Genomic DNA, 72,089 nt, shown 5'->3' on the forward strand with positions numbered 1-72,089 from the left:
TCCACTTTCTACAAATGCTCCTTTGTCAGGTGACTCTACAGAAGAATATGGGAGCTGAAGCCCTTTGCAGTCCAACCATGGGCAGCTACCTGCAAGATTTTCTAACTATGTTGTTTGACTTTGCAGTTCTGCCCTAACCTTCATTTGCACTTATCACTGTTATGGTTGTTTCCATGTTGCGATGCTGAGGACAGCATCTGTTAAAGAGGGGGTGTGTAGATAAGTGCGGTCTACTTTCTCCTCTGCAGGTGGAACTCATCTGCAGCAGCATTGCAGCTGAAAGAAAGTCAAGAAGAACATGGTTCCTCAACTTTTTTTCTAAGGGTCACTGGGAAAGCTATCTGATTGGATGCTGCTGCCCCATGTGACTCTAGCAGCAATCTTGGGTCAGGCAGAGCATATTTAAGGCCCTGGCTCCCAAGTTTAGTGCACATTTACGAGTAGGTAGAGTAGAGACAATTATCCTGTCTGTTAGGGACAGAACTAGCGGCAGGGAAAGGTTTCCGAGGAGGGAAAGCATAATGCCGTGTACACATGATCGGATTTTCCGACAACAAATGTTGGATGTGAGCTTGTTGGACTGGACTGTATGTGTTATTGTCACCGCAACATGCTGCAACATGCTGCACCACACCTACAAGCTGCTTGAAATTTGATCACAGAATTTACTTTTTTGCACCGTGGATCATTTAATTGTTGTTTTTTTCTATGTATGTATATATTATTAAAATCACTGTGACAGACCTAGCCAGGAGAGAGACTTTTGGAGGGGACTGTATGCTAGCCTCTTGCCGATCGATCAGGGGCCCTTGCATTTGGGGGAATGGTGCTGTTTGTGAGCTGTATGCCTGGGGACCCTTGAGGTGGTATTACTGTGGATTCGGGTCCTGGTCCCACAGGACACACAGACTCTGGGGACCCTGGATTTGCCATATTGGAATAGTGGCTGATTCATAATGCTGGGACAGATACTGTTAGGAGATGCTGATGTAAATTCCAGCACCTGTCTGTTGTCTGCTAAAATGTGTATTGTAAATAAGTCTCTAGTATGGGATCTAAGAGTCATTAGATCCCCATTGTTTGTGTTAATTAACTCTGCTATTGTGTGAAGAAGAGTCTATGTTGATTGTGATAATGTTGATTGGATTTTCTGAACTACAAGACGGCCAGTCTGGCCTAACGGTCATGTCTGAGTCATCTAGGCTGTCTAAAGGGATTAGTTAATTAGCTCATGTTAATTAGGTTAATTAGGTTAATTAGGTTACAGCTGTATTGTTAGAGTAAAATGAGCAGGAGGTCTGCACCTCCACTTTTAGTGTATAAAAGCCTGTATTTTGCAATAAAAGAGATTCCTGTTTGAACTTACATACAGCCTGCCTGGTGTTTGTTCTGAGCTATCACAACTGGGTTAGAATGGCACATAGCTGTAGTTCTAATCCCGGAACATTGGATGACTGAACAATAAGATGTTGCGATCTGCAATCTGATTCTATAACAGCAGAGGAGTGTCGGGAGAATGGAACTGAGCGAGCAAGGGGCTCGTTACAATCACCTATTTGGTCATTTGTTTGGAAACTTTAGTTTTTTATTATGATCATATTTATTATGATTGCAATAGTTTAAGTCATGTGATTTAAAGGGCAGCACAACCCTTTCTTTGCATGTTTCAATATCTGTGTTCCAATATCTGGTGAATGCTGCTGCTCAATTTAATGTAATTGGTTTCACTGCACTAGATGCTGTTTTCACATTTAAATTTTCTTCTATAGCTCTGGCCAGCCAAGCACGCTCACAGGTGGCACACTCATTCTCAAGCTTCCACCACTTCTCACATAAGAGGACTCTGTCTAGACCTACAAGGCCCGAGCCACCTCAAGTGCAATGTGGGGAGGCTGTTTTATGCCCCTGTTGATGACTGTGTGGTCAAAACGCGTAGGGACAGCTACCTCAGCTTCCCACATTGCTATTTTTATGCTTTTTATCTGTTCATGATCACCTACATTTTGTACCATTTTTTTTGGACTATTAAACCTCATTTTGATCTACACTATGTGGAGTCCCTTTTTCTTTTCCTCCATGGGCCCACCAAGAACCATCTGCTTCTGATCGATCTATTCCGGTACCGGAGATCGGGTGTATTGGAGATCCACCGCTTGTCCAGGACAACCACCCCTCCATTGGTGGTCGCGACCCGGAAGACACCATCTGGTTGGATATCCTGGATGACCACCCCTTTTGCCTTACTGACGCACTGCTATATGGCAGATGCGTCCCACTGATCCGGTAAGAGTACCCACCTTTTTTCTTGAAGATTGGAGTGTTATTGCAACTTGTGGTCGCCTCCTACACGAGTTTCCATAGCCCCTCCAAGACACTGATACTCCCCTGCTTGGGAGAACACCTCCTGTTTTCACTGTTTATTGACTTTTGAGTGCGTCACATTGTCTAGAGACATTAATTTGTACATTCTTAATATGCTATTGTATTTTTGCCTTTTGTCACTTGATTCCTGATATATAGAGTTACACAGTAGTTTAATTTTCCACATATAGGTTAGCGCTGCACTTTTTATTTTCACATAATTTGGGACTTGGTTTGTTGTGTGCTAGCAGCTGTAGTTGTTTTCAGTCTTAGTTTGTTTCACTTGATAGCGCAGCTTTTTCTTTTTATTGCGTTCTAAGGGGAGATAGGCCGACTACAACTATTCTTCCCATATTCTATTCCACCTTACCTGGGATTTCAGCCCTGAAAAGGGCCCTTTAGCTCAGTTCTGCAGGGACTACATCTTCAGCAGTACCGGAGTATCTCATGCTTTTTCCCCATTCACCTTAAGCCCCTTCAACACTGAAATTATATGGGCATTCACGACAACCATGGCCTCACTAGAGGAGGGACTTTCCTAAATGGGAGCCAACACCCAATTACAACTTTCCCTTACCATACTATAATGGGAACAGAGCCATCTAGTGGGGGGCAGGCTAACTGCATCTTCCAACATGTTGGTGACTCTGCATGCAGATAAGTAAGAATTATAACATTTTGTCACATTCATTCAGTGAAATCTTTTACACAGTGTGCTTTTATGTTTAATGGACAGCAGATGATAGCACTCTAAAAATAGAGACACTGTTTTCTCCTATACAGCTAATCTTATACAGGAATAGCAATATCGGTATTGCTGCAATGAATTCCATTGAGCATTACTGATTGTGGTTTGCTGGATGGAAAATAATTTAGTATTATATTAATATTAGTAGAAAGGAATTAAACATATAAATCTATTCTGTATGTTTTTATCTTGATTGGATAAAGTGGAGGATCTATCCAGATCAGTGGGGCTGCTGTATCCAACTGAAAGTCGATAAATGATTACGTTCCCTGAAAAGTGCGCCTAGGACAATATTTTCCCCAACTAAGGTAGGTTCATCATATAAAATAATGAAAAAGAAAACTTGGTGTATGTGATCTCTTTATTTTTAATGAGACATCTGATGTGCATTAAGCTCAATGATATTCCACATCAGATGATTTCCAATTCCATTTCCAAAGTTTCAACATTTTTTGGTTATTTTCCCAACAAGCTAGCGATCGCATCTTCCGACAATTCTGGAAATCGTTTTTCCACTTCGACATCCCTTTCATCTGGATCATCTCTTCTTTCTTCTTCAGCATTTCTCCTGGGAGAAGACATAGTTATCGGTAAATAAAACAACATTGATTTTTACACAAAAACTGTATTTCACTGGGACCACAAATGTGTAATTTTAGGCCACGTTGACTACTATTCTATGACCACAGTAACATGGTAAAGGAATACGGCACAGCGGGATGCCACAAACTTGAATCTCTTATTGAATAGCCAGCTGGAACATTCTGATGTGTTTCATACTACAGCACAGAGCTTTGCCATCAGTAAGTGGACACAGCTAAAGCTGCCAAAACACCAGGAGGACTTAATTTATATGGAAATTATGAAAAATCATTCACCAGAGCATTAGATCTTGCCATCGCTGAGCCAACTAATATTGTTCTAAGGCCCTTAAAAAATAATCCAGACCCGCTACTTGGATGGAATCCCAGATGTATTAAAAAGTTCCTTTTGTGCCTTAGAACATGAGCATTACAATATTTTCCCCAAACGGAAGTCACATTCACTGTTAGAATTTTGCTCAATCAAACTAAATTTTCCATTCTGTTCCTTCATTGTTTCTCATTGTTACAGTTGTTACGTGGCTAGCTGGCGCTGAAAATGGCTGCTTGAGAACACCGGAACGTATAAGACCCGACAGAACGGGGGGATTCACCCCAAAATCGCCTCATACCTGCCCGGAGTACCGACCGACAATGTCCCGCAAACGGATGGGAGAATGCGGCCTCAGAAAACTCACCACGTTCATGTTTACACAGGACAGGGTCAGTGATTTCCAAGATGGTGCCGGCGGCCTGACAGAGCCAAGAGAGGCCTACACAGACCTCCCTGATTACATTCACAGCGAAATGGGCACAGCTCCACTGCCTCTATCCCCTACCCATGACCCTGGATCTGATTCCCTCACTTCCAGCCCAGCTAAGGCTCGGATGCGGATGGATACACCGCAGCCGCACTCTCCTCATGACAGGACTGCAGCCCAGGCCCAGGCCTTCAACCCCTTCCAATCTAACAAGGCCCTGCACAACTCTATGGCATCCTTTCCCACCTCTGGCCAGCCAGTAATAGACACTACCCTAAAAGAGATGCTCATGTCCATGCTTTGCCACATCAGTGAGGAGGTTTACCATGGGAATCAGGAACTAAAAACTTACTCCCTTTAGAGAAAATCTGTATGGAAACAGATAAAAATGGTGGTTTTTCCCGTATATACAAAATACTGGTAGAGTTGAGGAGGACAGACACCTTGACTTTTATAGACAGATGGGAGAAGGAGTTAGGACTAAAGCTGACAGAGTCAGAGACAGATAAGATACTGAAACGACTTCTGATCACTTCAGTTAATTATAAACTATTAGAATTAAACTATAAATGCTTGATGAGAATGTACATGACCCCGGATAGGATGCATAGAATTGATAGGGAGAAATCCCAGCTTTGTTGGAGGGGATGCAACGAAATAGGGTCGATGGCCCATATGTGGTGGTCGTGCCCCGAGATAGGAGTTTTCTGGGAGGAGATTAAAAAATACACTAAAGAGATTACAAAACTCGATCTCCCAAAGGATCCCAGGGTCCTTCTATTTCATCTGAGTGAGATGCCCACCAAGGCCTATCTCGGAACACTCCTACCCCATTTTATAGATGCAGCTAAAAGCCTAATTTCTAAAAATTGGAAAAGAAAAGAAAGACCAAACATGAGGGAATGGATGAATAAAATAAATGAGATACAGGATTTGGAGTATTTGAGGTTTAGTGAAGGGACAAAAATGGAGACCTATAGGACAAAATGGGGAGTATGGGAAAAATTTAAAAAATCTATAAGAGCAGCTGAGATGTGGACAACCTAAGCAACAGAGAGAGCAGCAGATCCCGACCTAGGGGAGAAAACGGGAAAATTAAACGGGAAACTAGAAGGAAATCATGGAGAGGGAGGAGGTACGGTCTCGGGGGGATGGGAAGGGGAGGGGGGAGGAGGTATAGGGAGCAAGAAAAATAACAATAAAGAGTAGAAACAGAGGGGGGGCTTACTATTCTCTTATCTTCTGTGATATGAAGCATCCTAATTAAGGAAACAGATCAAAAGCCATAATGATGTGATGATTAAGGGGAAGTGTTTTTTGAATATTTATTTGAAAAGATTATACACACTATCCTACCTGACGCGGCCCCCAGAGATATCTTCATCGATAGAATTCATAGGATTCCCAAAACATCTCACCTAGCTGCATCAGTACCAAGAGACATCCTCATAAGAATCCATTTTTTCCACATTAAAGAAAAAATGATGACAGAAGCCAGATCCAAAGCTCCCCTGCCCAGACCATACGAGGCAATACAGATCTTTCCAGATCTTTCTAAGTTTACTCTACAAATGAGGAGGAAGCTGAATCCCATTACCAAAGGCCTCTTCAACCATAAAATCTTATATAAATGGAGGTACCCTGCGACCATCCTTATCACGAAAAATGGCACCACCCACGCTATCAACAACCTAATGAAAGGCTTGCGCCTACTACACGAATGGGGCATCATTCTAGAACCCCCAACTGAAGGAGCTCCCCCTCTGCCACAACGGAACTCTCACCACAGGCGCACCAACCAGAGCTCCAAAATCCACCATCCCCAAATGGGTACCTAAATAAGATGGGTCACAACCACTATAGCTTATTTCTCCCTTGCTGCTATGAGTTTTTCTCCAAGTTCTTTGAATACTAACTGTTTTCCCCCACCTGCGGCATAGCTTCATATAAGCTCTCTGATATTCACGCCGCCACGTTCCTTATACAGCGAGTTTGCAGTAGAAGGATAAACCTACTATAAGTTCTTGTTCTCATTGTTGGTTTTTCCAGCCTTTTAACTTGTTGCTTCCCCCCAGCTCCCTCCTGCGGCTCCTGATCTGGATCTCCCACAACATATAGTTGAACGACCGTCCAGCAACTTCATCAGTGACAGAATCACCAGCTCTCCACACGCTACAAGCAACGAACTGTGAGTGATACTTCCACACTCAAGGCACCTCACCCACTAACCTCAGAACATGCCCTGTAACATTGTGTCCCTCAATGCCAAGGGCCTTAACCACCCGGCAAAACGCCACTCCCTTTGGCACACTGCAGCTAAAATGGACTGTGACATCTTCTGTGTACAGGAGACTCACCTACTCCCCGCAGCAACAGCCCTATGCCACAACCACAAATACCCCCAAATATACCATGCCACCTACAGCTCCAAGAAAAGAGGAGTTCTCATAGCTATCAAACAAGGTCTGGACTTCCAACTACTACAACAAATCTCCGACCCCAATGGTAGATATCTCATTCTATCATTCACCCGCAACAAAGTTACTTATACCTTAATTAATATTTACGCCCCCAACACTCGTCAGATAAGTTTTCTGAGGAAAGCCTTAACCAAGGCACGAGCAGTCTGCAAGGGTCGCTTGATAATCTGCGGAGACTTCAACGCGGTTCCTGATATCCACATGGACTCTACTTCTCCAGCGAAAAGAAGAGAATCCCCCCTGAGGCAGCTCCTCACGTCACATGATGTCTTTGACGTGTGGAGATGCCATCACGGGTCCGAAAAGGACTTTCCTTATTTCTCACCCCGCCACAATTCTTATTCCAGAATTGATTTGTTCCTTACAGACAAATGGTTACTACAAAACATCAGCGCATCTGTAATCCACACCGTGACGTGGTCGGACCACGCCCCAATCTCTATCTCTATTAATGACACTACACCCCAGCGGAATACGTTCCTCTGGCAAACGAATAATTATATTTTGCAACATCCCAGCTACTCCCTAGATATAGAAAAACACATACACGAATATTTCGATTTAAATAAAGGGTCAGAGGGGGACCCCGTGACGGTGTGGAACGCGCACAAAGCTGTTATCAGAGATAATATAATGCAATTGAGTTCCATGTGTAAAATGAAGAGTACGCAGCAAATAGACACCCTTACTTCCCAAATCGTGACTCTTGAATCCCAGCATAAGACCAATCAAGAACCGAACGTCCAGGCCCAATTACTGACCTTACGACGAGACCTGCGATCGCTTCTTCTCCATTCCTACGAACTAATCCAGCGCAGGCTCAAAGCTAGTTCATACTCCACATCCAACAAAGCGGGTAAGAGACTAGCGCAACGCCTTAAGGGACAAAGGATCAAATCCAAAATCCCAACTCTATTCTACTCCCAATCTACTGACACACTGACTAACCCCCAGGACATCACGAACGCCTTTAGCGACTACTATAACAAACTATATAACATAAAAAATGACCACACTACTTACCAACCATCCCCTGAGGATATCAATAATTTTCTTCAACAAATTAAATTACCAACGCTGACCGACTCTCAACTGTCCTCCCTTAACGAACCATTTTCGGAACGGGAAATTCTGCACACGATATCATCCTTGCCCTCGGGCAAAGCCCCAGGACCAGATGGTCTAACGGGAGAATATTATAAAAAATTTTTCAGACACTTACTCCCCCATTTGACAGAATTTTTCAACATTGCTGCCTCCTCTTCAAAGTTCACTGACGAATCACTAAATGCTCTTATAATTACCATCCCGAAACCAGGTAAAGCTCCTACCTCCCTCCAAAACTTCCGCCCTATCTCCTTACTAAATCTCGACGTGAAAATATATGCCAAAACGATTGCCAGGCGCCTGATGGCTGTTATGCCTGATCTCATACACACTGACCAATCAGGGTTCATTGGGGCAGACAAGCCCCTGATGCCACAAGGCGGATGGTAAACCTAATACACCATATTGAATCTAGCGGAACGCCTTCTCTGCTCCTCTCTTTGGATGCAGTGAAGGCTGGTCCTACCTAAGAGCAGTACTAACTAAACTTGGATTCAAGGATCTCATATACAACACTATATTGGCTTTGTATACTGTCCCATCTGCGAAGGTATACTCGGCAGACATGCTTTCACATCCATTTCACATAACGAATGGCACTCACCAGGGGTGTCCATTGTCCCCGCTGATCTTCAACATGTTAATGGAACCGCTTGCGGAACACATACGCTCAAACCCCCTAATCACAGGCCTGATAGGCAAAATTTCACATAAAATCAGTCTCTTTGCTGATGATGTCATACTAGTACTCACCAGCCTGAATTCCTCCCTTCCTGAAGCCCAAAAATTACTAGACTGGTTCGGACGCATATCATACTACAAACTTAACGTAACTAAGTCTCATGTTTTAGACCTTAAACTAGACGCTACCTCTAGAAACCTGTTACAAGCACAATTCCCCTTTGCTTGGGCTGACCATTGCATTTCATACCTGGGAGTCCACCTCACAAAATCAGTCAAACACCTATTTGCAGCCAACTTCAAGCCTCTCCTTGCCAACTTAAAGGTAGAAACACAAGCCATAACCAAACACAACCTTTCCTGGTCAGGTAGACTCGCAACATTCAAAATGCTCCACCTACCCCAAATTCTATACTTGTTCAGAACCCTCCCCATACCTTTGCCTAAATACTACTTCAAATCACTACAATCCATGCTTAACAAAACCATATGGCATGGTGTTGTAATATGTTCACCGATTTATGTGGGACATTGTTGTGTGTATGTACACATGCAGTCAATGTTGACCGAATGGTTGATTTGTCCAACTGAATTTTAACAGCTGAAGACTCTTTGATGTGTTAATCTTATGCAAGTCTATTTGAACATTTCAAAGGGTATTCAGGTGGTATGTTAATCTAATCTAATTACATATATCTAAAGGGGACTTGTTGATGTTGATATGCGGGAGTGCAAATTGGGGTGGTTTATGACTACAGCTGTTCACGGCTGGGGGTTGTTGTCTGTTTGAAAGACTAAAGCAAATCAAAGTCCTAAATTGGAACGGCCAATCAAATTGCTCAGCCATTCAATATTTAGTGAATATAACACGGCATTCAGTCTATAGGTTTGGGGGGAGTGAGGCTCATCTGTGTATGAGTGAGGCTTGTCTGTGTATGCACACTCGGACCTAAGACATGGGGTTCTGAATTATATCTACTCTGTCGGATTTTTCTGTCATCTGTGGACTTTGGACTTTGTTCTGTGTTGGAAGTCAATAAAGTGCATCTCTCTGGAAGAATTGGGTTGCTGCGGAAGAGTACTTACTAATTCATCATCATAACCACGATACCACTATACTACCACCCAATATACATATATTCGATCACTACACATGGGACCAAACCTAGATGTGCACACTCGACACTCAGACACCATAGATCGGCGGGTGGCTCAGGGACAATAGACTTCGAGGACTATCATACAGCAGCATTACTGGACCAGCTCACTGAGTGGTTCTGAACAAATCCTAGCAAGCTTTGGAGCTCAATAGAACATTCAAATCTACTTCATCCAAACCTGAAATCTTGGGTAATGAGCTTACCCTGGGGTCCAAAACTGACGGCGGCAACACCTCTCACCATGGTGGCGTCGATCTCAGCATGGAAAAAACGAATACAAAATACAAAATACAAAACAGCAACAGCATACCTAATACCCCTCCCATTCCTATCCCTATCGAATCTCTTCACCACCTCTCACCAGACTTAAATTTAAACCAATGGTCCAAGAAAGGCATCCGAACCATCCAAAATATCCTACTAAATGACAAACCCAAACCCTTCACCCTCCTGCAACAAGAGTTCAGCTTACCTCAAACAGACCTCTTTACTTACATGCGGGTCGCGCACTGCCTTAGAGACTCCCACCTTCGGGTATACACAGTGCATCCTAAAGCATTTGAACATCTAACGTCCTCCAACCCCAAACACAAAGGAATATCCCTATTCTATAACATCATGCACCACAAGCTGCAGTTTACCAAGAAACCCCCCCATATACACTGGGAACACGACTTAAGTCAGACCTACACGGAACACCAATGGCAGAAGGCGCTCCAGCCAATTTACAAATCCACAAAATGCGCCACGCTTTGGGAAACCACCCAAAAACTGCACCTTAGATGGTACCTAACCCCCTCCAGACTTACTAAATTTAATCCCTCTACATGTGATCAATGCTGGCGCTGCTGCTCAGCCAAGGGTGACTTACTCCACATCTTTTGGACTTGCCCGCGCTTACGAAAGTATTGGAACACGATTTTCCAAATACTCTCAGATGTCCTACACCAAGATTTGCACCCAACACCTGATCTATCTGTCCTGAACCTCACTATTGAATCAGTGCCACCACCATACAGACATATAGGGACTCATATCTTATTGGCTGCAAGATTATGTATTGCGAGGTTATAGAAAACAGATACACCCCCTTCCGTTGAACATACTCTAGATACGGTGAATCTCCACTATAGTTTTGAACTGATGATGGCCTCTAGTACAGGCCTCTTACACAATGAAAGAAAAAAATGGGAGCCGTGGGAGCTGTGGTCTGGGGTTGCATCATTCCTTTATTAGCTGATAACCTGATGCTCTCTTATTTTTTTTTCTTTTCTCTTGATAAGCAACATATTGTTAGAATACTTACTTGATAATATTCCTTAATATTGATACTGCTTCCAGCTCTGAATTTTTTTCACTTTGTTCTTTTTTTTAGAGACTGTCAATACGGAGTGCCACTCCCCCAGGTAAAAAAGAGTTCCCAATGGGGTTCCTGGGTGAAAGCCAATCATGCAACAATTAATTTCAGTTTACACGGTTGAGACTAAGACAGTTCCTTGATCTATGTTATAACGATAACCAGATAATCTGTTTATATGTTTACATCTATGTGACTTACTGTTTAGCCCTGTCAGTGGTAAATGGTTTGTCTCAGCCCTCTAACTGATTCATCTGACTGCTTGTTCTGTTGAAAAACAACAGACTTACTGATCAGATCACCAGTTGAATTAAAATAAAGAAAGCCTAAAAAAGAAAATGAATGCAGCCAAAACATCCAAGAATTGGTAAGCTGATGAAGGGGGAGTGGTGTTTTCCTCTAAACATGTTGGCTGTTTTCTTTATGTGACCTACTGACCAACAATAAAATTGTCTTGAGCTTTTTTTATCTGGTGTACAGTGGATATCCCCTTTAAAAACTTTATTCTACCCTAACAAAGACTGTTTCACCAGCTGCTAGAAAAACACTGGGAAGCATTAGACGCCATGGATATTTCCATCAATGACATCCTGTAAATATTCTGTAACTGTCATGCACCTGTAATGCAGATAGAGGGATCGTCTGTCTGCACCCTGGCTGTGGCTTGTCATTACCATAATAAGACCATCTCCTGTATCGTGTCTGCAGTTTCTGACCGTCTCCTGTATCATGTCTGCAGTCTCTGACCATCTCCTATATTATGTCTGCAGTCTCTGATCATCTTCTGTATCATGTCTGCAGTCTGACCATCTCCTGTATCATGTCTACACAGTCTCTGACCATCTCTTGTATTTTCGCCAATCAGTTTCTGACCATCTCCTGTATCATGTCTGCAGTCTCTGGGGAGAAGCCTACAGAGGAGTCAAGATCGGGAGCGCTGCTAGGGCGGGCGTCATGGGAGTAGTCAGACGTGTGTGGACTGTGGAGAGGGTAATATAGGATGAAACCAGAGCCACTAAGCTGGAGCCCAGAGAGGACCATCTGACTGAGCTCTGATCATCAGAGCCCTCCTTACATCAGAGTTGCCCTTTACACCAAAATCTGCAGCATTGCCTCTTCAATGATGATCTGCAGCATTCCCCTTTACATCAAAGTTCCCCTTGCACTGTAAGGAGGAATCCTGCAGACTCTGATGTAAGGGGGAACTCTGTGCTGGGTTATATTAACCTGACCTTCAGAAATATGGTTTTTGACTTTTGTTATACCCTAAACACATTGCTAGTAGCAGCTGCACAAATTTTATATATATTTGTGTACATACAGTCAGGTCCATAAATATTGGGACATCTACACAATTCTAATCTTTTTGGCTCTATACACCACCACAATGGATTTGAAATGAAACAAATAAGATGTGCTTTAACTGCAGACTTTCAGCTTTAATTTGATTGTATTTACATCCAAATTAGGTGAACGGTGTAGGAATTACAACAGTTTGTATATGTGCCTCCCACTTTTTAAGGGACCAAAAGTAATGGGACAATTGGCTGCTCAGCTGTTCCATGACCAGGTGTGTGCTATTCCCTCATTATCCCATTTACAAGGAGCAGATAAAAGGTCCAGAGTCCATTTCAAGTGTGCTATTTGCATTTGGAATCTGTTGCTCTCAACTCTCAATATGAGATCCAAAGAGCTGTAACTATCAGTGAAGCAAGCAATCATTAGGCTGAAAAAACAAAACAAACCCATCAGAGAGATAGCAAAAACATTAGGTGTGGCCAAATCAACTGTTTGTAACATCCTTAAAAAGAAAGAACACACCGGTGAGCTCAGCAACACCAAAAGACCTGGAAGACCACGGAAAACAACTGTGGTGGATGACCAAAGAATTCTTTCCCTGGTGAAGAAAACACCCTTCACAACAGTTGGCCAGATCAAGAACACTCTCCAGGAGGTAGGTGTATGTGTGTCAAAGTCAACAATCAAGAGAAGACTTCACCAGAGTGAATACAGAGGGTTCACCACAAGATGTAAACCATTGGTGAGCCTCAAAAACAGGAAGGCCAGATTAGAGTTTGCCAAACAACATCTAAGCCTTCACAGTTCTGGAACAACATCCTATGGACAGATGAGACCAAGATCAACTTGTATCAGAGTGATGGGAAGAGAAGAGTATGGAGAAGGAAAGGAACTGCTCATGATCCAAAGCATACCACCTCATCAGTGAAGCATGGTGGTGGTAGTGTCATGGCGTGGGCATGTATGGCTGCCAATGGAACTGGTTTTCTTGTATTTATTGATGATGTGACTGCTGACAAAAGCAGCAGGATGAATTCTGAAGTGTTTCGGGCAATATTGTCTGCTCATATTCAGCAAAATGCTTCAGAACTCATTGGACGGTGCTTCACAGTGCAGATGGACAATGACCCGAAGCATACTGCGAAAGCAACCAAAGAGTTTTTTAAGGGAAAGAAGTGGAATGTTATGCAATGGCCAAGTCAATCACCTGACCTGAATCCAATTGAGCATGCATTTCACTTGCTGAAGACAAAACTGAAGGGAAAATGCCCAAAGAACAAGCAGGAACTGAAGTCAGTTGCATAAGAGGCCTGGCAGAGCATCACCAGGGATAAAACCCAACGTCTGGTGATGTCTATGCGCTCCAGACTTCAGACTGTAATTGACTGCAAAGGATTTGCAACCATGTGTTAAAAAGTGAAAGTTTGATGGATGATTGTTAATTTGTCCCATTACTTTTGGTCCCTTAAAAAGTATGAGGTGTATATATATATATCTATATATATAGATATATATATATATATATATATCTATATATATAGATATATATATATATATATCTATATATAATAGATATATATATATATATAAAATCTTTAATTATATTTGATTGAAGAGTAATTGGTTAGAGAAAATTCTACAAACTGTGAATTCATAGTTGATAGGATTTAAGGCTCTTAATATATACAATTCATACAGTTAATTTCTATCACTTTAACAATTTTTCCCATTTTGGGCGTGAGTGGGGCCTCATGTCAAAGATTTGCCTAAGGGCTCACAAAGCCTAGAGCTGCCTCTGGCCAGTAGGACACAGTGCAGCACAGTGCCTGCAAACTAAGTCCACTCCGACCCCGCACACTCAGCCTTCTTCTGACCCTCCTTATCTTCTTACCACATCTCCACACACAAATCCTTCCCAACATCTGCCCAAACCCACCAGTTCACCTCCCCACATACCCCTTCCTCCTAATTAGTCTCATCACTGAAATCTCCCTCTTGACCAGAGGTTTGTCAATATGTTTCTATCCCATCTGTACACCGTAAAGCAACGCCCTCTGCCCCTGGATTTGTGGGTTTGACCTTGGACTCTCCACCTTTAGGGATGAGCCGAACACCCCCCTGTTCGGTTCGCACCAGAACTTGCGAACAGGAAAAAAATTTGTTCGAACACGAGAATTAAAGTCTATGGGACATGAACATGAATAATCAAAAGTGCTAATTTTAAAGGCTTATATGCAAGTTATTGTCATAAAAAGTGTTTGGGGACCTGGGTCCTGCCCCAGGGGACATCTATCAATGCAAAAAAAAGTTTTAAAAACGGCCGTTTTTTCGGGAGCAGTGATTTTAATAATGCTTAAAGTGAAACAATAAAAGTGTAATATCCCTTTAAATTCCGTACCTGGGGGGTGTCTATAGTATGCCTGTAAAGGGGCGCATGTTTCCTGTGTTTAGAACAGTCTGACAGCAAAATGAGATTTCAAAGGAAAAAAAGTCATTTAAAAGTATTCGCGGCTAGTAATGAATTGCCGGTCCGACAATACACATAAAAGTTCATTGATAAAAACGGCATGGGAATTCCCCACAGGGGAACCCCGAACCAAAATTAAAAAAAAAAATGACTTTGGGGGTTCCCCTAAATTCCATACCAGGCCCTTCAGGTCTGGTATGGATTTTAAGGGGAACCCTGCGCCAAAATAAAAAAAAAAATGGCGTGGGGTCCCCCTAAAAATCCATACCAGACCCTTATCCGAGCACGCAACCTGGCAGGCCGCAGGAAAAGAGGGGGGAAGAGAGAGCGCCCCCCCCTGAACCATACCAGGCCACATGCCCTCAACATTGGGAGGGTGCTTTGGGGTAGCCCCCCAAAACACTTTGTCCCCATGTTGATGAGGACAAGGGCCTCATCCCCACCACCCTTGCCCGGTGGTTGTGGGGGTCTGCGGGCGGGGGGCTTATCGGAATCTGGAAGCCCCCTTTAACAAGGGGACCCCCAGATCCCGGCCCTCCCCCCCTGTGTGAAATGGTAAGGGGGTACAAAAGTACCCCTACCATTTCACTAAAAAAGTGTCAAAAATGTTAAAAATGACAAGAGACAGTTTTTGACAATTCCTTTATTTAAATGCTTCTTCTTTCTTCTATCTTCTTTCTTCTATCTTCCTTCGGTTTCTTCCTCCATCTTCTTCTTCTTCTGGTTCTTCTGGTTCTTCCTCCGGTGATCTCATCTGGCATCTTCCTCCGCGGTGTCGGCGTCTTCTTCCCTTCTTCTCCTCGGGCCGCTCCGCATCCATGATGGTATGGAGGGAGGCTCCCGCTGTGTGACGCTTCTCTCTTCATCTTCTTCTCTTCATCTTCTTCTCTACATCTTCTTGTCTTCATCTTCTTTTCGGGCCACTCCGCATCCATGATGGCATGGAGGGAGGCTCCCGCTGTGTGACGCTTCTCCTCTTCTGACTGTTCTTAAATAATGGGGAGCGGGGCCACCCGGTGACCCCGCCCCCCTCTGACGCACGGGGACTTGACGGGACTTCCCTGTGGCATTTTGCTGTCAGACTGTTCTAAACATGGGAAACATGAGCCCCTTTACAGGCATACTATAGACACCCCCCAGGTACGAAATTTGAAGGGATATTACACTTTTATTTTTCCACTTTAAGCATTATTAAAATCACTGCTCCCGAAAAAACGGCCGTTTTTAAAACTTTTTTTGCATTGATCCATGTCCCCTGGGGCAGGACCCGGGTCCCCAAACACTTTTTATGACAATACCATGCATATAAGCCTTTAAAATTAGCACTTTTGATTTCTCCCATAGACTTTTAAAGGGTGTTCCGCGGCATTCAAATTTGCCGTGAACACCCCAAATTGTTCGCTGTTTGGCGAACTGGTGAACAGCCGATGTTCGAGTCGAACATGAGTTTGACTCGAACTTGAAGCTCATCCCTATCCACCTTCAACCTTTATACTCCAAAACAACATATTTAAACAGGCACTGAATAAACAGACTTAAAAAAATTTTACTAGGTAAAACTATGTTATATATGTATGTTATATAATGTGTTGTATATGTACCTGTACGTTGTTTCCTCTTCCTGGATCTGGGCCGCTATGGCCGCCGGCCACCCGTGGACGTTCGTAGGAGAGGCAGAACAGCGGTCTGCCTATGTAAACAAGGCATACAGCTGTTCTGTCACAGGGGGAGAAAAAGATCTTGTGTTCCTGCTAATCAGAAACACAGATGTCTCTCTTCCTCCATTCAGTCTATCCCCAACATAGTTAGGAAGCACTCCCTAATGACACACTTAACCCTTTGATCACCCCTTCCCTGCCAGTGTCATTTATACAGTGACAGTGCATTTTCCTAGCACTGATCACTGTATTGGCGTCACTGATCTCGAAAAAGTGTCACTTAGTGTCCGATTTGTCCACCACAATGTTGCAGTTCTGCTAAAAATCGCTAACCGCCACCATTACTAGTAAAAATAAAAATTAAGATGCAATAAAAATATTAAATAGTTTGTAGACGCAATAACTTTTGGGCATACCAATCAATTTACGCTAATTGCGATTTTTTTTTTTCTTTTACCAAAAATATTTAGCAGAATACATATTGGCCTAAATTGATGAAGAAAATGATTTTTTAGATATTTTTATTGGATGTGTTTTATACCAGAAAGTAAAAAAAATATATATTTTTTTCAAACTTGCCAGTCTTTTTTGGTTTATAGCACAAAAATAAAAACTGCAGAGGTGATCGAATACAACCACCAAAAGAAAGCTTTATTTGTGTGAAAAAAGGACATTGATTTTGTTTGGGTACAGCGTTGCACGACTGCGCAATTGTCGTATCGCAAAAAATGGCCTAGTCATTAAGGGGGTAAAACCTTTCGGGGCTGAAGTGGTTAAACAGTTTTATTCTAGGTAGAATAAAAACAGATGTAAAATAGAGGTGTACTTACCTGCTCTGTGCAACAACAGTGCACAGAGCTGTCCCTTATTTCCTCTATGGTGATCCCCTGCTGACACTCTCCACTCTTTCTTCCTCCAGGTGCCCCCTCAGCAAACACAATGCTATGGCATCGCATGTGTGGGTGCATTCCTGATAGGGCTGTGTGCATCTATAGACACACACAGGCAATCCATGCCCCACTCTCTCATCACAGGATCTTGACTAACAAAACATAGGCTCCTGCTGCTCCTAGCGTCTTTTGTGAGACCAGAAATAGAACAGTGGAGCTGTAGCTGATCAGTGAGAGGAGCCAGGTAAGTGCTCAGGAATGGGAGAGAACAAGTAGTGGGTAGGTTTTAGTCCAACTGCAACATAATTTCATAAACAAATACATCACATGCTCGCTATGTCCCAGGCTATAAGAGAGGTCCCCTAGAAAACGTGCAGAGGATGGTAGGTGAAATGGACATCCCTAACAAAATTTGATACAGTATTTATCACAGGTTTCAGTATGCAATACAGGGATATTAAAAAAATGATTAAAGAGGAAGTAAACCCTGATGGGTTTTACTTCCTCTTTATTCCCCTGCAAAGTAAAAGCATAATGGGCTAGTATGCATCGCATACTAGCCCATTTCATGGCACTTACCTGCAAACAAAGCCTGCATTGTCCCTGCTGGTGGAAGCATCCATCTTCACCCCTCCTCCTTCCGGGAGCCGCCAGTCACGGCATACACTGGGGAAGCAATGGCACGGAGGGCCGTTTCTTCACTGCGCATGCGCCAATGACATCATCGGTGCACTACAAGGTAATTATCTCCTAAACAGCGCAGTACATATAGGTAAGCCTTATTATAGACTTACCTATATGTAAAAATGTCTCAGGGGGGTTTACAACCACTTTAACCACCTCAATACAGGGCACTTACACCCCCTTCCTGCCCAAGCCATTTTTCAGTTTTCAGCGCTGGCGCATTTTGAATGACAATTGCGCGGTCATGTTACACTGCACCCTAATTACATTTTTATAATTTTTTCCCCACAAATAGAGCTTTCTTTTGGTGGTATTTGATCACCTCTGTGGTTTTTATTTATTGCGCTATAAACAAAAGAAGAGGGACAATTTTGAAAAAACACAATATTTTTTACTTTTTGCTATAATAAATATCCAATTTTTTTTTTTTTTTTAACAAATTTTTTCCTCAGTTTAGGCCGATATGTATTCTTCTACATATTTTTGGTAAAAAAAAATTGCGATAAGCGTATATTGATTGGTTTGCGCAAAAGTTATAGCGTCTACAAAATAGGGGATAGATTTATAGCATTTTTATTTTTTATTTATTTTTTACTAGTAATGGCGGCTATAAAATTGCATTGATTACTGTGTAAATGTGACTGGCAGGGAAGGGGTTAACACTAGGGGGCGCTCGAGGGGTTAATGTATGACCTAAGGAGGTGATTCTAACTGTGGGGGGAGGGGACTGACTGGGGGAGGTGACCGATCGCTGTCCCTATGTACAAGGGACACGCCATCGGTCTCCTCTCCTCTCTGACAGGACGTGGATCTGTGTTTACATGCACAGATCCACGCTCCTGCTCTGTTACCCGGCAATCGCGGGTGCCCGGCGGACATCGCGGCCGCCGGGCACGCGCACCGGGTCCCGAGCGACGCAGCGGGCACGCGCCCCCTAGTGGCTTGGGAGGGCGAGGACGTCATATGACGTCCTCCCAGAACAACAGAAGCCTCGTCCCGCCGTCATATGACGGTGGGCGGTGGCTTAGTGGTTAAAATGTAATGGCCAATGTTACTGAAAGATAATACTCTGGATAAATTGTTATCCGACAACCCCAAATTCATTTAAAGAAGAGCTTCATCTCTTTTCACCCTTACTCCAGGGGTCCTAAACCACCCCACTCCCATCCCTCCCCCCCCGACAACCTTTTAGTGCTATTCATGTGCTTTAGTCCTTGCGTCTACTATTTAGATAAATGTATCAGGCCAGCCCCCTTTTAATCTAGTTAATGTGTACTTTTCTCTCCTTTTTTCTCTTCCCCTTTTCTCTCCTTAGTGCTTCAACTAGTGTTATAATTATTATTTTCCTCTCTCCCTTCCTCTCCCTCTCTTCTAACCTAGTGCTTAAAAATTGTCTTTGTATGAAAAAACATCAAACTCTGCGGGAGGAAACAAGAAAACAAGAAAAAAAAAAAAGGGTTCTAATTAGTCTCTGGTCTCTCGTCCTGCAGTATTCCCAGTAGTGGGGTTTTCCTATTATCCTCCAGCCACCTCTCGACGCTCAATGGGGAATCAAAAAAAATGTATACCGTTCATTGTAGATACCCGCAGTCGGGCGGGATAAAGCAGTGCAAACTCCATCTTATTTTGCTGTAAAGTACGTTTAATCGGCATAAAAGCCGCTCGCCGATATTGAAGAAGATCTGGGGAGAAGTCCTGATAAAATGAAATTTTAATCCCTCTATGGAGTATTTCTCCCATTTCTCTGGCCTTCCGGAGCAGTGTCACTTTATCTCTATAGTTAAACATTTTTATGAGTATGGGTCTTGGGTACTCACTTCCCTGGCTTAAAGGGGACTGTATGGTAGAGGGGAGGCTATAGGGGAGGTGTGTAGTGTGGAGGCCATAGGTAAAGCCCCTAGGGTAGGCCCAGCTGGGCTAAGAGGGAGGGGGGTGGGTAGGGTGGGCACAGGGGACAGAGGGTAGAGGGGAAAGGGAGGGAGGGGTTCAGAGAGGAAGGATGGGGGGAGGGAGAAGGGGGAGGTAGGGTAAGGGAGGGAGAGGGAGGTACATCACAAATAAATAGTGGAAGATATCACAAACACAAGTTTTGTTATACATGGTTTTTTATGCTCCGCTGCCGATAAGCGGGTAAAAATAGGGAATCTATATGGATATACATCTTATGCTTGCATGCTCTGTCATTTCTCGGGGACAGGTGCTACTCAGAAGGGCAAATGTGCTCTGACCCATTTTTTATTTTTATTTTTTTGCACAGTTTCTGTATTGTTCCTTGCAATGGTTAATGTGAAGAGTATGGGTATAATACTAATGACATGGAACGTGAGTGGTTTGGGGGATAAGGATAAAAGAAACGCAATGTTTAAATATTTTGAGAAAATGAAACCCCAGATAATCTGTTTGCAAGAAACGCACATGTGGCCCGACTCTGTCCACCTTCTGCATTCACGGAAATACCCGATACAGTTTCATTCCATGCACACTTCACATTCAAGGTGAGTCAGTGTAATGGTTTCCACTGATGTTTCCTTTGAGCGCATTCAACAGAGGGTGGACAAGGAGGGTAAATTTATTTTTTTGCTTTATAAACTTAATGGTTTAGTGTGTATTATCGCCTCAATTTATATCCCTCCACCGTTTTCAATAACCCCTCTTAGAAGCTTAGCGCAATTTATGGCCCTATATCCAGAGGTTCCGGTATTAGCGTTGGGAGACTATAATAATACCTTGGACAATTGCCAGGATAGAATGTCCTTGACATCCAGAGTGGTGAGACAGATAACTGGCAAGACGGCTTTCGCCTCCCGAATCCTGGAACTGGGACTCCGTGATGTTTGGCGAGAGAGGCATGAAGAGGACAGATGTTATTCGTGCTACTCTGCTACACATGATGGACTCTCCTGTATCGATCTGGGTTTAGGGAATGAGCTACTTATGCAGCGGGTGGTGGACTCGGCCTATGAGCCGCGTCTACTATCCGATCACTCTCTATTCTGGGTACGGCTGGATGTCACCGTAGCATCGGGCTGCCCATTGTGGAAAGTGAACCCCTTTTGGTTAACCCTGTTCCCATCCATGGACAGAACGAGGGGGGCATTGCAGGAATTCTTGCACTTTAACAGGGGATCCGCTAGTGCAGCGGTAGTATGGGATACACTTAAGGCAGTCTTAAGGGGATGCCTTATTAGAGAGATCGCAGGAATTAAAACTCGGTCCAGGGAATGGGAGAATAGGGTACGGGACGAAATGAAAGTGAGAGAACAGGCCTTAATAGCTGATCCCTCCCAATCTAACCATGACTCTTGGACGGAGGCACAAGCAATGTACAATTGGGTTTTGCTGTCCGCAGTGGAGAAGAGGAGATATTTTCAGCAGCAGAGCTATTTTGAAGAGGGGGAAAACACTGGCCGCCTTCTTGCTCTTATAGCTAGAGAGCAGCAGGAATCTGCTAATATCTCGGCTGTAAGGGCAGAATCTGGGGAGAAGCATACCCTTAGCTCGGATATTTTAAATAACATTCAGCGGTTCTATAAGGACTTATACTCCTCCAAAACTAGCTATACTCCATCTGATATGGCTCTGCTGTTTCTACAAGCTTGCCCTTTTCCACAGTTATCCAAGGCGGACAGGAAAGTGTTGAATTCTCCAATTACATTGGTGAAACTGGCAGAGGCATTGGAGGGGGCACCACATCATAAATCCCCAGGCCCGGATGGGATACCGGTGGAGGTATGTTCCCATTATGGGGAGGACCTTTTACCACCCCTGTTGCAGGCTATAACGGAGGCAGAGGAAATAGGCAGCCTACCAGATAGCATGCAAGAGGCAATAATAACAGTACTCCCAAAGCCAGGAAAGGATAAGCTCCTATTGGACTCTTATCGCCCAAAATCTTTACTAAATGCGGATGTCAAGCTCTTTGCTAGAGTCTTGTCTAAGAGGCTATCCCAAGTAATTGGCAGGTTGGTCCATTGTGACCAGTCTGGCTTTATACCCACCCGTTCTATGGCGGATAACATTAGTATACATGAATCTACAGGTGCCGGTGGATAACCCGACGGGTAGGGCCATTCTGTCACTGGACGCTGCAAAGGCGTTTGATAGTGTGGAGTGGCCCTACCTCTTGGAAATCCTGGCAAGATTTGGAGTGGGGAATAAATTTATAGCGTGGGTAAAGGTGCTTTATTTTAAGCCTAGAGCCAGACTGCGCATTAATAATAACCTTTCCTCTCCATTTGAGCTATACAGAGGTACCCGACAGGGATGCCCACTGTCCCCATTGCTGTTCGCCCTGGCGGTAGAGCCTCTGGCCATATTGATCCGCAATGCCCTGGAAGTGGCAGGGTTCCGCAGGGGCCAGAGGGAAGAAAAGATATCTTTATATGCGGACGATGTGCTTATATATCTAGGCGACACAGCCGCCTCGCTGTGAGCAGTGATAGAGATAATAGGGAATTTCGGACGTTTTTCAGGCTTTACCATCAACTGGTCAAAATCAATCTTAATGCCCATAAATCAGTTGAAGGAAAAGTTACCAGAGGGGGCAGAACAAATAGTTATAGCCAGGGCTTTTTTTCTCAGAGAATAGGTGCAGAAACTCCTGCCTTCTGAGTCAGCCGTCGTTTCTGCCCCGGACCCACTTCTGAGCATTGTCCCTTGGTTCCACCTTCTACATACCTTCCAGTACCACCCCTTTTAGAGAATACAGAACCAAGTATCATTTTGTACTACTAAGTGATTTGTTAATGATAACAAGACAGTAAAATAGCTGTGAGCAACAATAGACCCCACCCCAGCAACAGTAGACCCCCCCTGAAACAACAGACATCCCTCAGCAACAATAGATCATATACACAACAATAGACTGTCTGTCTCCTCCCCAGCAACAATGCTCCCCCACACCAAAAAGACACCCCAGCAAAAATAGATCTCCCAGCAGCCAAAATCAATAGACCTCTCCCTCAACAGTAGATCCTAATTGACCCCCCACCAGCAACAATAGACCTACCCAGCAAGAATAGACCCCCATGCAAAAATAGATGCTTACTAGTGACAATAGATTCTCCAAGCAGCCAGCATCAATAGACCCTCCAGCACACCCCAGAACTCCTTTCCATTACATACATTAATTGCTGGAGGTGCCGGAACTGCGTTCCCCCACGTTCCCGCTGAAAAAAAGCCCTGGTTATAGCCAACAGCTTTAAATATCTAGGAGTGGTGGTATCCCCGGATCTGGCTGAGTACCTCCAGCTGAATCTGGGTCCACTGTTGGCTAGACAGAAAGTGAAATGTAACAGTTGGTGTAAGCTTCCACTGTCAGTAATAGGACGGGCAAATTTAATAAAAATGGTATGGGCTCCGCAACAATTATGTTTTCCACAATTCCCCAATGTGGATTCCAAACAAATGGTTTAAACAGATCGATACATTGATGAGGGAATTAATATGGAAAAAAAAGGCAGTTAGGATCAGTCTAGCCACACTACAATATGGAAAGAGCAGAGGAGGACTGGCAGTACCCCATTCCAAAATGTATTTCTTGGCCTCACAGCTACAGCAGATGGCAGGGTGATGGCGGGAAGGAAATGAGGACCCTATATGTAAATTGGTGACTGCATCGGCCCCCACATTAGAGGCAGCCTCCCATATGGAGATGGACCTGCCAAGTATGACAGGTTCGGCACCTACGTGTGTCCTCCTCAAAAGGGTATGGGGGGAGGTCTGGAAAGCACTGAAAATATCGGGTTTGTTGCCCTTTACCCCGATATGGCACAAAAAAAGATACCCAGAGGTACAGGAATTGCAGTGCTTTACCCCCTGGAAAGAGAGGGGGATCTGGTTTTTTGCACAGTTATATGAGGGGGAGGTGTCGAAGACGTATGAACAGCCATGTAGGGAATTCCAGTTAAACACCAGGAGCTTCAATCAATATCTCCAACTTTGTCATGCGTTGCAGGTACAACAAATAACACACTCTTTGACAGTGTCAACATCACCTTTGTTGAGAGAAGTTCTTGGGGCGGACACTAGGAAAAGACTAATATCAAAAATCTATAGGGAATTGCTGTCTTCAGTTCAGGACCATGCCTTGCTAAAATGCCGAAGCAAATGGGTGGAAGATATAGGGGAGATAGATGGGAATCAGTGGGAAATGGCCCTTGAAGCTATTCCAGCGGTATCGGTATCCGCATCCCATAGATTGTCACAATTATTTATTTTGCATAGGGCATATAGAACAACAGTGCAGTTATATAAATGGGGAGGAAGAGACTCACCCCTGTGTCCAAAATGTAAAGTACATAAGGGGGACTTTATACACCTAATCTGGAGGTGTCCAAAACTACACAGGTACTGGGAGGAATTCTCCCAGTGTATTACTAGACTAGCACAGGTTCCTGTCCCTATAAACCCTGTAGTGTACCTGCTTGGAGCCATAGATGCAGAAATGTTCCCAGGAGGAATGTATTACATGTTAACCAGACTGATGTATCTAGCCAGAAAACTCATTGCAAAATACTGGATGGCACCAGCGGTACCCACGGGAAAGCAGTGGATTTCCTATGTAAACTCCTTGCTTCTTAGAGAGCGATTGACGTATAGCCGTAGGAGAGAAGTGGATAAATTTGATATTATATGGCAATCATGGCTGGGGGATGTGGATCTAGCACCATCTCAACTTGTAGTGGAAAGACTCCAGATGTAGAGATCTGGGGGAGGTGCAGGGGAGGGAGGGGCAGAGAGGAGAGGGAAAGAACGACCTGAAGGAGTAAAGGTTGAACATCTAGATAGGAGAGAACATCGGTGGTGGAAGAAACGATTTGTGGTGACTAGATATTAGGAGGCATAGGTGATGGATGCAGTCATGGGGTTAGGGGGAGGGGGAAATGGAGAAAAAGGGAAAAGAGGACAGAGTGATATGATACAGATGCAAAGGCACAAGATTGACACAAAATAGTATATGGATGTAAGATTAGATATGTTTATTCTATGTGTAATGTTTTACTGAACAATATGCACGAATTGTATGTTTTATGAGAATAATTTTCGCCTTGGTCACATCACAGGAAACCATTTCCTGTGTTCCTGTTTAAAGACTGGCTTTGCTGACATCCCTTATGGCTCCTTATCCGGCTTGCTGTTCCTCTACTTGGATCCCTGACTTCTGGCCTGGCTGATTACCTGATCTGATTACTGAACTCTGGCTTGGCTGATTACCCGATCTGGTTATTGAACTCTGGCTTGGCTGACTACCCGATCCAGTTACTGGACTCTGGCTTTGCTTTGACTACGCTTACTCTATTTACCTTTTTATTTTTATTAATAAACAAGTGTGATTTTACTGTACTTCTCTCTCGGTCTGGTTCATGGTAGGCGAAGGCCATGAATTCAGAAGATACAGTCAATCCACTTGTTGGTAATATTTTTTCCAGATTGGATGAGCAAGATCACCGCATGGATCAGTTTGCCATGGTGTTACAAACACTCCTGATTCGCACGGCTCACCTGGAATCCCCCACTGTGGCTGCTCTGGTACAACCTGAGTTGCAGGCCCTCCCTGCTGCTGCGCCAGTCTCTGTGCAGGCACCCGCCTTGAGTATTACCTCTATAAGAGGTATGTCTGGTTCCGCCCCGCTTCCCCAGCGATTTGGGGGTGATCCAGTTCAATGCAGAGGGTCTCATAACCAAGTTGAGATATACTTTGAGATACTGCCCCAGGCGTTTCCCACAGACAGAAGCAAAGTAGGGTTCGTGATATCTTTGCTTTCTGAGAGAGCCTTGGCCTGGGCTAACCCTCTATGGGAGACACAAAAACCTGTTGTCTTGAGTTACCCTGAGTTTGTGGCCTCCTTTAAAAGGGTATTTGACGTTCCCGCATGCTCCGCTTTTGCTGCCAAGTGCCTCATGTCCATCAAACAGAGTACGAGAACTGTTGCCGACTACGCCATTGAGTTCCATACTCTGGCAGCAGAGGTTGCTTGGAACAATGAGGCCCTCATGGCTGCTTTTTCCCATGGTCTCTCGGATTCCATCAAGGATGAGATAGCAGCCTGAGATATACCCACTGAGCTGGAGAGCTTGATCTCGTTTCTCAGAAAAAGACTTTCTTTTAAGGAGCGCTTGTGGAAGCCTCCTGTATGTTTGCCTCCGAGCTTTGCAGTCCCACTTGTGCCTCCCTCACCTCCCATGCCTTCTGGTACCGAGTCGGTCAGTGAAGATGAACCCATGCACTTGGGCTTCACGTGTCTCTCTGCAGATGAGAGAGCCTTTAGGAGGAGGGAGAGATTGTGCCTTTATTGTGGCTAGGCAGGTCACTTTTTGAAGTCTCGTCCTACCCTTCCTGGGAGCACCCGAACTTTGAAGTCCTGTCATGGACAGACCTTAGGTGGTGTTGTGTCGTCCCCAGTTATCCAGAAGGATAAGCCCCTGGTTTCGGTCACCCTTTCTTGAGCTAAGTTGTCTTTCGAGATGCAGGCTCTAATCGGCTCTAGGGCTGCAGGCCTGTTCATTGATGCTGCCTTTGTATCAAAGCACTCCATTCCACTGCAGCTGCGTGACGCTCCACTTGCCATTGAGGCTCTTGATGGGAGGCCTTTACAGCCTGCCCATGTGACTTCTGAGATGGTTCCGTTGTCCATGGCCGTAGGGGCTCTTCACCATGAGATAATCCAATTCCAAGTGATTTCCTCTCCTACGTTTTCGCTGGTTATTGGTTATCCTTGGTTACAGAGGCTCAACCCCTCTTTTGATTGGCTCTGTGCTGAGCTTCTCTCCTGGTCACCACAATGCAGTGAAACATGCTTCCGGAAGGTAGCCAAGGTCCTGTGTACCTCTTCACTCTCCTCCCTGCCAGAGGAGTCCCGTGATTTTAGCGATGTCTTTAACAAAGGTCAAGCTGGTAGTTTGCCTCCACACTGGCCGTATGATTGCGCAATTGACCTTCAACCTGGTGCCATTCCTCTCATGGCCGGGTTTACCTTTTGTCGGTCTTGGAGGATAAAGCCATGGAGGAGTATGTTGCAGACGCACTTTCTCTGGGTTTCATCCACAAATCCTCATCTCCTGCTGGTGCTGGTTTCTTCTTTGTGAAGAAGAGGAGCGGTGAACTGAGACCTTGAATTGATTATAGGGGTCTCAATCGTTTCACGATTAAGAATGCCTACCCGATCCCGTTGATTGCAGAGTTTTTTGACCGCCTCAAGGGAGCAACGGTTTTCACTAAGCTTGATCTGAGATGGGCTTACAATCTAGTAAGGATTAAGGAGGGCGACGAGTTACTGCGTTTAATACCAGAACAGGCCATTATGAGTAGCTCGTAATGCCTTTTGGACTTTGTAACGCCCCGGCAGTTTTCCAGGAATTTATTAACGATGTCCTCCGAGATTTGTTGCAGTTATGTATGGTAGTTTATCTCGATGATATCCTCATATTTTCCAAGTCTCTGGAGAGCCACCACACAGATGTCTATCGTGTGCTTCAGAAATTAAGAGAGAACAATCTCTATTGTAAACTGGAGAAGTGTGAATTCCATCGGGAACAGGTTAAATTCTTGGGCTATGTCATTTCCACTGCTGGTTTTTCGATGGACCCAGAGAAACTTTTGGCAGTCCTACAGTGGCCTCGACCCGTGGGGTTACATCCTCTGCAGCGTTTCCTGGGTTTTGCCAACTATTATCGGAAGTTTATTCATAACTTCTCGTCTCTGGTCAAGCCCCTGACCGATATGACCAGAAAGAACAGTAACCCACAGACTTGGTCTCCGGAGTCCATTAAGGCCTTTGAAAGTCTCAAGGCTGCCTTTGTTTCTGCTCCTGTGTTGGCACATCCTGATCCTACGTTACCTTTTATCCTTGAGGTCGATGCTTCTGAAACTGGTGTTGGTGCCCTTTTGTCTCAACGTCCTACCCTTGAGAGTGTTATGCATACTTGTGGCTACTTTTCCAAGAAATTGTCACCTGCCGAGTGCAATTATGAGATTGGTGACAGAGAGCTGTTGGCAATCATTTTAGCCCTGAAAGAATGGAGACATCTCCTCGAAGGTACCACTGTGCCCGTTCTCATTCTTACTGACCATAAGAATCTCACATTCTTGTCTGAGGCTAAACGCCTCTCGCCCAGAAGGGCGTGACGGACTCTTTTCTTGTCAAGTTTTAATTACATTGTCTCATTCCTATCTGGCACTAAGAATGTAAGGGCTGAGGCCTTGTCACCTCAGTTTTCCTCCACTTCCAAGTTGGAGTCGGTCCAGGTTCCTATGATTCCTCCTGATCGTATTCTGGCTACGGTTCGCACCAGTCTTACTTCTCCTTTGGGTGACAAAATTCTTGCTGCTCAGGTTGATGCTCCTCCTGAGAAACCTGGTGACCGCTGCTTTGTCCCAGAGTGTCTCCGTACTGCCATGCTCCAGACTTACCATTCTCCCAAGGCAGCTGGCCACCCTGGTAAGAATCAACTCGTTTGGGCCATTTCTCAACAATTCTTGTGGCCTAGTCTATGTGCTGATGTAACTGCCTTCGTAGCTGCCTGTTCCGTGTGTGCTCAGAGTATGACTCCACGACACCTTCCAGTGGGCCTCCTACAACCCATACCCAATGGAGAGAGGCCCTGGACCCACCTGTCTATGGATTTCATTGTGGAGTTGCCCAACTCCCAGGGCAACACAGTTATCCTTATAGTGGTTGACCGGTTCTCAAACATGTGCCATTGTATTCCACTTAAGAAGTTGCCCACTTGTAAGGAACTGGCTTCCATTTTTGCTCGGGAGATCTTTCGCTTACATGGGCTACCCAAGGTGATTGTCTCGGACAGGGGTAGTCAGTTTGTGTCCCAGTTCTGGCGAGCCTTTTGTGCACAGCTGGGAATTTAGCTTGCTTTCTCTTCTGCGTATCACCCCCAGTCTAATGGGGCCACAGAACGAGCCAATCAGTCCTTGGAGCAATTCTTACGTTGCTATATTTCTGACACAACATATGGTCAGACCAATTACCATGGGCAGAGTTTGCTCACAACAGTGCCTGGCACATTTACATTGTGGAGAATTATTTTGAGTTTACGAGCTTCAAGGAGATTAAACCATGGGACTTTGCTGTTATGTAATTTATTTGGTTTAAGAGACTATGTCACTGTTGGACTACAGTTTCCAATATATATATTGTGGGGTTATCACATTGATTTGTATTTTTACATCACAATTTGTAGTTGTTTGTAATTTATGTCACAATTTAGCACTATCACCTTCACACATAACTTCAATTCAACTGTTTTTAGACAAATTGGGTAAAAATTGCGACTTTGGATTTACTTAAGTTATATGCTAAGTGTGGCTCTTTCGCTTTTAATATTTTGTTGTATACATATACAGGGGTACATGGGGTGAGCTGCTATTGCACATTTTTGATGCTTTCACATTTGATTATTGAATATTTTAGGGGTATAGTATTGTATTGTATCAGCTACAGTCAGGTCCATAAATATTGGGACATCGACACAATTCTAATCTTTTTGGCTCTATACACCACCACAATGGATTTGAAATGAAACAAACAAGATGTGCTTTAACTGGAGACTTTTAGCTTTAATTTGAGGGTATTTACATCCAAATCAGGTGAATGATGTAGGAATTACAACAGTTTGTATATGTGCCTCACACTTTTTAAGGGACCAAAAGTAATGGGACAAATTAACAATCATCCATCAAACTTTCACTTTTTAATACTTGGTTGCAAATTCTTTGCAGTCAATTATAGCCTGAAGTCTGGAACGCATAGACATCACCAGACGCTGGGTTTCATCCCTGGTGATGCTCTGCCAGGCCTCTACTGAAACCGTCTTCAGTTCCTGCTTGTTCGTTTGGCATTTTCCCTTCAGTTTTGTCTTCAGCAAGTGAAATGCATGCTCAATCGGATTCAGGTCAGGTGAATGACTTGGCCACTGCATAACATTCCATGTCTTTCTCTTAAAAAACTCTTTGGTTGCTTTCGCAGTGTGCTTCGGGTCATTGTCCATCTGCACTGTGAAGCACCGTCCAATGAGTTCTAAAGCATTTTGCTGAATATGAGTAGACAATATTGCCCGAAACACTTCAGAATTCATCCTACTGCTTTTGTCAGCAGTCACATCATCAATAAATACAAGAAAACCAGTTCCATTGGCAGCCATACATGCCCAAGTCATGGCACTACCATCATCATGCTTCACTGATGAGGTGGTATGCTTTGGATCATGAGCAGTTCCTTTCCTTCTCCATACTCTTCTCTTCCCATCACTCTGGTACAAGTTGAGCTTGGTCTCATCTGTCCAAAGGATGTTGTTCCAGAACTGTGAAGGCTTAGATGTTGTTTGGCAAACTCTAATCTGGCCTTCCTGATTTTGATGCTCACCAATGGTTTACATCTTGTGGTGAACCCTCTGTATTCACCCTGGTGAAGTCTTCTCTTGATTGTTGACTTTGACACACATACACCTACCTCCTGGAGAGTGTTCTTGATCAGGCCAACTGTTGTGAAGAGTGTTTTCTTCACCAGGGAAAGAATTCTTTGGTCATCCACCACAGTTGTTTTCCGTGGTCTTCCGGGTCTTTTGGTGTTGCTGAGCTCACTAGTGTGTTCTTTCTTTTTAAGGATGTTCCAAACAGTTGATTTGGCCACACCTAATGTTTTTGCTATCTCTCTGATGGGTTTGTTTTGTTTTTTCAGCCTAATGATTGCTTGCTTCGCTGATAGTGACAGCTCTTTGGATCTCATATTGAGAGTTGACAGCAACAGATTCCAAATGCAAATAGCACACTTGAAATGAACTCTGGACCTTTTATCTGCTCCTTGTAAATGGGATAATGAGGGAATAACACACACCTGGCCATGGAACAGCTGAACTGCCAATTGTCCCATTACTTTTGGTCCCTTAAAAAATGGGAGGCACATATACCAACTGTTGTAATTCCTACACCGTTCACCTGATTTGTATGTAAATACCCTCAAACTAAAGCTGAAAGTCTGCAGTTAAAGCACATCTTGTTCGTTTCATTTCAAATCCATTGTGGTGGTGTATAGAGCCAAAAAGATTAGAATTGTGTAGATGTCCCAATATTTATGGACCTGACTGTATATTAATATTTAAGTTGGCTCATAAACATGGGTGCTGTGGATAAATTATATTGGGGAGCTGTGTATCCTAATGCAGAGAATACATACAGGGCCGCTGATAGGGGGGCCTGGGCACACATGGGGCCCTGGACAGCAGGTGGAATAGTTGCAGCAGGATAGAGCGGCAATTACAGAAGGATGCCCTGTGCGGCTGTCTGCAGCAGCTGAAAGCTGGTTTCCCTCTCCCGTTGGCTTTCAGCTGCTGCAAGGAGAGACACAGACACAGTGCATCCTTCTATAATCACTTCCCACTCACTGATCCCTTTCCTTGTTATGCTCACTTTACTATGCTTCAGTTTATGCTTCTGTCTCCTGTTCATTCATCTTCAGTCCAGCTGAGGCTACAAAGAAAGGAACTGAAGAATCTGTGTCCTCAATTTCTTTCTCTGTCTCAAAGGTGAGATGTCAGGGGTCTGTTAAGACCCCTGATATCTCACCAAAAGCCCCCAACAGCGTTGTAGAAAATAAATAAATAAATAAATAAAAAAATTAAAAAATGAAGGGCTCATTCACACGGGTTCTATGGCCCACGCAGTGCGAATGAGCGTTTTGTTTGTGCGGGAGCCATCTGTTACTCTATTGCAGTGGCTGTATGAACACAGCCACAGGTTCTACTTTGATAAGTGTGCAGGTGTGGGTGAGTGGCCCTGAAGGCACACTGTCAATGGTTGGGGGCCATGCACCTGCATTCACATGCCTGTCAAATGAGGACCTGAAGCTGTGTTCATACAGCTGCTGCATCCCCATAGTGTAATATAAGCTGCCTGCACACACCAATAGCCACATTAAAAAAAACAGCGATTTACACCGTACAGGCCACAGTACTTATGTGAATGTAAATATCTCATTTACACAGAACTTTTTATTAACTCAATACAGTTTTATCTTTTACATTTAGCAGGAATTATGTTATGTTTGTGTCCACTAATAATGATTTTTGTGTATTTTTAATTAAAATATCATTTTGATATGTTCGGGGAAGGGGGTGCCCTGTCAGGTAGGCTGTACGGGGCCCCGTAATTTCTAACAACAGCCCTGAATACATACTTAGACTTTAGAATCACTTTTCAACTTTTAAAGTCTATACTTTTATTTAAATAAGTCTTATGCGTACTTACTCTTCCTCACAGAGAGATAAGTTGATGGTCCCAAAGAAGAAAAGGAGTAACAGGGATTTCTTCAAGGTGAACATCTTTGGGCTCTGTGGATAATTTGGATACATGGAAAGAAAAAGAAGACAAAATTGAAAACATGTTAAAAAAAAATAACACTAATCACCCTAATGTAAGGTACAAATAAAAAAAATTGTTCCAATATTATAAAAGGTCCAATGTTCATTTCCTATAATCCATCATAATGGATCACATACACCTGAAATTAATTATTGGCTGGTTGAGTTTTATTTTTTTAAATGGATTTGCTTGATGCTTCCCAGACCTCATTTGATCTGTCTACTCATAATTAAAACAATAATTAAGGGTCTATCTTATTCCTCAATCCCACAAAAGATATATCACATCAGGTTCTTAGATGCCATTGGAGCTGGTTCACAAAAACCGGCATTCTAATCTCCATTATCTATGGTTTCCAGGGCTTTCTATCATAAACATGGATACCTTTTGCCTTGTCTACCCACTCTGGTCCTCACCCAAGCAGTGCCAAAAGATATTAGAGTGAAATTAATTTTACTTTATATGAAACTGCTTTATTAACTAGACTTAGGCTTCATATACAAACTGCCTACTTTGACTGCTGGCCACGGGAAAACGCAAAACACAGCAAAATTGCGACACAATTTTGCCGCAATTTTATTCCTGTTTTGCCACGGTTTGTGTTTTCCCGTAGCCGCTGGTCAAAACATTCCTATCCTGAAAGTGATTCTTCTGCGTTCAGGTGAGGGAGGTTGAGGGAGGTTGTAGCTCCCCTAACCGCAGCAGCTCCTAAACTCTGGTAAAAGTCTATGTGTACATTGGCACATAGGCTTCTATGGAGTTGAGTTTAGGAGCTTTGGCATAAAACGCCATAAGCTCCTAAACTCAAGTTTAGAAGCTGCTAGTGTACATGAAGCCTAATGGTTTCTTTAGGGCTTTTCTTGTAGGAATGGGAAGAGTCCCCAGATAATTGTCCCTGTGATATTAATTTATTCTAGGTTTGGAGAGAAGGAGAATGAGACTATTAAGATTATGTGAAAATAATTGTTCATTATAAGGAATATGACTTATGAATGCAATCTTTCTACTGTACTTTGTCCTAATAAGGGCACACACAATTAAATAATAATCTTTTGTGTATAACTATATTAGAATATATAAACATATTTGAATAAAATGATTGATATTGGAATTCAGTGAAAGTATATTAGGCTGGCCATAGATGGAGCAAAATTCTTTTCTGCAACCACAGATGTTGACAGAGAGAGTGTTGACAGGGGAATCCCTCCCACTGAGCCATTGTGTTCTCCCGGCGGAGAAGCGTGGGAAGTCACCCCTGAGAACACAGTTATTATTGATAGTGGCTATAACAGCTGCTAGCAATAATCACATGTAAAATCCAGCAGGCTGGTTGTACACAAGCTAATCGATTGATGATCAACTTGGGTACATCCAGCCTGTCCATACATGGTTGGAATCTCGGTTGGTCTATGGCTGGTTTTAGGTTTTGCTATGTAATGAAGAGCAATCTCCCATCCCCCTCTTCTACTGGTTGGCTGGTAAGAAAGATTTGAACTACACCATGTGCTGCATATATCTGTGTAGCAATAACTCACGGTGGAGCTGCTGGTTTAAGCGGGTCTGTTACCTTCACTCTGCTTCCCTCTGTTTCACCAGCACCGGGTCTAGGGTTCCGTTGAGTTTACTTCTGGACGACACACGCACCAACACTGGAGTACGTTTTCAATGCTTTATTAAACAAACAACTTAGGAAATAGCAGGAAAGAGGTGGAAAGGAAACTTGCAGAAGAAACTCAAATATCCTCTTGTAGGGTTCTTTTGACAAACGTCCTGGTAGAATTCAGATACTATATGGAATGCGCTCCCCTCGTGGGACACACTCCTTGCTCGTCTGGATAGGCCTCTCTCACCGGTCTAGCAGCCAGCACGCAGCACGAATCAAAGTCTCTGCCACAGACTTGTTTGGGAACAAAACCCGTACGATCCTCTGCCACAGGATGTATCAGATTTTCTGTAGTGAACGTCAGTCACAATGCTTGAACCTTGAACCCGGCAACACTATGCTGTATAGTTACTTTCGGATACGTCCTCCAACCGAGTCACCAGGCCCCTCTATAGACCAGCACACTGCGTGATCCCTCCAAGACGGGTCCTCCCCTGGGATCTCCTTGGTTGTCCAGCTTCGTCACACAGGACCGACAGCTCAGGACCATTCCTTGGCCGTGGTGGTAGGCCCCAGGCAAGCCTCTGGACCCACCCCTGCGCCGCAGTTTCATGGGCCTCCGGAACGGAGGACCACGAGGTAGCTCCTTAACGCATACCTGTCAGCCAGGAGGGCCAGCAGGTGTCTGAAAAACGAACCCCAAAATATGGCGTCTGTCCCATAAATACCCTCGCCCAGAATGCAACTCGGAGGACCACCTCCACCGAGTTGTCTCTGGGACAGAAGAGCATCCATACGCTTCAACACGTTGCCTTTCCAACACTAACCAGTGGTAACAGTGACACCCACCGGTCAGCCCGGAAACACACACAACCTCAGCCAAGCTGGAACAGAGGCAAACTTAACCTTCCTAACGCACAAATTACTAAATTTACCTAACATGCGGTAGATTGCAAATCTACCAGCGCTACATCTGCTCTATACTAAAATTGTTTTTTAACACTCGGACACACATTTCCACATATCTGCACACACAAAACTGACTTACAAATTTTTGTTTCTACTATACGTTTATGTTCCTTAGGTTTTATATTTTTTTTATTTTCTTACTCAGTAAAATTTACTGTTAAATACATTTTTGATTTTGATACAAGTAAAAAAGTACCTTTTATCTTTAAATATTTCTCGTCCTTAAAAGGTAGTTTGAGAAGTACCAAAAATAAATGTAACCAAAGAACCACTAATCAGCCTACCAACAGGTATTAATTACGGGACCCCACTACAAGCTGTGAAGGAACTTTAGAGCCCAAAACCCAAGCTAACCAGGGAAAGTAGACACATTTTGTGCTTTTTTTTTTTTTTTTAAACAGACATTCTTACTAAACTATTCACAAGGCAGAGAATATACTGAATGCACAAGAACAATAAATGGGGATTAAAGTAATATGATTTAACAAGTATATGATATGTTTCTATTAAAAATCTATTTGACTAAGAGCTGTCTGAATTTTAACAATTAAGCTTAATACAGCCCAGAGAGCCAACAAGAGTCCACATGTGTAGATCTATATCATAATAAATCACTAACAACACTGGTATAAAGAAAAGTCTAGAGGCTGGCGTAATGGGCTCTCGGGAGACCCAGACATCCTCTGCAGAGATCCCTGGTGCCTCGAGCGTTTGCACTGACCTCTCTTGCATAACGGATTTGATGACATTGGATTGAATGCTATCTACATCAGGTGGCTTTGTCTTTGTTGGTGGCTTATTCAGATTTTGGATTTTGCCCTGAGTCCCACTCCTTAAAGCGGATCTCCACCCGATTTTACAACACTAGCTGCAGAGGATTACCGCAATGTCCTAATGACAAAACGCACTTTTTTTTTATACTGTACCTTTGTTGTAGTATCTGTGTCTTCTAGGATGTACAGGCTGCGGATAGGGGCGTGTTTCCTGCGGCTAAATCGTCACTTCCTCTTAGCCGCACTGGCTCCTGGGAGCTTGTGTCATTGTTCCCAGGAGTCAGTGCGGCGGCCTGTTGCGAGAGTTCTTGAGATTTCAATCCTGGGAGTGACGTCATTGCCATCACAACGGGGCGGGACTTCCTATGACGTCGTTCGTTGTGATGACAACCGGAGCAGTTGACGGCGCTGCGATGTCAATCTACTGCGCATGTGTGAGATCGGGAACAGAACGGGCGGTGCATGCTGGTTGATCAGCAGCACCGTATCCCGGAAGAGGATGCCTGTGGGCTTCACATGCCCACAGGCAAGATGACAACCGTTTGGATCGTAATTTTTAAGTTTCTTTATTAGGAGAAAACGGACAGCACTCATCTTTAAAAACAGAACAAGTGAGTTCTATATTCATAGAGCATATTCACTGTCATTTTGCAAAAAAAAAAAAATCTTGGAGATAGTGGAACCCCGCTTTAATGTTAGAATGTGTTCTGTGCTGTCACTTTTCCACTCAGATAATATATGTGATGATAGGGTCCTGCCTATGCACTACATCAGCAAGGTAAAGTGTTTGATTATGATCTCCCTCTAGCTCGAACACATCCAATACTCTAGATGTTTTGATTCACACACGAATAATAAAGCCCTGAAGAAGCAGCGTATACCGCGAAACATGTTGGCAGAAGCCATGTAACACATGTGATACTTTGTCTGAAACGTTCTTAAAACGTAAATGTGTTTTTATATATATATGGGCCTACAGTTGCCCTGTTTTCTCTTTTTTGATATAAAATATTATATGTACTAAATAATAATCTTTTTATATCTTTATAAAAATGATTGATGCATTTATGTGACATACTTTAATATATTCGTGGGAACCACTGTTTTAAAAGACCATTTCTTTTATATATATTATTATATATATTCTCTTTTATTTCTTACTGGCTGGTGTTTCCTATGGTTTGAGACCATTCTTTCTAATGGGCCCTGATCTATGAATTAAAATTTGGCGCCAAAGGAGAAGAGGCCTCTCTTCTCCTTTGGCGCCAAACACACACATACGCGTCCCACGCGGTAACAAGTAGGTTAGGCTCCTCCCACTTGTTCTTCTGATCACGTAGCTCCCGGGCTTTTACTTCTCACCCACAGCCTACGCAGTCAGAAATAAAGTCCTGCAACTTAACCCCTTCCTCTCCTGGAAAAATGACAAAGTCCACAAACTTCTTTTAACATAAACTCCCGGTGAAATACTTCTCAGGGTTGCGGGAGGTTGACGGCTAACAATCCCGGACGACGCGCCCACATGTAGCAATAACTCACGGTGCAGCTGCTGGTTTAATGCGGGCTGTTACCGTCACCTTTGTTACCTCAATTTCACCAGAACCGGGTCTAGGGTCCCGTTGAGCTTAATACCAGACAATGTAGGCACTGGACACTTGAGTATCTTTTCCAAGGTTTTAATAAAGAGTAACTGAAGGAAGTAGCAGGAAAGAGGTAGAAGAAGAGTTGCATGGAAGTTCAAATACCTTTTCTTAGTGTAGTATTAGGAATTGGAATCTTATAGATGAATGTACTCTCCTTTTAGAGTTGAATCTTTTCCCACCCAGATAGGTTTCTCTCACTAACCTAGCAGCCGATACGCAGCACGAACAAAAGTCTCTGCCACAGACTTGGATGTAATAGAAACATGTATGATCCTCTGCCACAGGATGTAATGGTTTACGATGAATAGCAAACACAGCACTAGAATCTTTCGGGCGACCTGGCAGTACTATGCGGTAGATTAACTTTAGGATGCGTCCTCCAACTGAGTCACCAGGCCCCTCTCCAGACCAGCACTCTGCATGATCCTTCCATGACAGGTCCTCCCCTGGGATCTTCTATTTTGTCCAGCTTCTTCCCGTAAGACAGACAGCACAGGACCATTCCTTTGCCGCTGTGGTAGGCCCGAGACAGGCTTCTGGGCCCACCCACACGCTGCAGCAACGTGGTCCTCCCAGTCGGAGGACCACGAGGTAGTACTCCTAACACATACCTGTCGGCCAGGAGGGCCAGCAGGTGGAACGAAAAAGAACCCTAAAACATGGCGTCTGTCCCATAAATACCCTCTCCCAGAATGCAACTCGGAGGACCACCTCCACCGAGTTATCTCCAGGACAGAGGAGCACTTATACACTTTAACGTGTTGCCTTTCCAACACCGACCCATGGCGACAACGACACCCACAGGCACACTGTGAAACTACATGCAACACAGCCAAACTAGAACAGAGGCTAAATCTGACTATATATGAACAGGTAACCCACTAAATTTACCTATAAGCGGTAGATTGAAAAATCTACCAGCGCTACATACTCCCCCCACTACAATAGACGTTGTCCTCAACGTCTGTCAAAATAACTCCCAAGCCTGAGAGTAGGTATTTGAACTTAAAACTTGGACAAGGACAAGGAAAAAGAAAAGACAGTATAGAGATATTACAGTTTCAACATTTATACAACATGTTCACATCTGCAAACAAAATCACATTAGAACTGTTACAAACCCCACTATCTATCTAGCTGAAAAGCCTAACAGCTTGATAGGAGATCCAATTGTTCCTGAAAAAAAAACAAAGTTAAACACTCACTAAATATGTACAGTATCATCACGAAACAGTTTAGAAGCAAAGCCTCATTCCAGAAAAATAATGACACTCTCTTCCCACATATTTCCTTATAATAGAAATAAACTAAAGTAACTTGAAAAGTCCATCCCTATCTTTGAGTGAATTACATCCTATCAATCAAGAAAATCCAGCTAGCAAAGAGTCTTTGGGTTTGAGAACCCTGGGATGAATATTATCTCTTGAACACGGAGATCTGTAGACACTGACACTTTCTAACTACATCCCCCAAAGTTCTTTTTCATAATCACCAATAAAACCGAGGATCTGGCAATGGCAGTTTCTTTCCTAGTTTATCCACGGTAGTGATAAAGTACACAACATCATCTTTTCCTGGTCTGCAAATGACCACTTTGTCAGCATAGATGTGCCGACCATAGTTCCAATATAGGAAACATCCACTGAAGTGTTCATCCATGGCAACAGAATATCCAGCTCTCCGGAAAGGTTTTGGCACAGACAAATAGTCCCAAACAGCTTCACTATACCACTGTTCCCGGTTCGCCTCAATTTCCTGCATAATTTCCTGAGTAACATAGGGAAATTCCAGACCATATTCTGTGGCAACTCGTTTAATGAGCACTCTCTGTAAACAGGCAAGTTTAGGCAAAGATCTATTTTTCCCCAAACCAGGAGGCACACAAGAGTTCAGTGATTTACTCACCATAGATCCGACGGGTGTCGGAAGCAAACTAGCAACTTTAGACAATGTCTCTTTGGTAGTACTGTGCGGCTCCACACAAGGTGATGTCTTCCCAGAATCCAGGGCTGTCCACTCTGAGAAACTAAGGGCAGAAGCAACATCTTCACCCTGGGCCCACAATAGTTCCTGCGACATTGTTTCAAACAAATCATCATCACTGGAGAGATCTGACATAGAATCTATCTCCGAGTCTCAACTCTTCTGCTGGCAAATATTTACAAAGAGTCCCAGATATGTTCCCCTTTGATCTCTCACCCGTTCCTGATGTGGACTTCTCAGGATCCATATACTTCTCCGGCTCCAGTTCAGGTAGTCGCTGGGGTAAGCCTCGACCACCGCCGCGGGAAGCCTTCACATATCCCACCTTCCTCTGGACAGGTGCAACGGGGATAGGTGTAGAAGTAGAAATGAAAGTGATGTCCGCTAATGAAGCGGTGACAGCGACATCTCCCTCGAGAACACTTTCAGTAGCAGGCGAGATCACGGCCTGTTGCTCGCCAGCAGCAATGGCAGCAGTCTCCACTGTGGCAGTTCCTGTAGCCCAATCCACATAATAAGCACGGGGCGACATGGTAGGTTGTTCCACTGTGAACAAATATTCTCCGCACTGCAAACATCGGACAAATGGACGGAGATGTATGGCCAGTCCTTCACACTTGTGGCAAAGCATGCCCAGCCCTTCGATATCTCCAACTGTGTATAGCACAAACCTCCCCTGCGGCTTCAGACGAATGCCGGTATCTGTCAGCAGGGTTCCGGTCAGCATAGCACCCACAGCGGTACTTGTAGGGAACATCTTGGGTCCCATAATAGACGGTACCAATGGAAAAGAAGACATGGCCACACTCTGATCCTTTCCACACGAGGCCTCTCCTCTCCTTTGGCGCCAAACACACACATACGCGTCCCACGCGGTAACAAGTAGGTTAGGCTCCTCCCACTTGTTCTTCTGATCACGTAGCTCCCGAGCTTTTACTTCTCACCCACAGCCTACGCAGTCAGAAATAAAGTCCTGCAACTTAACCCCTTCCTCTCCTGGAAAAATGACAAAGTCCACAAACTTCTTTTAACATAAACTCCCGGTGAAATACTTCTCAGGGTTGCGGGAGGTTGACGGCTAACAATCCCGGACGACGCGCCCACATGTAGCAATAACTCACGGTGCAGCTGCTGGTTTAAAGCGGGCTGTTACCATCACCTTCGTTACCTCAATTTCACCAGAACCGGGTCTAGGGTCCCGTTGAGCTTAATACCAGACAATGTAGGCACTGGACACTTGAGTATCTTTTTCAAGGTTTTAATAAAGAGTAACTGAAGGAAGTAGCAGGAAAGAGGTAGAAGAAGAGTTGCAGGGAAGTTCAAATACCTTTTCTTAGTGTAGTATTAGGAATTGGAATCTTGTAGATGAATGTACTCTCCTTTTAGAGTTGAATTTTTGCCCACCCGGATAGGTTTCTCTCACTAACCTAGCAGCCGATACGCAGCACGAACAAAAGTCTCTGCCACAGACTTGAATGTAATAGAAATCCGTACGATCCTCTGCCACAGGATGTAATGGTTTATGATGAATAGCAAACACAGCACTAGAACCTTTAAGCCGACCCAGCAGTACTATGCGGTAGGTTAACTTTAGGATGCGTCCTCCAACTGAGTCACCAAGCCCCTCTCCAGACCAGCACTCTGCATGATCCTTTCATGACGGCTCCTCCCCTGGGATCTTCTCAGTTGTCCAGCTTCTTCCCGTAGGACAGACAGCACAGGACCATTCCTTTGCCGCTGTGGTAGGCCCGAGACAGGCTTCTGGGCCCACCCACACGCTGCAGTAACATGGTCCTCCCAGTTGGAGGACCACGAGGTAGTACTCCTAACACATACCTGGCCAGAAGGGCCAGCAGGTGGAACGAAAAAGAACCCTAAAACATGGCATCTGTCCCATAAAAACCCTCTCCCAGAAATCAACTCGGAGGACCACCTCCACCGAGTTATCTCCAGGACAGAGGAGCACTTATACACTTTAATGTGTTGCCTTTCCAACACCTACCCATGGCGACAACGACACCCACAGGCAAAGTGTGAAAACTACATACAACACAGCCAAACTGGAACAGAGGCTAAATCTGACTATGTATGAACAGGTAACCCACTAAATTTACCTATAAGTGGTAGATTATTAGTAGAATAGTAGAAAAAGTAGTAGATTATTAGTAGATTAGTAGAAAAATCTACCAGCGCTACATATATATATATAATAAAATCATACAGATATGATAGGTAATCATTCTTTCTTAAAAAAAGGTGTTTTACACTTTTGGTTGACTATACCCATTTAGCAACCATTATAGAGAAACAATGGATTCAAATGCAGTTAAAAGTTAAAGAAACTTGGGAAAAAAATGACCTAAAAATTTTAATTGTGCAAAATAAGCCATAATGAAGAAAATGATATGAGGAACCTTGCCATCATTTAAAATAAAAATAAAACAGGAGTCATTTAAGTTTTACCTGAAATTTAAAAACTAAGGTTTCTTTCCTTATCAATAATTAAGAATAAAAATAAGATAACACCATTCCAGCATATACTTACCAGGTGGTTCAGTTGGTTATGAGAATGTAGACAGCTGGAAGACTTCAGTGGAGGTCTACTCTACAAAGAACGGGGTTGGCTTATATAATAAAAGAAAAAAGTTGAGTAAAGAGAATTTTTAATTAAATTTAAATTTAGCAGTCACATCTTTCTTAGGAACACATACCTGATACCACATGTATTTATTAAAATATTTGTCTTCTAGCCTCCAGGTAGGACAAACATCAGCACCCAGTCAGCAGTTTATGTAAAAAATTATACTAATGCGCAAACAACATACAGTAAATGAAATAAATAAGAAAGAAATAGTAGCTGCCAACAAGAAAACAGTATTCTCACACTAAACAGAAATTATTTTTCAGTCAGCAGTTTAGTTACCTCCAGAGCTCATATTTAGGCAGTTTTAATCAAAAATCAATTTAAGAGGAATTCCAGCCCAAAATTCTGCTTTGCTTTATATACAGTAGCCAGGAGTCATTTTGGACAGTTATTTATTCCTGTTTAAGTGTTTAATCAGTTTTGCTTAAAAGAAAGTGACCGGCACATTAAAACCCAACTTTGTATGTGACGTGCTGTTGCAATAAAGTTTACTTGGTCCCAGAAAGTGACCAGATTCTGGGGACGGACCCCGCTTTCAGGAGACTCTCCTTGGATAAAAAGTTTCCCCATTTCTGTTCCCAGCAGTGGCAGGGCTCAGGGTAGCATTCATACTTACCAACCCTAGCCCCAGCATGAGGAGGGACACAGGAATAATGCAGTTATGCTGCCTCCATCCCTCTGCTTCAACCAATAGGGACTGGGATGACTGAACCCCCAGTACCCCATCTATTCTACTACCATTTGCCCACCACATATGAATCCACTCCAGAACCAAGCCAGGGAGTGAGAAGAGAAGAGAAAGACAAGTTGGCCCCCAGTGCTGCTTGCTGGTTAGCCGCTGCTGAGGAAGACAGAGATGAGATGGAGGAAATTGAGTAATCAGGTAAGAAGAAATAAGAGTCCAGTGATATCTGCTGCTGAATCTGTCCCACACTGTACAGTCACACTCTTATCTGTCACTTGTGAAATCTGGACAAAGTATTCATTAACATGGAAAGGCAGATACTGAAAAAACATTGTTGCACATCAGGATCCTGCATTTCTGGAATAGTTTTTTCATGCTGTCAGCTTTTAGAAACTATTTGCCTTTCCATGTTAATTTATATTTTGCCCGTTTTTCAGAAGTCGGCTGGGGAAGAAGGAGAGTATGCTGGGAGAAGTAAAAAAAAAGACTGTGTGTGGGTCGGATATCTCACTTGGGATCCTGGCCTGGAACTGCGAGCAAGTGACTCTGTATCAGTGTGTGCTGTGGCTGAGTCGCAGCCTGTACTAGAGGGCAAGAGAGAGAGAGTCATTATGTGCGGGTGCAGAAGCATCAACTGCCAGCTACTTCTTACTGTTTAGTGGCAGCCTGGAGGCTGCTTTTCACATGTGCATGCCAGATCCAGCCGAGCTGAGGCATGGTGTTATGCCGGACCGCATTAGCCCTTGAGCAGGGCTCTACCGAGGCCTATCATGGGGACTCACGGCACTTCCCTTACCAAGAGTTATTAGGACTGGTGAGCGGGCACTGGCCCATTCTATTACCACAGAGACACTGCATGCAGAAACCATTGCCTTGTTCTTTTGCCTAAGCCTGTAGGACCTGGTGCTACACTGACTCTTTGTGGAGCAGCAACAGCTTTCCTCTTTTCACAGGACACCCAGGGCCAGCACTGCCACTAGGTGAACTAGGCAGCCACCTAGGGTGCATCTACAGCCAGTGGCATAGCGTAGGGGGGGCAGCCAGACATTTAGGGGGGCGCAAAATTATTTTTGTGCTGTTCCGAGTGTGCTGTGCTGCGGCCTCCCTCTAAACCTCCGATGAGGTATATCCCTGTGTTCCTATGCAGCACCATATTCTCCCACCCCCCTGCCTGGGATTTCTATGGTCCAGCCAGCCTGCCCCCTCTGGTGTAGCCTGTTGTGTGAGAGCAGCGAAGGGGGAGGGGAGGTGCATGGTGCAGATGATCATAGAAGAGGTACGATGACCGTTGGTGGACCAGCGGGGATACCAAGTAGCTGCTGGGTAGCAGGACCACAAAGGAATACTGTCTGTCTGGTGCTGGGGAGAGCCTGATGGTGGAAGACATGGGCAGGTGAGGGAATCCACTGATGTACATTGTACTGGGGAACGGGGAGATTTGTGTGAGAAGTGCAGGGCTGTACTGAGGGCTGCAGATGTACAGGACTTTCCAGCCACCGTTAGCAGGAATCAGGTATGTCAGTGTAGGTGTCAGGTAGAGCATTGTTCATGTCAGGTAGGTCAGTGTAGTGATCAGGTAGATCATTGTAGTGGTCAGGTAAGTCAGTGTAGTCACACTGCCCCCCCACCTGTCACACTGGCCTCCTACCTGTCACACTGCCCCCCACCTGTCACACTGCCTCCCCCACCTGACACACTGCCTCCCCCACCTGACACACTGCCTCCCCCACATGACACACTGCCCCCCCACCTATCACACTGCCCCCCCACCTATCACACTGCCCCCCACCTGTCACACTGCCCCCCACCTGTCACACTCTAACCCACCTGTCAAGCTGGCCCCCACCTGTCACACCCCTCCCGTCCTATCACACTCTCCCCCCACCTGTCACACTTCCCCCACACCTATCACACTGCCCTCCCACCAGTCACACTCTCCTTGCTAACTGAGGATGTCTCTTTGCTAGATTTGACTATCCCTTTGCCAAATGGGGATGTCTCTTTGCTGGATTGGGCTGTCTCTTTGCTGGATTTGACTGTCTCTTTGCTATATGGGAATATCCCTTTGCTATGTGTGGATGTTTCTTTGCTGGATTGGGCTGTTTTTTGTTTTTGTGTTTTGTTGGATTGGGCTGTCTCTTTGGCATCTCATGGCACTTATTTTGGCCAATTTAGCAGTTTCATGTTTAGATGTTTTAATATTTTCTACTGTTTGTAAAAATGTAGAAGTTTTAATTTTTTTGTTGGGGGGGTTGCAAGTAGCTGGTCTTGCCAAGGGCTCAAAATAGTCTAGCACCGGCCCTGAGGACACCACAAGTGCATTTTGCTACACACAGCCTGTTAAGGCACCACCAGGCTACTTCACCTCCTCCTAATTACCATGATATTTCAAGTAGTTCACTAAAGAGTAGGGATGAGCCAAACACCCCCCGGTTCGGTTCCCATGCAACACCATATTCTCCCACCCCCCTGCCTGGGATTTCTCTGGTCCAGCCAGCCTGCCCCCTCTGGTGTAGCCTGTTGTGTGAGAACAGCGGAGGGGGAGGGGAGGTGCATGGTGCAGATGATCATAGAAGAGGTACGATGACAGTTGGTGGACCAGCGGGGATACCAAGGAGCTGCTGGGTAGCAAAATAGTCTAGCACCGGCCCTGAGGACACCACAAGTGCATTTTGCTATACACAGCCTGTTAAGGCACCACCAGGCTACTTCACCTCCTCCTAATTACCATGATATTTCAAGTAGTTAACTAAAGAGTAGGGATGAGCCAAACACCCCCCGGTTCGGTTCGCAGCAGAACATGCGAACAGGCAAAAAATTTGTTTGAACGCGCGAACACCGTTAAAGTCTATGGGACACAAACATGAATAATCAAAAGTGCTAATTTTAGAGGCTTATATGCAAGTTATTGTCATAAAAAGTTTGGGGACCTGGGTCCTGCCCCAGGGGACATGTATCAATGCAAAAAAAAAGTTTTAAAACGGTCGTTTTTTCAGGAGCAGTGATTTTAATAATGCTTAAAGTGAAACAATAAAAGTGAAATATTCCTTTAAATTTCGTACCTGGGGGTTGTCTATAGTATGCCTGTAAAGTGGCGCATGTTTCCCGTGTTTAGAACAATCTGAGAGCAAAATGACATTTCTAAAGGAAAAAAAGTCATTTAAAACTACTCACGGCTATAATGAATTGTCGGTCTCGGCAATACAGATAAAAGAAGTCATTGAAAAAAACGGCATGAGATCCCCCCAGTCCATTACCAGTCCCTTTGGGTCTGGTATGAATATTAAGGGGAACCCTAATTTAAAAAATAAATTGCGTGGGGGTCCCCCCAAATTCCATACCAGGCCCTTCAGGTCTGGTATGGATTTTAAGGGGAACCCCGTGCCAAAATTTTTTAAAAAATGGCATGTGGGTCCCCCCAAAAATCCTTACCAGACCCTTATCTGAGCACGCAACCTGGCAGGCCGCAGGAAAAGAGGGGGGGCGAGAGAGTGCCCCCCTCCTGAACCGTACCAGGCCACATGCCCTCAACATGGGGAGGGTGCTTTGGGGTAGCCCCCAAAGCACCTTGTCCCCATGTTGATGGGGACAAGGGCCTCATCCCCACAACCCTTGCCCGGTTGGTTGTGGGTGTCTGCGAGTGGGGGCTTATCGGTGAAGGAATATCAAGCTTTGCCTGCATCCATTTTAGGCATATATCTGTATTTCATTTCATGAATAGCTGTGCACACGTACTACTCTCTATTAGCTAGTTTCTATTTCTACGAAATCATGTGATTTATTATAAATGATGTATTACACTAGAATTGCTAAGTTTCATTTCAGTCACCTGTTATCTTTCCCTTGTATTCTGGGAAGTGCCTATATATTCTCACACAGAAAGAATACACGTTAGACCACTTTAAGAAACTGTACCTGTGTGTGCGTGTCCAAAGTTTCTTATGGGGGTCTCCAGGAATCCTGCTGGGTTTGAAAGACACTTTATGCAGCTATATCGAGGGTCTACCTATACCTAGACCACCTGAACCCTAACAGAACTTTGGGGGCTCTGTCTGGAATTGGTCATTTATGTGCGGTAATTTGATTATATATTTATTTTCTCTTGCCGTGTCCTCTATTAGAGACCGATCCCTTTAAGGGACTAGTAATTGTGTGATAATTGTATTAGACCTCGATAAAAGATTACTGTTCTGAGAAACAGTTAAAAAAAGGGAACTCTGGGGGAGTTCTGGACTCTGAGAAGTCCTTAAGATATATTTATCCCTTTCATGACTAAGCCTATTTTTGAAATTTGGTGTTTACAAGTTAAAATCCGTATTTTTTGCTAGGAAATTACTTAGAACCCCCAAACATTATATATATATTTTTTAGCAGAGAATCTAGAGAATAAAATGGAGATTGTTGCAATATTTTATATCACACGGTATTTGTGCAGCAAACGCAAATTTTTGGGAAAAGGGACACTTTCATGAATTTTAAAAAATCCAAACAGTAAAGTTACCCCAATTTTTTTGTATAATGTGAAAGATGATGTTACGCCGAGTAAATAGATACCAAACATGTCATGCTTTATAATTGCACGCACTCGTGGTATGGCAACAAACTACGGTACCTAAGAATTTCCATAGGCGACACTTAAAATTTTTTTTACGGTTACCAGGTTAGATTTACAGAGGAGGTCTAGTGCTAGAATTATTGCTATTGCAATACCTCACATGTGTGATTTGAACACCGTTTACATATGCAGGCGCGACTTCCGCATGAGTTTTCTTTGCTGCGCGAGCTCACGGGGACGGGGGCGCTTAAAACATTTTTTTTTTCTTATTTATTTTATTTATTTTTATAAATTGTGTTTAAAAAACTTTTTTTTTGATGACTTTTATTGCTGTCACAAGGAATGTAAACATCCCTTGTGACAGTAATAGATGGTGACAGGTACTCTTTATGGAGGGATCGGGGGTCTAAAAGACCCCCGATCACTCCTTTGCACTTCAAAGTATTCAGATCGCCGAAAACGGCGATTCTGAATACTGTATTGTATGTATTTTTTTAAAACCGGCGCCATTGGCAGCCGAGTAAACGGGAAATGACGTCGCTTCCGCGTTTACAATTAGAAGGCTGGAATAAAGCCGCCCACAGCTTCGTTCCAGCCCGACCCCAGCCGCCGGAGGCAGCCGATTGGTCACCGGGCCTCTCCTCCGGTATAACAGCTGAGCGGCTTTTAGCCGCATCGGTTGTTACACTCGGATAGCCGATCGCCCGCTGTAAACAATGGTACCGGGATGATGCCCGCAGCTGGAAAGCCGAGTATGCACATCTGTGTACGCTCGGCCGGAAGGGGTTAAATAGTACTGTGATCATAAGAAGTCTGATAAAGTGTGCCAGACAAACCCGATCTCTTTGTTTATCTTTCTGTCTCGTAGAAGTTATAAGACAATCTGTGTGTGTGAAACTTGTCAGGAGTTGCAAGGTAAAAAAACACTGTCCACTGTATTGCAATGGAAAAGATTAATGGAAAAACTGTGCCGCCACCAGAAGTAGGGGAGACTTGTAAATGTTATGTTGCTTGTGTATGTGGGACTGATTATGTGTATATTAACCCTTGGGTAGACAATTTAGCAGGGTGGATAGAAGCCATGGGCAGCAGTAATCCATTTCCCCGGGAGGGTGACAATGATGAATTCCACATGGATATGGTAAAGGGACTTTCTCTCAGAGACAAAGAAGCCTTTCCATATTATTCCGGAGATCCACAATGGGATATGACAAGCATGACAAAGGGAGGAGAGACCTGGTTAACTTATGCCCCCTACTGGCATGAAAGGACAGATAAAAAGCAGAAAAAAAGAGTACCTAATGTAAGTGTAGCAATAACTCACGGTGGAGCTGCTGGTTTAAGCGGGCCTGTCCTCTTTGCTCTACACTCTTCTTAAATTGTTCACTCCCCTTGACACAACTGTAATGCAGTGTTGAAACAATATGAGCATTAACTTTAACCCACAATATACACTTACAATTAGGGTTACCTCTACCTGGGTGCTGGTAGCTCCACCTGTAGGAGAAATGACAACACTGCACACAAACTTCAATAATGACCAAAAATAACTTCTTTCTTTGAGTAAGTAATATATTTATATAAAGAGTTATTTCAATGAATATACTATCACACCAACGTAGTGTGATAGTATAAGAAATAATTGTGACAATCAATAACAATCACAGAACTAAATATATGTATATATTGGTATGAATCCATACCCGGGAGCTCCCCCTGCTCTAGACCTTAAAGTCACTATACTAAAATGCAGGGCCCTGCAATGAAAAAGGTAGTCCAGACGTCTTCAGTCTTCGCTAGCTTTTATATTTGTAATCCACAAAGGGTTCCTCCTGGGTGTTGCGTAGTGTAGTATAACACACTAAAACAATTGTAATCCAATAGAGTGACTAGGTGTCTTTATATGAAGAAACAAACATCTAACATCCGCTCTTGAACACTGAAGTCTATTCGGATGTAATGCTCTCCGACTTAACTTGTTCCGTGGGACTATCAGTCCCAGCAACACTTTGTACAGTTCTAAAGATGTGTGTGTAATACTCAAATAAACTTCTGGGTGTCAACCCTCTCACCACACAGAATCCAAGCAGGTGGATGTCTCCGGTTCAGCAGTTCTCAGTTCCGTATGGAGGCACCACCACGCCGTCACACTGTTCCGTTCACAAACGACCGGGAGTCCTCGGTTATCTCCCCACGGGTCTTCTGGAACAATCACGTCTCTTGTTCAGCTCACTGCGATGCGATGGCAGGATACTACAGCTGCTCTGCTCCTTCGCCAGGTAGGCGGCAACCCTGGGACACACACACACACAGAGTTCTGCTGGCAGGCCACGCGTCCCAGGCACAAGAGAGCTAAAATGCCGCTGCTTACCCTTTTATATCCCCCCACAATGCAGTTCGGTTCTGACTTTTGTCCAGGGGCATTGTGGGTGGTTCAGAGCTACAGTTCCAAAGTAAACAATGAATCACTTCCGTGTCACTTAATCCTGAGACGTAAACTTATTGTACTTTATCAATTGTCCACAAGATGGCACTAACACAACTATTGTACTGAATAATACACATAGAGCTAGGAACAACAGTTGTCAGCGCTACATACTCCCCCTGCTCTAAATCTTTGGTCCCCAAAGATATGTAAGACCTTGTTTTTGCTACACATCTTAGCCTCTAAACGAGAACACAGGACCGACAGGGGAGCCTCCCACCAATTCTCAGGTGTTGGAAAGCTACTCTGTGTACCCACAGCTGTCACTTTAGTATCGGATACAGGTGTGCCAAGGGGTGAAGCAGGGCTCTCATTATCCAGACTGACTGAGGAGGAACTAGGCTCATCAATGTTCCTTTTGCTGGTAATCTTGGTTGTCTCAGAACACTCACCCAATGTATCGTATGTTAGTCTCTTGGGTGGGCGAATTTTCCTCTTTTCCCTTTGTTTTTTTGGTGTGTCCCCTGTTTCTGGCTGAACACCACTTTCTTCTACTTCAGTGGGAGATAAACACTCTTCAGCTCTTTCAAACAATGGCACAAACTCTGGAGCTTCTGGCCTGAGGGCCTCACTACTCTCCTCGGCTGTGGGTGATGAAACACTTGCTTCAGTTTAGGGTATATTAGGTGACCACAACCAGCTAATGTCCATCTCTCTCTCCTCACTGTCTCCAGTTGCCGAAGTCCCAGACTGGGACCTAGTTACAGGCCGTTGTGCAACTTCTGATGTGGATGATAATTCCTCTTCGGGGATTATCCTGACTGCATCAGTAAGGGGCAAAAGGTCATTCTGATGCCAAGTTTTAGTTGGTCCAGCACTTCCTTCTGGCCTGATTTCAAATACTGGAAGCCCTGGGAGCTGTTTACACAAAACGTATGGCTGTGATCTCCATCGATTTGCCAACTTGTGTTTGCCAGGAATACCCAAATTCCTTAGTAAGACTCGGTCACCTGGTTGAAGATCTTGGACCCTTACTTTAAGGTCAAAGTTTCTCTTATTCCTGTTCTCCCGGTTTTCTGACATGGTCCGGGCCTTCTCATAAGCAACCTTCAGACTCTTTCTCAGCCTATTTGCATATCCTCGGTGGGAAGCTTCTGATGTGTGATCCAGAGAAGTTCCAAAAGCCAGGTCCACTGGTAACCTAGCCTCACGCCCAAACATCAGCCGATAAGGTGAATATCCTGTGACGTCACTCTTGGTGCTGTTGTATGCATGTACTAAAGAGGCAATATGCTTACTCCAGTTGGGCTTTTGCTTGGAGGTTAATGTCCCCAACATGTTAAGAAGAGTTCTATTAAATCTCTCTGGCTGAGGGTCTCCTTGCGGATGATAGGGTGTAGTTCTGGATTTTTTTATCCCCAGTAGATCCAGCAACCTCCTGATGAGTGTACTGTCAAAGTCCCTTCCTGGTCTGAGTGGATCCTCTGTGGTAAGCCGTAATGGACGAAGAACTTCTCCACTAATGTCTTTGCCACTGTGACGGCCTTCTGATCTTTCGTGGAGAAAGCTTGAGCATATCTGGTAAAATGGTCTGTGACTACCAGAATATTTCCTTGCCCACTCAAGTCAGATTCTAAACACTGGAAGTCTATGCAAACTAGATCCATGGGGCCTTGGCTTGATAAATGTCCCATTGGGGCTGCCCGTTGTGGCAGAGTCTTTCTCTGGATACACCTATGACAGGAGTGACAGTAACTCTCCACTTCTTTCCTCATGTAAGGCCAGTAGAATCTATCTCTTATCAATTGAAGAGTTCTTTCTGACCCCAAATGTCCATGACAATCATGCAGAGCGATTAACACTGTCTCTCTCTGTGCTTCTCTGGCAGCAACAGTTTCCACTTTTCCTCCGGATCTTCAGAGGGGCCCCTTCGGTAGACCACCCCTTGCAACAACTGCAACCGATCCCACTCTTTGTGTAACAACAGAGCTTCTTTTCGGGCGCTTTTCAAAAGTAGATCAGGGTGTTTACCTCCAGAGCTTCCAATACCAAGCTACAGAGTGGATCCTCTTGTTGATCTTTCCTAAGGTCTTTCCTTGATAATTTAGGTAAACCCTCTGCAGTAGGGATGAGCCGAACACCCCCCTGTTCGGTTCGCACCAGAACATGCGAACAGGAAAAAAGTTCGTTCGAACACGCGAACACCGTTAAAGTCTATGGGACACGAACATGAATAATCAAAAGTGCTAATTTTAAAGGCTAATATGCAAGTTATTGTCATAAAAAGTGTTTGGGGACCTGGGTCCTGCCCCAGGGGACATGGATCAATGCAAAAAAAAGTTTTAAAAACGGCCGTTTTTTCAGGAGCAGTGATTTTAATAATGCTTAAAGTCAAACAATAAAAGTGTAATATCCCTTTAAATTTCGTACCTGGGGGGTGTCTATAGTATGCCTGTAAAGGGGCGCATGTTTCCTGTGTTTAGAACAGTCTGACAGCAAAATGACATTTTGAAGGAAAAAACTCATTTAAAAGTACCCGCGGCTATTGCATTGCCGACAATACACATAGAAGTTCATTGATAAAAACGGCATGGGAGGGGGGCGTGGCTTAGCAATGGCCGAGTAAAGACGCATTTGAAGAGAGCTCCTGACCACCCCGCTATATCCCGCTGAATTGACGGAGATCCGTGCATGTCAGAGAGGCATGATAACTCCTAGACGCTACCGGACAAGATCGTCAGCTGGAGGTAACCGTCCCTCTGTCCCGAGCAGTGGAATTCAGCGATACTTCCGAGGCTCACAGGGAGTGTCGCCGGGCGCCATTATAGCAGCCCCACGTGTCCACGGCCTAACAGTGGACGGTGCCCTGAACTCACTGAGCTCTACTATACCGCTGAGTAACACTGACACAATCCCAGAAACCTTTATTACGGGCCCCGTAAGCATGGCTGACACCTCCCCTAAACCAAGGGACATACCGGACGATATCCGAGCCATACTGCAGTCCCTACCGACCAAGGCTGATATTGAAGGCCTCATCCTCCGTATTGAAGAAGCGCACAGTAGGGACATCCAGGAGGTGAGGTCAGACCTGCATGCCCTCACAGACAGGGTGGACTCGGGGGAGGCTACGATCTCATCTTTAACACACAGGATAGAGGTGCTGGAACGATCTCAAGAATCCCAAGATGCTACGGCAATCGACCTACAACTTCACTTAGAAGACCTCGAGGACCGTAGCCGACGCAACAACCTCCGGCTACGGGGTATCCCAGAGGCAACAGGCTCGGAGGACTTGGCAGCTACTGTGACAGCCCTGTTTCAGATCATTCTGGGCCCTACCCCACCGTCCGTGGAAATGGACCGGGTGCACAGAACTTTGGGACCTAAATCGTCCGATCCTGCCAGACCAAGGGATGTGCTGGTTAGGATACATCACTATAACCAAAAGGAACTTATCCTGCGCAGAGCCTGGGAGCAAGGGACTGTAGAATTTGATGGCGCCACAATTAAGGTCCTCCCGGATCTCTCCAGAGCCACTTTGCAAAGAAGGGCCATGTTAAGACCCCTTCTGGACTTGTCCAGGAGACAGGACTGCACATATCGTTGGGGATACCCCCTTGCGGTCAATTTTCGCAAAATGAATGCCGCCTTCACACTACGTACACCCGCGGACTTACCAGCCTTCTTTGCCTTCCTGGGAGTAGAGCCCATACATGTCCAGAATTGGCTGACCATCCTTCCACGTACCTCAGGCCGTCCAGGATCCTCTGCTCAACAACATCCTCAACCCCCTCGCCGACAACGGAACAGAAGAAGAGCACGCTCTCCTTCTGCTGAAGGCTCCAGGGAATCATGAGTCATGTTTAGGTGAGCTATTCCATTTTGTTCTCCACACACATCTGAGTTTATAAGGTTTGACTGTTGGATTCTACCGCCCCCCACTTCATGCGGTTTGGAGGCATTCTTCCTTCCCTTTACCACATCAGGGAGGTTGACGGTCTCGTTCAGTGGCAGACATTCCCCACCTCCTGACTCTGCCTTACCGCAGTGCACGCATTCAGCCCTGCAACATGCAACAGTATTTTCCGAGTAAGCAGCGACTGTGGGGCTGGAGACTTGGAGACAAACTGGACCCAACCTGAAACCTGGAGGTATGCTCGTTCAGATATGATGGCCAGGTCACTTTTACGGGTGTTTCAGGTGAGCCCTACATACTCTGAACCAGCACTTGGGCATAGTGACTTGCACTTTACACCTACCATGGAACTCTGATCTTAAGGGGCCAACCTGTCACTCTGGAGCGTCCTAATAACTGCCATCGAGGAGAGCTGGGGAGACTGGAATCTGGGGGGCTTGCTTCCATGCTCCCTGACGGGTATCCCAGTCCCTTAGGAGGATATGATCCTGGGCTCCTCCCGCGGAGGTGACTTTTCAGGCTCTGCCGGATGAGCCCCCCCCCTTGCCTTCCTGGCATGCATGTCAGGCCCACCCTGTATTGCGGTACCGGGTGGGAACCATGGACCTTATATAGCAACGATAAATAAGTGTATTTTATGTATGTCCCCAGCCCTCGCGAGGGGGAATGTGATGGTATGGGGGGGGTGTCTGTGGGGGGGGTGTTCCCCCCCTCTTCTCGCCGGGGCACTTGTCCTGGGGGGGGGGTGCCTCCGCCCTATGGGTGCGGAACGCAACGGGAGACATGCATTACGGGAGGATGGGTTAGACATTATAAGTGGTGGGTTGGGAGTAGTCCAGACGCAACATACATTGTTATTTAATGGGTGGCCTGGAGGCCTTCACCTATGCCACCCTGGTATCCCCACAATCATTGGGGGGATGCCACCCTGGCTACATTCCAGTACAACCAATAGTGAGCAACTGGTGACAACCGGGCACTGCCGGCTAGCACCTAATACACTTAGGGGGTGGACGGAATCCATATTTTGGTTGCTGTTATTAATTTTCTTTTATGTTTTAACTGTTCCTTAATTAAGATGTGTAGGAGCACAGGTTAATGTTTCCCTTTTAGCACGGGTAGATGCTAGTTTTATGTTGCACTGTCATAGCTTAAACATATCTTAAATCTCCCTCCTTGATTTGACCGGTTCATCTCTCTGTATTCACCGTCAACACATATTTTTCTTTCTTTATATGATATACTATAATGCGGGTCAGGCGAGTGGTCAGTGAGTATCTCACTGGTCATTGCTTTCTACAACCCCACCTAGGTCTGCGCTCGACAACCAGAATCCCCCTGGTGAGCGTCTTAGTTTTCTATTTTAGTACTACAATATCCCTTCTTTGGGGTACCTATACACAGACTTCTAACTGCTGCTTTTTTCTCTCTTTTTCCCTCTGCCATAAATCTCCCTCCTTCCACTCTCTCTACCTACTAATTTTCCACCTTTTACTCTCCCTTATTCCTCCTCCCTTCCCTTACTCCCATCCCTCCTCCCCCACCCCTATCTCCTTTGTCAAGTGGGTCACGGGTCATGGAGTCGGTACGCGTGCTTTCGCTTAATGCGAGAGGCCTAAACGTCCCCGAAAAAAGGCGTATGTTACTTCAAGAGTTACAACGACAAAAGTCTGATCTGGCGTTCATCCAGGAAACACATTTTAAGGAAAGTAAGTTTCCTCTGCTGCAAAACAAATACTTTCCGAAGGTCTATCACTCTACCAATCAGAATAGCAAATCTCGAGGGTCTCCATTCTCATCTCCCGCTCAGTCCCCTGGATCCTAGAGGACATGAGAGCTGACCCGGAGGGACGCTTTCTGTTCCTTAGAGGAACAATTGGAGGGGTAGAGGTGACCCTTGTCAATGTCTATGCCCCGAACACTGGGCAGGAACAGTTCATCTCCAAAGTAACTAATACCCTGCTAGAATTTGCCAAAGGCCAGACAATACTGGGAGGTGATCTCAATGTTCCATTGATCCCGTCAGAGGACACATCGGTGGGACATTCATCGATTGCCCCTTGTGTGGGGAAACGCATTGCGCGTGCCCTACATAGGGCTCAGTTAATTGATGCCTGGAGACTCACTCACCCCAATGAAAGGGACTACACCTTTTATTCAACAATACACAAACAATACTCGAGAATAGACTACTTCCTGATCCCCCACTCCCAATTACACGCCATTAGGGAGACCTCCATTGGCTCTATTACATGGTCTGACCATGCCCCTGTTCTATTGACCTATGCCCTGACTGACCATTTTACATCCAGAACAAGAACTTGGAGATTAAATGAAAGCCTCCTACAGGACAAGGAGGTACTTCGAGATGTAGCTAGGGAGCTGGACTTTTACTTCCAAACTAATGATACTCCTGAAAGCAACCCCGGCAATGTCTGGGAAGCCCATAAGGCTGTGATCCGGGGTGTCCTTATCAAGCATGGCTCACGCATTAAGAAACAGCGTTCGGAGCAGTTGGCTTCGCTTCTGACACAACTGAACCTCGCTGAAGCCCGACACAAGCATGCCCAAAGTCAATCTCTAGAGGCCGAAATTTTGACACTTCGAAACAAAATTACTGATCTTATGCAATTTAGAGCTAAAGCCGCGATTCAGATTTGTCGCCGGATTTCATATGAGTCGGGTAACAAATGTGGCAAACTCCTGGCCAGGTCACTTAGAGAGCAAGTCTTAGCTAATTATATACCACATATCAGGACCTCTACAGGCCAGAAGACCTCACTCCCCCGCAGCATAGTCGGAGAATTTAGGGAGTTTTATGCATCTCTCTATAACCTGCAGACTCCAGCTCCCCAGCTCTCTCGAATTGAAGAATATCTCACTAACTCGGGCATGCCCAGACTTTCAGATGACATTAGGGAGCTACTTGATGAACCAATCTCCACAGAAGAGATACAACTAGCAGTTAAGGCGGCTAAGTTAGGGAAAGCCCCGGGACCGGACGGATTTACCGCGCAGTACTTTAAAACTTTACTCCCCTCCCTTGTGCAATTCATGCATAAATTTTTCAATTACATAGGCCCCGATACCAATTTCCCCCGTGACTCACTATCGGCACACATCACAGTGATCCCTAAGGAGGGGAAAGACTCTTCCCTGTGCGGGAGTTACAGACCAATTTCTCTACTAAATACGGATTTGAAAATCTTTACCAAAATAATATCTACTAGGATCCAATCCCACCTCCCCTCCTTAATTCACCTAGACCAAGTGGGTTTTGTCCCAACCAGGGAGGCTAGGGACAACACCACTAAAGTACTAAATCTCCTACATGTGGTCAATAAGGGGAAAATTCCCTGTATTTTTCTAAGCACGGACGCGGAGAAGGCCTTCGACAGGGTGAACTGGCAGTTTATGTTGGCTACCCTGAAACACATAGGCCTGGGTGGTAGCATGATAGGCTGGATCAAATCGTTATATGGGGCTCCTTCAGCGCGTGTCCGGGCTAACGGGATATTGTCAGATCCCTTTGCAATCAAGAATGGGACGCGCCAGGGATGTCCCCTATCACCACTCCTCTTCGCCCTGTCGTTGGAGCCTTTTCTGCGCACCGTGAGAGCCAATCCGGACATCTCTGGGGTGGTTATGGGAGATTCACAGCAGAAAATAGCCGCATATGCGGATGATATGTTGTTCTCTCTCACCAACCCTCTGATCTCTCTCCCCAACCTCCTTAGGGAATTTAAAATATATGGGGACCTTTCCAATCTGAAGATTAATTTCAATAAGTCCGAAGCTATGAGCATAGGAATTCCCATTCAACACCTCACAGTCCTCCAATCCAATTTCAAATTTAGATGGACCACCTCTGCTTTGAAATACCTCGGAACATATATCCCAACCAAATTTTCACAACTTTTCCCTCTGAATTTTCCCCCCTTGCTGACCAAAGTTAGAGCTCTCCTTACCAAATGGCAAACAGGTCTTCATTCGTGGTTCGGGAGATGCAATATTATTAAGATGTGCGTCCTGCCTAAATTCCTCTATCTTCTCCAAGCACTCCCGATCCGGATTCCCTCTAGCTATTTTGACCAAGTCAGAGCAGTATTCTTTGACTTCATTTGGGACCATAAAAGACCTAGACTGAACAGACGACAGATTATGTTACCTAAGCAATATGGGGGTCTGGCAGTCCCAGATCTTCGTAAGTATCACCAAGCAATTCACCTAACAAGACTGATTGACTGGAACCGACACCGATCCACGAAACTATGGACTACCCTGGAACAGACTCAATGCGAGATACCACTGAACAGAGCCCCCTGGTGCCATAATTCCTTACCAAGAGACATTAAAAACCATCCACTAATAGGCACTACCATACAAATATGCGCTGCTCTTTTTGCGCGCGCAGACCTGGTGTCAACGAGGTCCCCTCTTCAACCGATACTGGGAAACCCAGAGTTTGTCCCCGGTTATACAGACCCTGTCTTTCGGGCAATGAGAGTAGCGGGTCGCTTCCAAGCCTCCCACTTTAGGATCAATGGTAGATGGCTGACACGGATTGAACTCATGGATTTAGATGGCCCCTTCCATCTAGATTTTTGGAGAGCCCAGCAGCTTAGTCACTTTCTTAAATCACTACCACTCCCAAGTAGCCCTGACCAGAATCTAACCACCCTAGAGACTTACTGTACAGAAGAGGGTGCTGTGTCCCATATGCTATCGGCCACGTATCAGTTGCTAATTGCCCCATTAGATGGTCATCGCCTTCGTTGCTTGGATAATTGGGAAAGGGACCTACACTGCACTTTTTCCACAAGACAAAAACAAAATATCCTCCAATTCACTTTCAAATCTTCAATTTGCTCGAAAACGCAAGAGACTAACTATAAAATAATTACTAGGTGGTACAACACCCCGGCAAAGCTACAAAAGATATTCCCCGGTGTCACGAACCAGTGCTGGAGATGTCAGAGAGAATGTGGAACAATTCTCCACATCTTCTGGTCTTGTCCTCTGCTGGAGGGGTTCTGGAAAACCATCCAGCAGACGCTGCAGAAGTTCACTGAATACCCAATTCTGGCAGATCCAGCTCTGTTTCTGCTACATGCATCTGACAAATCCCAGAAAGCATACAAACGATCGTTAATACCCCACTTACTTGACGCAGCGAAAGCCTGCATCCCTTTGTACTGGAAATCCACACAACCCCCTCCTATCAGTTTATGGGTTAGGAAAGTAGAAGAAATCAAAACAATGGAGGACCTAATTCTCTCAGCCCGTCACCAGAATGAACGCTTCACCAAGAAATGGTCCATTTGGAACGTTTTCTTCTTTTCAGATGAAGGTCAGACACTTCTGGGGAACTAACATATTCCTACTATGCTATACAGGTATACTACCCTTATAGGGTTGACTGGCTTTGCCACACTGTTTTTTAACTCGCAGGGGGGCACGCGTGCTGCCTCGGGGCACTAAGGTGGTCCCACGCCCTCCCCCCCCTATGTCTTTATCCCCCTTCCACTCCCGTTCCCCCCTCACGTTTTCCCCCTTCCTTTCTCTCTCGCTCTTTCTTCACCTGCCTCTCTCTGTTCTTACTAGGGTTGTAGTGGTTGTAAGGGGTAACTATTAATGCCCCGTGACCTATATAGCCCTACTCTTTTATTAAATTAGAAAATCAGGAGCAAGACTTGCGGAACCTTTTGACAGTTTTAGTGCAACCCAGAAGTGGGTTGCCTTTATGTTCTGACTGAGGTCATGGTCAGATACAGTCCTAATGTCAGGATAGCAGTATTCTATTTTCTGTTGAGTTGAACATGACATGGAACTACGTTCATACCACTGTATGTTATTTTGTGCATGTATGATCTCGAGATGTTATATTTCGCTTCGCTTGTCTTGTGTCCTTTCAATAAATAAAGAATTTGAAAAAAAAAAAAACGGCATGGGAATTCCCCAAAGGGGAACCCCGAACCAAAATTAAAAAAAAAAAAATGACGTGGGAGTCCCCCTAAATTCCATACCAGGCCCTTCAGGTCTGGTATGGATATTAAGGGGAACCCCGGCCAAAATTAAAAAAAAAAAATGACGTGGGGTTCCCCCTAAATTCAATACCAGACCCTTCAGCTCTGGTATGGATTTTAAGGGGAACCCCGCGCCAAAAAAAACAAAAAAAAAACGGCGTGGGGTCCCCCCAAAAATCCATACCAGACCCTTATCCGAGCACGCAACCTGGCAGGCCGCAGGAAAAGAGGGGGGGACGAGAGTGCGGCCCTCCCTCCCTCCTGAACCGTACCAGGCCACATGCCCTCGACATTGGGAGGGTGCTTTGGGGTAGCCCCCCAAAACACCTTGTCCCCATGTTGATGAGGACAAGGGCCTCATCCCCACAACCCTGGCCGGTGGTTGTGGGGGTCTGCGGGCGGGGGGCTTATCGGAATCTGGAAGCCCCCTTTAACAAGGGGACCCCCAGATCCCGGCCCCCCCCTGTGTGAAATGGTAAGGGGGTACAAAAGTACCCCTACCATTTCACTAAAAAACTGTCAAAAATGTTAAAAATGACAAGAGACAGTTTTTGACAATTCCTTTATTTAAATACTTCTTCTTTCTTCTATCTTCCTTCATCTTCTGGTTCTTCTGGTTCTTCTGGCTCTTCTGGTTCTTCCTCCGGTGTTCTCGTCCAGCATCTCCTCCGCGGCGTCTTCTATCTTCTTCTCCTCGGGCCGCTCCGCACCCATGGCATGGGGGGAGGCTCCCGCTCTTCTCTTCTTCTTCATCTTCTTCTCTTCTTCTCTTCTTCTCTTCTTCTCTTCTTCATTTTCTTCTCCGGGCTGCTCCGCATCCATGCTAGCATGGAGGGAGGCTCCCGCTGTGTGACGGCGCTCCTCGTCTGACAGTTCTTAAATAACGGGGGGTGGGGCCACCCGGTGACCCCGCCCCCCTCTGACGCACGGGACATGACGGGACTTCCCTGTGGCATTCCCCGTGACGTTACAGGGAAGTCCCGTCAAGTCACCGTGCGTCAGAGGGGGGCGGGGTCACCGGGTGGCCCCGCCCCCCGTTATTTAAGAACTGTCAGACGAGGAGCGCCGTCACACAGCGGGAGCCTCCCTCCATGCTAGCATGTGTGAGGAGCGGCCCGGAGAAGAAAATGAAGAAGAGAAGAAAAGAAGAAGAGAAGAAGAGCGGGAGCCTCCCCCCCATGCCATGGGTGCGGAGCGGCCCGAGGAGAAGAAGATAGAAGACGCCGCGGAGGAGATGCTGGACGAGAACGCCGGAGGAAGAACCAGAAGAGCCAGAAGAACCAGAAGAACCAGAAGATGAAGGAAGATAGAAGAAAGAAGAAGTATTTAAATAAAGGAATTGTCAAAAACTGTCTCTTGTCATTTTTAACATTTTTGACAGTTTTTTAGTGAAATGGTAGGGGTACTTTTGTACCCCCTTACCATTTCACACGGGGGGGGGGGCCGGGATCTGGGGGTCCCCTTGTTAAAGGGGGCTTCCAGATTCCGATAAGCCCCCCCGCCCGTAGACCCCCACAACCACCGGCCAGGGTTGTGGGGATGAGGCCCTTGTCCTCATCAACATGGGGACAAGGTGTTTTGGGGGGCTACCCCAAAGCACCCTCCCAATGTTGAGGGCATGTGGCCTGGTACGGTTCAGGAGGGGGGGGCGCACTCTCGTCCCCCCCTCTTTTCCTGCGGCCTGCCAGGTTGCGTGCTCGGATAAGGGTCTGGTATGGATTTTTGGGGGGACCCCACGCCGTTTTTTTTTTTTTTTTTGGCGCGGGGTTCCCCTTAAAATCCATACCAGACCTGAAGGGTCTGGTATGGAATTTAGGGGGAACCCCACGTCATTTTTTTTTTTTTAATTTTGGCCGGGGTTCCCCTTAATATCCATATCAGACCTGAAGGGCCTGGTATGGAATTTAGGGGGACTCCCACGTCATTTTTTTTTTTTTAATTTTGGTTCGGGGTTCCCCTTTGGGGAATTCCCATGCCGTTTTTATCAATGAACTTCTATGGGTATTGTCGGCAATGCAATAGCCGCGGGTAGTTTTAAATGAGTTTTTTCCTTCAAAATGTCATTTTGCTGTCAGACTGTTCTAAACACAGGAAACATGCGCCCCTTTACAGGCATACTATAGACACCCCCCAGGTACGAAATTTAAAGGGATATTACACTTTTATTGTTTGACTTTAAGCATTATTAAAATCACTGCTCCTGAAAAAACGGCCGTTTTTAAAACTTTTTTTTGCATTGATCCTTGTCCCCTGGGGCAGGACCCAGGTCCCCAAACACTTTTTATGACAATAACTTGCATATTAGCCTTTAAAATGAGCACTTTTGATTTCTCCCATAGACTTTTAAAGGGTGTTCCGCGGCATTCGAATTTGCCGCGAACACCCCAAATTGTTCGCTGTTCGGCGAACTTGCGAACAGCCAATGTTCGAGTCGAACATGAGTTCGACTCGAACTCGAAGCTCATCCCTACTCTGCAGCAATCTGGGAGACATTGCAGTAATACCTGGATACTCCTGCCGTAGTCACTCCGATCTCTTCAGCTCTTTCTCCACCTTTTTCCTGCTTAACGGCTCCTTCAGAAAGGGCTTTTACCCCATCTGGGACAAGTTGAGTCCAATCCTCTTGGGAGCTCAGAGAACTGTGGGGTCTTCTTGACAGCGCATCTCTGTTGCCCGCCCACGGTCTGTATTTCAGGCTGAAGCAGAATGTTGAGAGAGCCGCCAACCACCTATGGCCTATGGCGTTCAATTTTGCAGTGGTGAATAAGTATGTGAGGGGGTTGTTATCTGTTTTAACTACAAATTTGGTACTATACAGATAATCTCTCAGCTTGTCTACCACAACCCACTTTAAGGCCAGAAACTCAAGTTTATGAGTTGGGTAGTTCTTCTCAGCAGGAGACAAGGTACGGCTCACATAAGCAACAGGCCTTAATTGTCCGTTGTAATCCTGATAGAGCACTCCGCCCAGCCCATCTCGGCTGGCATCCACATGCAGTTCATAGGGCTTGGTAGGATCCGCATAAGCTAACACTGGAGCAGTTGTAAGACTCTTCTTCAATAGACTGAATGTCTCCTCACATTCCTGAGTCCACTGATCCAGAATAGATTCCTTTTTCTTCCGGCGCCCTTTTTTTTTGTCTCCCAGGTTTCTCCGAATCCACATCAGCCTCTTCCTGATTCTTTAGTAGTTCTGTAAGTGGGTGGGCTATTTTTGCGAACCCCTCCACAAACCTCCCGTAGTAGGAGCAGAATCCTAGGAAGGACCTGATCTCAGTCACATTCGTGGGCCTTGGCCTTGGTAACAGCTTCCAATTTCTCAGGATCAGTTGCCATCCCTTCTTCAGACACAATGTGCCCCAGATAGTTCACGGAAGATTGATAGAACTGACATTTTTCCATTGAAAGTTTCAAACCCTCTTCATGTAGCCTCTTTATAACCTTTTCCAGTCACTCTTCATGCTCTTCAACAGTTCGGCCAAACACAATGATATCGTCTAAGTATACTAAGACCTCAATCAAGTTCATGTCACCTACTGTCTTCTCCATGAGCTGCTGGAAAGTTGCCGGGGCCCCAGACAGACCTTGTGGCATCCGGTTGAATTCATAAAACCCCACGGGGGTGATGAAAGCAGTCTTCTCCTTATCCTCAGGACTTATGGGGATCTGATAATAGCCACTCTTCAGATCTAATACACTGAACCACTTCACCCCTGACAAGCTCTGTAGGACATCTTCTATACGGGGGGGTAGTGTATTGATCTGGGATGGTCCGTCGGTTCAGAGTCCTGTAGTCGATACACAGCCGGAGTGACCCATTTTTCTCCCTCACCACCACTATCGGAGAGGCATATGGACTCCTGGACTCTTTGATAATCCCAGTCCTTTTTAGCTCAGCCAGCTGTTCTCGGAGGTCTTCAAGGTCTCCCAATGGGATTCTCCTGACCCTTTCCTGGAAGGGTTTGTCTTCTTCCAGCCAGATCTTGTGCTCTGCACTCTTGGCATACCCCACGTCGAACTCACTCTTTGAGAAAACTTCCTTCCATCTGATGAGCTGGGCTTTGGCCCTCTCCATCCAAGCAGGCATAAGGGAGGTGTTGTTTGGGTAGAAATTCTCTATGGGAATCTCCTCTTCGGGGCTCCTCTTACATCTCTTGGCGAAACTGGGGTTGCTTGATTCGCCTGCCCAAGCAGCATTCTTGCTGGCATCTTCACCGGCAAGGCTGTCGTGTTCCGAACACTGACTGAGACTCTCCCCCTGCTTCTCTTAAGTGCCTTACTCAATAACACTTTTGGAAGTGTCTCCAGCTCAAATTAACAGAGGCCCCCATGCATACCACTTCACCCGGTTGTAGTAGTTGTTCACCTCGGTCTAAACGTCAAACTTTTCCCACTCCTTCGGGTGGGGCCTTCTGCTCATGTACTATGTCCTTGTACACTTGGGTTAGCATGGGATGTACCTTCATGGCCGGGGCACTTTCCTTCTGTACAAGTGGTGTCAGGAGTCTTCTGACCAGATCAGTGTTTGTTCCGATAATGATGGAACTTTTGTGGGCCCCAGGGGGCCGGGGACACACAACTGCCAGGGTGTCGAAAGTCTCCGCCTTTCCAGCCACACTTGGGTCAAAGGTGAGTTTGACAGGGATATACCCTTCATAAGGAAAGTTCTGGGTACCTAGACCCCATATCTCCAATTCCTCCAACTTTTGCATGGGCAGATGCCTGAGATGCTTCATGTAGAAATCTTTGTATAGTAAGGTCACTTGAGCTCTGGTATCCAACAGTGCCTTGGTGTAGATTCCTTCTACCTGGATTGGGATGATCGGAGAGGGTCCCACTAAGTTGCGGGGAAATTCACCCTGAGGGTTCAACTTCTCCTGCCTACTAGAGCGCATCTTGACTCTTCGTTTCCATGGATGCTTCCTCAACTTCATTCTTCCCCTTTCTCTCAAAACTTTGGGAACTTGGGTTTTGTTGGAGTTGACGACAGTTACAGGGCGCCCAGTTGACTCCTTCACTGGGGCCCTTTGAAGTTTTCCTCCGGCTTTTGACATTGTACTGCTGCTCTTGGACTTGGACACACGTTCCCGAAGTGTTCAACCCCTCTACAGTTGAAACAACGTCCAGATCGGCTTCTGAAGGTGGAGTCTGGTACCCTCTTTGATTTTTCTGTTCCTCCATTGGGCGGATTTGGGGGTCTTGTGGTCAGCAAAGCCATCATTTCCATTAACTGAGCCCCCTGAGTCTTTAGAAGCTCAATCTGAGTGTCATCCTCCATCACAATAACTGTTCGGACTCCTGCAGTGTGCACTGGTTCTTGAATGTTCTCCTTCTTCCTTTCTAGAATAGCTTCTTCCTCCCTTACAATCCGAATTAGATCTGGGTACTTCAATATGCCTCCATCTTGGCGGGTTCTTAACTGGAGGGTGATGGGGTCCAAAGGCTGGGCACCCCTTAGGACTTGTTTGGCTCGAATCTCATCCACCTTACAAGGATCTATTCCCTTCTTCAGTAATATCTGGTGAATGACCTTGTCCAGCCGTCTCACATATTCTGATAACTTCTCTCCAGTTTCCTGATAGGTGTGTTCTAATTGGTAAATTAGGTCAGAAACCTTTTCAGTACGTTCAAACACATCTTGCAGGATATCTAAGTAGTCTTGGGCTACACAGTTCTGTTTACTGAGCTTTAAATTTCGCAGGCCCCTTGAGACTCTCAGTGATCCGCTGCTTCTTCTGTATTTCAGGGATATCCCACCCATCCAGCACCTGCGTGGTCTGTTCCAACCATTCTTAAAAAGTATCTTCTCCTTTGGGTACAGGCCGTTAGCCCGAGAAGATGCCCAGTTTTCAGTACCCAATCCCTGAATAGGTTGGGCTCCCTTTCTGACATTGGGACACCAAGTTTCCAAGGGCTGTGATGAGTTCGGGCTCAATTGCAGTCGGTGCTGACTGCGATGGACCCCTGACTCTTGTTAAACTCATCTGAGAGAAGGTGGCAGGATCCTCCCCCTGCTCTCTTGGGTGGGTCAGGTAAAATTTTGTCTTGTCAGCGAGTTCAACACTTTCACCCTTGAAGTTTTCCGGAACTCCCTTCCTCCATTCTAATAAGGCATAGGTGCGGCATGTCTCATGATCAGGTCTTACTGCGACCACCTTGGCTCTTTGTCCTGGGGATAGTGTTTTCACCACTTGGTTAATGTGTTCCTTCTCCCAGATATCTCCCCAGAGTTCCATGGCTACGCTCGCTTCTGAGCAGACGCCTTCCGCCTCCCACCACTGTGCCACAGTGAAGGGATCCATTCTGGGGTTATTAAGAGGGTGCTTGGCTTTAGAGTGACAGTGATCCCGGACGAGCCCCCACATGTAGCAATAACTCACGGTGGAGCTGCTGGTTTAAGCGGGCCTGTCCTCTTTGCTCTACACCCTTCTTAAATTGTTCACTCCCCTTGACACAACTGTAGTGCAGTGTTGAAACAATATGAGCATTAACTTTAACCCACAATATACACTTACAATTAGGGTTACCTTTACCTGGGTGCTGGTAGCTCCACCTGTAGGAGAAATGACAACACTGCACACAAACTTCAATAATGACCAAAAATAACTTCTTTCTTTGAGTAAGTAATATATTTATATAAAGAGTTATTTTAATGAATATACTATCACACCAACGTAGTATGATAGTATAAGAAATGATTATGACAATTAATAACAATCACAGAACTAAATATATGTATATATTGGTATGAATCTATACCCGGGAGCTCTCCCTGCTCTAGACCTTAAAGTCACTATACTAAAATGCAGGGCCCTGCAATGAAAAAGGTAGTCCAGACGTCTTCAGTCTTCGCTAGCTTTTATAATTGTAATCCGCAAAGGGTTCCTCCTGGGTGTTGCGCAGTATAGTATAACACACTAAAACAATTGTAATCCAATAGAGTGACTAGGTGTTTTTATATGAAGAAGCAAACATCTAACATCCACTCTTGAACACTGAAGTCTATTCGGATGTAATGCTCTCCGACTTAACTTGTTCCGTGGGACTATCAGTCCCAGTAACACTCTGTACAGTTCTAAAGATGTGTGTGTAATACTCAAACTTCTGGGTGTCAACCCTCTCACCACACAGAATCCAAGGAGGTGGATATCTCTGGTTCAGCAGTTCTCAGTTCCGTATGGAGGCACCACCACGCCGTCACACTGTTCCGTTCACAAATGACCGTGAGTCCTCGGTTATCTCCCCACGGGTCTTCTGGAACAATCACGTCTCTTGTCCAGCTCACTGCGATGCGATGGCAGGATACTACAGCTGCTCTGCTCCTTTGCCAGGCAGGCCGCAACCCTGTGGGACACACACACCCACAGAGTTCTGCTGGCAGGCCACGCGTCCCAGGCACAAGAGAGATAAAATAGCCACTGCTTACCCTTTTATATCCCCCCACAATGCAGTTCGGTTCTGACTTTTGTCCAGGGGCATTGTGGGTGGGTCAGAGCTACAGTTCCAAAGTAAACAATGAATCACTTCCGTGTCACTTAATGCTGAGACGTAAACTTATTGTACTTTATCAATTGTCCACAAGATGGCACTAACACGACTATTGTACTGAATAATACACATAGAGCTAGAAACAACAGTTGTCAGCGCTACATAAGGGATAAGGAAGCCCATCTTCCCGGCCCCCATACCATGTGCCCCTTCCCTACCACCACCCTATGTCCTACAAATCCAAAAGCCACCTAAATCAATATATCCATCACTTTCTAAAGAGGATATTGATTTATTGGCGGCAGCAACAGCTGTAGCACAGAATGCAAATAGACCGACTCCCCCGCCACAACAGGCTCCAGTAATCCAACCACCACCCTCAGCCCCCCACCAAATAATGAATGTCACCTCCACATCAGACAGCACACAGCAACAAGTTGACCCCGAAATATCTTCAAGTTCAGGGTTCATGGTGGTCGATACCACGGGACAGGTATTCAGCCCACCCAAAACTAGGCACGGAGTAACATATGGGGTTGAAGGCACTACACAATATCCTTTTATGACAGTAGGAGACATTTTAGTAATGAAGCCCATTGACATTGAGGACATTATTCGTATTATTAAACACTGTCCCAAACCCACCACATCAGCTGCCAGCGCTATAAGCTACTTAAAGAAAGCGTGCACTGGTAGTTATTACACACAAGAGGACATAAGGCTTAATATATACACTTTAGTAGGGACCACCTCCCCCTGGCAGTGGGCAAATGTGCCTACAATTAACACCCTTGAACTCCCCACTACAGCCGCTGCCCAGTGTAAATTAAATACTGTTGACGGCCGGACCGCTATGTGGAAAGAAGTAGAAGATGAAATGAAAAGAGCTTTCACAAATAAATCCTCACTGCCTACCGCAGTAGCCTGCAAACAAAAACCTGCGGAGTCTGTGTTAGAGTTCTGGAAAAGATTTCTAGAAGTCTGGACACAGGACGCTGGGCTCAGCACTCAGGGTGAGATGCATAGCCTTTTGATACAGACATATCTTAGCAATCTTGGCTCTAAATATGCACTTACAGTAAGACAGCAGATATCAGACTGGGCTACGAGCACCAGGATGCAAAGCATCCTGCAGCAGGATGATTTGACATCCCCAAGCAAACATCCGTGCAAACACATTACCAAAATTATTTCCCAGAAAAATCAAAATCAAAGGGAAAACTTTTATAAAAAGAGAGGAGGTTACAGAGGGGGTTATAGAGGAAAGGGACAGGGACAAAGAGGGGACTTCCAACAGAAACAGCCTAAAACAGGATGTTTTAATTGTGGAGAACCCGGACACTGGAAGGCACAGTGTCCTTACTATGAGAAGAAATTAACAAATTCCGGGCCACCAGCCCCCCCACAACAACAGCAGAATTCACAGCAACACAATGTAAAATATCCCATCACCTGGCAACAGCAGCAAAAACAACAATGAAGCTGCCCTGAAGGTAGTGTCCCAGCATTTCCCCTTGTCTCTCACTCTTACCAAGAGCAGCCAATAATTTCGCTGCATGTGAATGGAAAAATAATACCTTTTTTACTTGACACTGGAGCCACATCCAGCACAATTAGCAAGGATTTTTATAGAGGAGAGGTCATAAATGCTGAGCCTTCAGTGGGAATAAATGGGATACTGACCAAAACTTTTAAAACACCACCTCTTTCAATTATTGACCCGACTGGAGTGGGATCAGTGATTCAACATTGTTTCAGAGTAATACCTGGCTGTCCGGTGAGTCTCTTGTAGAGATTTACTAGGAAAACGGAATTACAATGAAAGTCACAAAGCAGGGAGGATTACATGTGGAATGTGACAGAATAAATATTCTCACCCTTTTCCCTTCCATTCTCGCTCAGGAGGGTGGGATGGAGGAGGGAGTAGAGGAGGCAGTTTGAGCAGAAAGTTCACTGGATGTGGAATTTATCCCTTGTACACCTTACAAAGACACCTTAAAACCAGGGGCCCAACCTGTATATCACAAACAATACCCAATAGCCAAAGAAAAAGAAGATGGGTTGCAGCCTATAGTGGAGGATTTCCTAAAAAAGGGGATTCTGAGAGAAATTATCTCTCCCTATAACACTCCTATCAACCCAGTCAAAAAGCCGGATGGCAGCTATAGATTTGTACAGGATCTCAGGGCCATAAATAACTTAGTGGTACCAATTGCTCCAATAGTACCTGATGTGCCATTCTCATCTCCATTCCATCTGATGCAGAGTATTTTTCAGTGATTGATTTATCAAATGCATTTTTTTCCGTCCCTGTGGATGAGGAGACACAGCCAATCTTTGCTTTCTGCTTTAAAAACCGCCAACTAACATGGTGTGGAATGCCTCAGGTCTTTATAGACTCTCCTGCAGTCTATTCTATTGTTCTCCAAACTACTCTCAGAGCTTGGATATCAAGACACTGTTCAGTCCTGCTGCAGTATGTGAACGATCTCCTCCTCTGCAGTTCTAATCGGGTGGCCGCCCTGGAGGATGGGAGGGATCTTTTGAAATGTCTTTTTGAAAGTGGTCATATAGTGTCAAAGAAAAAGTTGCAATGGTGTCAGGAAACTGTGGAATACCTTGGTTTTGTACTCTCAAAAGGAGAAAGGAAAGTCAGTCATAAAAGAGCTGCTGCTCTTGTGGGTCTGCCCCGCCACTTACTCACCTTTCTTGGTATGATTGGTTACATGTCGCCAGTGGATACCTGACTGTTCCTACTATGATCATATCCTGAGACAAACCACTGGTACAGACATGCCAGATTGTATAAAATGGTCAGATGAAATGTGCAATGCTTTTGTGTATTTGAAAAATGCTATGGTAACAGCTCCAGGATTAGGCCTCCCTGAATATGGCAAGATTTTTCATTTGTTTGCCAGGGAAAATTGTACAACTTTGGCAGTTGTCCTCACTCAGAAGCATGAAGGCAAATTGCGCCTATTGCTTTTTTCTCAAAGATGGTTCCGGTGCAGGTTCAAGGCATGCCTGCGTGTCTCAGAGCTCTAGCATCCTGTGCAATGGTTGTGGAGATGGCAACATCATTTACTCTGGGTCATGATACTACTTTACATACTACTCACAATGTGTCTATCCTGCTGAAAAACATACACACTCAGCACATGTCTGCTCAGAGGTTGAGTGGCTGTGAAGTAATATTACTGTCAAACCCAAAACTACAGATTAAATAGGCTTCTCCCACTGCAGGACCAGCACCAATTTTAAACAACCTTTTAGGAATAAAAGGAGAGCAGGATGAGGTTGTGCCACAACATGATTGTGTACACCTTATACACCAAGACACATCACTCAGGTCTGATTTATCTTCCACAGCTTTACCAGATACACAAAATGTTTTTGTAGATAGTTCCTGTTGCACACCAAATGATCACACATACCATGCAGGGTATGCAGTTGTGCAACTTCCAGATGTCATACTTGAGGCCAAGCCTATCCCATATCAATCAGCACAAGCTGCAGAGCTGATTGCACTCACTAGCGCATGCCAGCGTTTTGAAGGTCAGGATGTAAACATTTACACTGACTCAAAATATGGTTATGGAGTGGTACACGACTTCAGTGTCATATGGAGTAGGCGGGGCTTCATTGCAGCAGATGGAAAAAACATCTCACATTCTTCTCTGGTAATGTCATTGCTAAAAGCCATCCAATTACCCAGAACACTGGTCATAATACTTTGTAGAGCACAACAGGCCAACAGACAGAGATAGCCAAAGGAAATGCCCTGGCTGACATGGCCGCTAGACAAGCTGCTACTTCACAAAATGCAGAAATTCAAATGTCCATGATGGTACCAGAATTGCCCTCACTTGACCAAACACTCTCAGATCTCCAGAGTTATGCATCCAATTATGACTTAAGAGACTGGGATAGACAGGGAGTACAGGAAGATCCAAAAACTGGACTTCTCTGCAAAGAGGGAAAACCATGTATACCAATGGCCAGTGCATCACTTTTCATTTCACAGTATCATGAAATAGGACACAGGGGTTCAAAGGCTACTAGTCATCTGCTAAGCAAAGATTTCTACATTACAGAACTTCCATTTTTAACCCAAGATTTTGTATTCTGATGTATCACATGTATCAGGAACAATCCAAACAACCCACACAAAGCAAAACATGAACACCTGACATACCCAACAACTCCATTCACATATCTGCAGATCGATTTCACACACATGCCCAAATTAGGCAAAAGACAGGAATGTTTTTTGGTAATTGTGGACATGTTTTCAAGATGGGTTGAACTTTTTGCAACCACAAGGGAAGATGCCCAAACAGTAGTGAGAATCCTCACTCAGGAGAATATTCCTCAATGGGGATGCCCACTTCAGATAAACTCAGACAATGGTCCTGCATTTGTGTCAAAAGTTTGCCAAGATCTTGTAAAAACTCTTAAAATAGATTGTTAAGTTTCACATTCCCTACCATCCTCAAAGTTCAGGGATAGTAGGGAGAATGAACAGAACAATAAAAGACAAAATAAGGCAAGCCACAGGAGGAACCTTTGCCAATTGAAAAAAGGTTCTCTCAGCAGTCCTGGCCGAAATAAGAATGACTCCTTCTAAAACAACAGGATACTCACCTTTTGAAGTCTTGATGGGTAGACCTTTCCCCACCCCTTGGCCAGGACACCCCTGATGGTAGAAAAGGGAGATTTAGACTTAATACAGGAAGAGTAGTAAGGAAACTGATTGAAACATTGGATACAG

At 45.0% G+C, this 72,089-nt stretch overlaps 1 long non-coding RNA gene across 1 annotated transcript; it reads right to left on the reverse strand.

Moving 5' to 3' along the window:
* Nucleotides 1-3,537: 3,537 nt before the first annotated feature.
* LOC141106478 (uncharacterized) lies at nt 3,538-42,207 on the reverse strand. The gene is made up of 3 exons (XR_012235723.1): nt 42,122-42,207; nt 32,492-32,574; nt 3,538-3,677 (listed from the first exon to the last, which is right to left on the reverse strand). It is a non-coding gene; the product is annotated as an uncharacterized lncRNA (long non-coding RNA).
* Between the last annotated feature and the right edge of the window lie 29,882 nt (nt 42,208-72,089).

This window comes from Aquarana catesbeiana, linkage group LG08 (genome assembly GCF_042186555.1).
Source record: "Aquarana catesbeiana isolate 2022-GZ linkage group LG08, ASM4218655v1, whole genome shotgun sequence".
Lineage (NCBI taxonomy): Eukaryota > Metazoa > Chordata > Amphibia > Anura > Ranidae > Aquarana > Aquarana catesbeiana.